Below are 57,321 nucleotides of genomic sequence, written 5' to 3'. Positions count from 1 at the left end.
TACCCAAACCATTAATGGTTATCGGATCGAGTACCCTAATAACGGTTATGGATCGGGTTTTCAATTTTTCGGGTAGTTTTGCTCAGCCCTACCTCATTTGATAAAGAGTTTTTTGAAAAGCTTTTTGCTTATTTATTAAACATTATTAGAGGTTTGTCCATTTTAAAAAGCTAATTTTGGTGTTTGGTAAAATAGCTTACTAAAGAGCTTTTTGGGGTGGCTTTTTTTAGAAAAAGCTCATTATAAGAGCCTTTTGAATTTAGCTTACTGGATATTAACTTTTTGAGTATTAAATATACTGAACCAACTAACAGTAAAAAGCTAATTGCCAAACACTTTTTACACAATCATTTATTTACAAATAGTTAGTCAAATCATCTAATATAACCAGCTAGTATAACCAATTAATACAATCAGGTATATCAACCAGGTAACAACTAATTACCTACCAAACAAGGCTGTCTAGATAAATCATCTCAATATTCCAGAAAAATGTAAAAATCACATTAAAAGTTTTTTATGTTAAACTGAATGTACATAATAATAATAATAAATAAATAAAAGTTGTTTTACTATTTAAGAGTAACAACTAATGACTATTTACCAAACATCATTACAAATTAAATAATGCATGCATATAGTCAAACCAGCTTATGCAAGCAGACATAATAAATTGTACTTTTCAGTTGTCAAAAAAAAAAAAAAAATTGTATTCATTTTATTTTCTTGAAGAGTAAATAAAAATAGAATCGTTAAAGTAACACCATTTATAATTTTTGAAAGAAACATATTTATATTTCTTACCTCTTTATCTTTCATGAATTTCACTATACTGGTGACATAAATGTATGTTTAACGCAAAACTCCACACTTGTACTAGTCATGAACAATATGAAATTATTAGTTGACATGCTTGCTTAGCTATTTTTTTTTTTTGACAATACTTGCTTAGCTATTAATGGTATGAGAAATTGATCTTCTCATGAATTACTCTCAAAATAAAAGAATCACCTACCTAAGTACCTAGTCTCTCATCAAGCAAGAGCAACTTTGCATAGTAAATAGATTTGAATTTTCTAGTAGTAGTTCAAAAATGCGGAGTAACAAAGAGTGCCCTTTTCTAGGACATACTTTTTTTTTTTTTTATATATTTTGGTGTTGTTTGATTACGCTAATTTTTCATGGGCACTCAAAATTCGTAAGAATTGCACGAGTGAAATAATTTCTCATGAATTGTAAATTACGGAGTACCGTGGAAATCTATTCTCCATTGCAACCAAACAAGGCCTTTGTAAGGAATTGTAACTGTAATACCCCATATTTTTTAGACGTATTTTCTAATTAATTAATTATTAATAATTTTCTAAAAAGGGTATTTCAGTAAATTATTTTCTATTTTAATTTTGGAGCCAAATGATATTTGAATTTGGCGCCAAAAACATTTTTAAAACTTAATTATTATTTTGGATTTTAGATAAGATTTGTTATCCATTTATTTCAAAAATCAGATTATATATATATATATATATATATATATATATATATATATATATATATATATATATATATAGAGGAAGGCTCATATAAGAACCCTCCTCTATATAAGAACCCATTATATATAAGAACTAATCTGGACCGTGGAATTAGCTTGATCTGACCGCTCAAAATGAATGATTAGTAATGACATTTTTGTAATTTGAAGGAGTTTATTCAAATTCTTTTTCCTCTTCCTTCAAATTCTTTTTCTCTCTCTAAAATTCTCAGCTTTCTCCCTCTCCTCAGTTCAACAGATTGGCGAAAGTTCATCAAATTCATCACGATATTTTCACAGATTTTGGATTAATTATTGTAAGTTTATTAATTTTATAATCAGATTTGTTTTAAATTTAATGATTTTTCATGCAATTTTGATGCGATTAATTTCATGCGATTATTTTGAGCATTTTCTATGTAATTGTTCTCAATATTGTTTAGCGAATATTTTGCTGCGATTTTGCTACGAATTTTATGCGATTTTGATGCGATTTTTTGCTGCAATTTGATGTGATTTTGTTGCGTTTTTATGCGATTTTTTCTCAAATATTTCCCTGATTTTTGCGATTTGTATGCTGCGATTTTGATGCGTTTATTTCTCAATTTTTGCTGCGATTTATGTTCGATTTTTACTGATTAATTCATGTTTTCGTCAATATTTTTGCGATTTTTTGCGAATTTTCTATTCGATTTTGTTTTTGGCGATTTTCTATTCGATGTATATTTATTTTGCTCGATTATTTATCAATTCGATTGTTTGATTGTTCGAATTGTTTGTTCTTATTTTGATTTTTTCTCAAAATTTTCCGGCACAGGGGATCTGTTCACCGGCGAGGTTAGGGTTGGCTGGGTAGAGAAAGGTTAGGTGGCGGCTAGGGTAGCGACGGCGGCGAATTTGGTGGCTGGGAAGAGGAAAAGGGTGGTGGTGGTTTTTCCTTTTCCTTTTTTTTTTAATTTTATTATTTCTAGATTTTATATAGTTCACTATGTTCTAAGCAAAAGCAAATTTAGAACATAGCTATGTTCTAAACAAATTTAGAACATAAAGTAATTTACTACGTTCTAAGCAAATCAAATTTAGAACATAATTCACTATGTTATAAGGAAATTTAGAACATAAAGTAATTCATTATGTTCTAAAATAATTCAAGATGTTCTAAAGTTTTCCTTCTATGTTCTAAAATTTTCCATCTATGTTATAAAGTTTACTCTTTGTGTTCTAAAGTAATTCACTGTGTTCTAAAGTAATTCATTATATTCTAAACTATTATTTAACTATCTTAGCATGTTCTAAACTTTTATTTAGCATATATTAAGTTTACTCTTTATGTTCTAAAGTAATTCATTGTGTTCTAAAGTAGACAATCTTAGCATGTTTGTCAAAGCTTGTTTAATTAGCACTAGTCTTAACTTGGGATAACTTTTGCTTTAAAGGACTACTAATGATAGATTGATTATATAGCCAATATAATGAACCCACCTTAATGCAAGTAATCGATCATCAAATTACAATAAACGATGCTAAAGATAGTGTTTAGAAGTGCAAAAGGATATGATTAAACAAAAAAAAAATTACTTTTGTGATTATCTCATATAGTTGTTAGTAGTTTTTCCTCTAGTTCAAGTGTTTTATATACATTAGCCTACTAGCTCAACGGGTAGAGCATTGTTTGAGTTTTTTCATTAATTTCATCAATTTCGTTTTCTAGTTTTCTTTTTCTTCTTCAATTTCCAGATTTTTCCAAATTTTATTTCTAGATTTTATTTCCTTTGCTTATTTCCAGATTTTTTATTTCCAGATTTTTCTGTTTTTTTCCTTTGCTTGAGTTTTTCAACATCTTTTTCGATTTTATCCTATTTTGTTTTCCAGATTTTTGATTTTTAATGGATTTTAATTTCTGGTTGCTTTTTTGCTACAATTTGTGTTTTTCAAAATAGGTTTATGCATATTGATGGATTTAGATGGTGTGCAACCTAATTATCCTTCTTCCTGTGTTACTCATTCAGGTAATTTTATTGTTTTCAATGTTTTAATTTCAATTTACTTACATGTTCTAAAGTTTCTTTACTATGTTCTAACATTTATCTGTAATGTTCTGAAGTTTTCTCTGTATGTTCTAAAGTTTTCTATATATCTCTCTCTTTATATTGTAAAACTTTCATTCTATGTTCTAAAGTTTACCTTCTAATTTTAAATTTTACTTTTTATGTTCTAATGTTTACTTTCATTGTATGTTCTAAAGTTAACCTTCTAGTTTAATTTTTTCACTTTATTGTAAATTTTATTATGTATGTTATAAAGTAATTCACTATGTTATAAGTATGTCCCTGATTTTATATGTTCTAAAGTTTATCCTTGATGTTATAAAGTTTATCTTTGATGTTCTAAAGTTTTCTCTGTATGTTCTAAAGTTTTTTATGTATCTTTCTCTTTATATTATAAAGTTTATTTTTATGTTCTAATGTTTACTTTCATGTTCTAATGCAGTTGGTGATATTTATCGTACTCTAGAGGTTGTTGGATCATTTAGCCCTGGTGGTACCACTAAGGAATGGATTCCAAGTGTTCCCGAGGAGTTAAAACCTAGTTTGGGGATGATATTTAAAGATCCTGAAGAGGGTCTTAGTTTTTATAAAGCATATGCAAATGCCGCTGGGTTTACTTCTAGGAAATCTACTACTAAAAGGAAGAAGAATAACAAAGATATAATTGCTTTTCAATATGGAGTTTGCAATAAGGAAGGTTTTAGGGCAATAAGAAAACCTATTGCTCAACAAACAGTTTATGAAGAAGGAAAAGTTCGTATTACTAGGAAACGTTTAGTCACTCGTGTAGGATGCAATGCTCACATATGTATGAGATATGATGCTGGAAAGTATGTTGTAACTCATTTCAAAGAAGAACATAATCATCCTTTATATACTCCAAGTTGTGCAAAATTTCAGAAGGATAATAGAAAAATGCATATTATGCATAAAAAGTTGATTGTTGATAATTCAAAGGTGATTTATTTTTATGTACTAAATAATGTTTTTTTTTGTTTTGATTTACTATGTTCTAAAGTTAATTCTTAATCTTAGTAATATTTTTTTTTTTCTAACAGGTAAATGTTGGTCCTGTGAGGTCTTATACTATGATGAAAGAATTAGCTGGATCACATGATAATGTTGGTGCATCTAAACAAGATTTCAAAAATTTTTATAGAGATTTGAAGGCTTTTATTGATGGATCAGATGCCCAAATGTTTGTGGATAATTTTCAAAATAAGAAATTGCTCTGGAGTGCATTTTTTTTTTCCTATGATGTTGATGAAGAAGATAGACTTTGTAGAGCTTTATGGGCTGATCCAATCTGTCGAAAAAATTATGCACTTTTTGGTGATATGGTTTCTTTTGATACCACATTCAAAACAAACAGGTGATGTTTTAAATATAAATTTCTTTCATAATGTAATTAATATTTTACTTTTACATATTAATTTTTTAAACATATGTTCTTATATTCTAAATATCATGCCTTGTGTTCCTAAACAAATATCCATCATGTTTTGATGTTCTAAACAAATATTCTTTATGTTCTAAACTATGTATGCCTTATGTTCTAAACATATATTGCTAATGTTCTACCTTATGCTTTAAAATATATCCATCATGCTTTTATGCTTTAAACATTATGCTTTTGTGTTTTACACTTTATTCTTTGTGTTCTAAACTAATATCCATCATGTTCTAAACATTATGTCTATATGTTCTAAAGTTTACTTATAAGTTTTTAAAACTACATTGTATATTTTTAGTTTAGTGTTTATGTTTTAGAGTAATTCATTATGTTTTAAAACAACTATATTACTGCCACGTTTAATAATTAAATTAAATTACTATCCTCTAAAGTTTATCCTTAATGTTCTAAAGTATACCTCTATGTTCTACAATTTACCTCTATGTTCTAAAGTTTACCTCTATTTTCTGCATAAATAATTTGTGTATGTTACAGATATAATATGATCTTTGGTCCATTTACTGGAGTTGATCATCATAAAAAATGTGTTACTTTTGCGGCTTCTTTTGTAGCTCATGAGGATATATCATCTTTTGAATGGGTTTTCAAAACTTTTCTTAAAGCAATGGGAAATAACGAGCCTGTGTGTTTGATTACCGATCAAGACCCTGCAATGAAAGTTGCTGTTCGTAATGTTTTTCAAACTACAGAACATAGGTTTTGTATGTGGCATATTATGAAAAAGGTGCCTGAAAAAGTAGGTCGGGCGATTGCCCAAGACACTGATTTCTTGAAAAAACTGTGTTCATGTGTTTGGCATTTAGAGATTGAGCCGGCAGAATTTGAAGAAAAGTGGAACAAAGTTATTTCAGAATTCCATTTGAACGATCATGAATGGTTGACATACATGTACAACATACGTGATATGTGGATTCCAGCGTATTTCAGAGATTTATTTTTGGGTGGCATTATGAGAACCACATCTAGATCAGAAAGTGAAAATAATTTTTTCACTATGTTCACAAATCCCCATCTCACTTTGATTGAGTTCTACATGAGGTAATAAGTAATTGTCTATATATGTTCTAAAGTTACTCTTTATGTTCTAAAGTTTTCCTTGTATGCTCTAAAGTTTTCTTTTTATGCTTTATAGTTTTACTATTTATTTTATAATTCTCTTTTATGTTTTCTTTTTCTCTTTATGTTTTAATAATATTTAGATCATAATAAACATGTCATGTATATTTATATGTTCTAATGTAATTCACTCTATGTTCTACAATTATCTTCTATGTTTTAAAGTAAATTTCTATTTTCTATAGGTTTGAATGTGCATTGGATGCTCAAAGGCACACTCAAAATAAAATGGATAATGATTCGAAGAATAAGCGTCCGGAGTGTAAGACTCCAATTCCTTTAGAGAAAGATGCTTCTGAATTGTTTACAACAACAATTTTCTATGAATTTCAATATGAGCTTGAAATTGGATGTTTTAATTGTGGTGTTGAGGAGATGAAGAAGGACAATGAGCTTTACATTTTCAATTTGAGGGAAGGAACTAGAAGGAGGACTTTTGATGTTGTTTTTGATCCAACTACCTTTGATACCAAGTGTTTTTGTAAAAAATTTGAACGTGATGGTGTGCCTTGTAGGCATATGATTTGGGTGTGGAAGGCAAGGATGTTAGAAAAAATTCCCAAGGCCTACATTCTAAATAGATGGTGTACAATGGCTTATAAGAAGCCCATTTTTGATTTAGAGGGTAATGTGTTGGAGGAATGTATTAATGCAGTAGATAAGAAAATGTTATTAAATGATTTGTGGTCTGAAATTCATGCTTGTGTGAGTTTAGTGCAAAACAATGAAGATGATCTTAGTGATCTTGTCAAAAAACTTCGAGCCATGAGGGCAGATTTGGAACAGAAGAAAACAAATGGAAGCAACAATCTTTCGAGCAAAGTTAAAGACATTGAAATGCTTATTGGAGCTAGTCTACCTTCTAATGTTTTAATCAAACCTCCTAAAATTTCGAAGAACAAAGGCACGGGGGTTCATGTTCCAAATCAGGTCAATGTTCCAAATGATGTCCATGTTCCAAATCAGGTTCATGTTCCAAATCAGGTAAATGTTCCAAATGATGTCCATGTTCCAAATGATGTCCATGTTCCAAATGAGGTTCATGTTCCAAATAGTGACAAAAGAATGAAGAGTGACAGAGAAAAGTCTATTGAACAAAGTCAAAAGAAGAAGAGATTATGTAGAGCATGTGGGGAGCTTGGTTATCATGATAGTCGTAATTGCCCTGGAAAAGTCAAGTGATATTGTAAGTAAACTTTATTTTTAATTTTCTTATATTTATTTTGTTCTAAAGTAATTATGTTTTAAGCAAGTTTAGAACATAAAGTTATTCATATATGTTCTAAAGTAATTCAATATGTTCTAAAGTGTTTTCTCTTTGTTCTAAAGTTACTTTTCTATGTTCTAAAGTGTTTTCTCTATGTTCTAATGTTTATTCTTTCTGTTTTAGTGTAATTTAATATGCTCTAATGTTTAGAATATAAAGTTATTCATTTTGTTCTAAAGTTTTCCTTTATATTTTAACTTTTCTCTTTATGTTCAAAATATTTTCTTTATATGTTCTAAAGTTTTCTTTATATGTTTTAAAGGTTTCTTTAAATGTTCTAAAGTTTTTACTCTATATAATATCATGTGTTCTAAACTAATAGAAATGGCATGTTATAACATTTTTTAATGCTAAATTATGTGCTTATGTTCTAATATTGTTTTATTTTTTTTTCTTTACAGGTTGGTGAATATACTATTAATCCAGTTGCATGAGATGTTATATATTTAGAAACAATATCTCATTTACTAGCACGTAAAATATTATTCATGTAATTCTTAAAATATAAGAACTCAATTTATTTACTTTTAGAAACAATATATTTTTATTTCTTTTTTGTCCAATTATTATTCAGAGTATCTCTACTAGTGTTTTTCTTATCAATTTTTATGTTAATTAAAGTTGATTATAATGTTTTATAACATCTCCTGTCTTTTCATCTTCCCCCCTTTTCGTAATTATAAGTTGTTTTATTAAGTCAATTTGAACTACGAGTAATGATAGTACAAGCATTTTAGATACCTTTATTAAACAACATTTAGTTGAATCTTGCTTTAATCAACTTTTATTTATTCAAGTTTCTTAACATTGATTTACATATGCCTTCTTAGATATGCACTAAAGAGTGTATGCATTGTATTCAAAAGGAAAAATAAAGCAAAAGTAATGGATTAGAAGCAGCCAGTTTAGAACATAAGCAAATACTTTAGAACATAGATAAAAATAATTAGAAGATTAGCAAAATCAATAATTTGGACATGTAATAAGAAAAAAGTACAACATAATAAGATATAATTAGAATCAAGTTACCAATTGAATGCTTTGGAATCTTGTTACTTTGGCTGTTGTCATTTCTTGTTACTTTTTTTTAATTTTCTTATGTTCTAATGTTCTACACTTTAAGTTTTAAGTCAAAATTAATATATAATAATATATTCTAATATCCTAACTTTATAAGCATATAATTATTAAAACATAATCAAAAATACTTTAGAACATACCCATATAATTTAGAACATGAATATAATTTAGCATATAAGTTTATATGATATATTTTATATTAAAATTTTAGCATTTAATATGATTCAACAATATATTTCTTGTAACAGGTAAATACATAGAACATAAAAAATTACTGTTATATTCTTTGCAAATATCTCTCTACAAATATAAACTTAAGATCTTAACAATCATATATCCATTTTGTTCTCCTTTGACCACTTTTTTGATCTCCTAATCACTTTGTTCCGTTCTTCATTTACTTCTGCTGTTATTATCTTCCCACAATACTCCACTCTTAATTTTTTCATTTGGTCAAACTGCAAAAAAAAAAAAAAAAAAGAGTAACTTTTAGAACATAAACATAAACATTTGGTCAAACTGCAAAAAAAAAAAAAAAGAGTAACTTTTAGAACATAAACAGAAATACTTTAGAACATAAGCATATAATTTAGAACATGAATATAATTTAGCATATAAGTATAAATAAATATAATAAACCATAATATATCTAAACAATAACCAAACCAAACCACAACACTAAAACCATAACACCAAAACCATAAACGAAACTAATTTAAAACATGTATCTTATGTTTTAAACTTACATTGTCTAATTCTAGTCCCGAATTCCATTGTTTTACAGATTCTCCTTCATATGTTTCCATGTGCTTCAACAGGAACACTCCACAATCATGTTTGTTGTTATTGCTCTTCCATGACATACTCAAGTTTCTTGTTTTGAAGGAGGATACAAAGTCACTCTTTATATTTGAGTCAATTGAGTGAACGAAATCAGCAAATGCATTCAACTGAAAAATTGGATAAACTTTAGAACATATAAGGTAAACTTTAGAACATAAAGAAAAACTGTAGAACATATAAGGCAAAAGTTAGAACAAAAGTATAATTAAAAAAATGTAAACTTGATGTCTTACCATTAATCTATGGTAATTTCCATATTTATTGTGAAAAGGAATATTTGGTGGAAGAAATCTGTTGTCAATCAAATCAAATGTTCCTTCCACAAAGTTGACACACAGCAAATAGTAGTGATCTGGTAAAACGACCGGGAAGAAAACCTAATAGATAAACAGAATTAGAACATAGATAAGCAAAATTAGAACATAAGCATGAATTTTAGAACATAAGCATATAGATTAGAACACAAGCATATAATTTTTATAACATGTAGTTTAGAACATAAGTAAGTAGTTTAGAAGATAAATAAGTAGTTTAGAACATAAGTAGATACTTTAAAACATAGATAAAAATAATTAGAACATAAACAAAACCAATAATTAGAACATATAATAAGAAAAAAGTACAACATAATAAGATACCAAATTACCAATTGAATGCTTTTGAAGCTTGTTACTTCGGTCGTTGTCATTTCTTGTTGCATTCTATCAAACAAAGCCTTCATTCTATCATCTTGCCTTTCATTTGATTTGAAGTATTTTTCTGTACAACGTATGAGCTGAAAAAGAAAAAGAAATTAAAACATAAGTAATTAGAACATAGGTGCATAGTATAATCTATATGAGAAACAAAAAGAATCTACTCTTAGAACATAGTTATAATTTTAAGTTCGAAAACATACATAGCATTCAGTACTGAAAAAGAATCTACTCTTCTTGTCTACACCACGTCTTTTATTTTCAAAATTCAATAGGCAAACATAAGCATCCACAACATTGTTCAACATGTGCTTATCTTCTATGAGACTATGAATCTCATCTCTCGTAATCGTTGTCCCCATGTTATCAGCATACAAAAGCTCCCTAAAATCAGAACATTAAAATCAGAACATAAGCATGTAGTTTAGAACATAAGCATGTAGTTTAGAACATAAACACATAATTTAAAACATAAGAATATAGTTTAGAACATAAGTACCTATTTTAGAACATAAGCATATAGTTTTACACATGTACTTTATAACATAATCTCGTAGCTTAGAACACGCAGTTTAGAACATAAGAATGAAGTTTAGAACATAATTTATAGCTTAGATCATAAGCATATAGCTTAGAACATAAGCATATAGCTTCGAACATAAGCATATAATTTTAAAGTTTTAAAGTCTTACTTATTATCTCCTTGAGCAAACGCATACTCAGCTACCTTTCTATTGTCCACATTCTTGAAAAGTTTTTCATGTTCAACCATGAAAGGTGAACGCAAGTACATTGGAAGCTTATCCTTTCCTCTTTTTTTCCGTGTCTTTTCTTCTCCTTTTTCTTCTCCTTGTTTCCTACTTAATTCAATTAAAAAATATCACATAGATAACAAAAACCATAACTAAATCAAACGAAAATTTATTGATAACAAAAACCATAACCAAATCAAACCAAAATTTATTATTACCAAGTTCTAAATTAAAATTTAACTAAACCATAACCAACATTTGTTTTAAAGTTTACAAAATGATTACCCTTTCTTGTTCTCATTTTTTTCTTCTTTGTTCTTCTCTTCATTCTTGCTTCCTTCATTTTCTTTCTTCTCCTCTTGATTCTCCTCTTTTTCCTCCTTTTTCTTCTTCCCCTTTTCTTCTCTCTTCTCCTCTTGGATCTCCTCTTTTTCCTCCTTTTTCTTCTTCCCCTTTTCTTCTCTCTTCTCCTCTTGGATCTCCTTTTTTTCCTCCTCTTTCTTCTTCCCCTTTTCTTCTTTCTTCTCCTCTTGCTTCTCTTCTTTTTCCTCTTCTTTCTTCTTCTCCTTTTCTTCTTTCTTCTCCTCTTTTTCCTCTTCTTTCTTCTCCTCTTTTTCCTCTTCTTGCTTCTCCTCTTCATCCAATGTAGGTGGATGATCTGGATTTAGAAAAGCACAATTTAGAACATTTGCTGTCACTTCTTCGTAAGTGAGTTCTGCTTCATTATCTTCTTGATTTTCTGGGACATCAAACCATAAGTAGAAACAATAAGGACACAACATAGAAATAGTTGGAAAAAATTTAGAACATTAGAAATAACTAGAATATAACCAGAAAAATTTAGAACACAAGAAGTAACTTTAGAACATAACTAATTTACAACATAATTATATTATTTAGAACATATGCACATAATTTAGAACATAATCATACAATTTAGAACATATGCACATAATTTAGAGCATAACTAATTTCAAACATAATCATATTATTTAGAAAATATGCACATAATTTAGAGCATAACTAATTTAGAACATAATCATATTATTTAGAAAATATGCACATAATTTAGAGCATAACTAATTTAGAACATAATCATATTATTTAGAACATATGCACATAATTTAGAACATAATCATATTATTAGAGCATATGCACATAATTTAGTACATAATCATATAATTTAGAGCATATGCACATAATTTAGAACATAAGAAAGTAGTTTAAAACATAAGCATCTGATTTAGAAAAAATTTAGAACATCAGAAATAACTTTAGAACATAACAGAAAAAATTTATAACATAAGAAGTAATTTTAAAACAAATCTAGTAATATTATTTCAAAAGAAAAAAGTTTGAAAATAATGTAAAACTACCAACTGCTGGTGAGGGGGTCAATAACTTGAAACTTGGAGGAGTTATATCAAAAGGTTGCTTCTTTTTTGGAGGAATTGGGGTTTTTGGTGACTCCTCATTCCTTTTCTCTTTCTTCTCAATTTTTTCCTCCTCGTTTCTCTCTTTTCTGTACTGCTCTTTTTCTTCTTCTTTTGATCCCAAATCTTCATAGCAATTACACCATAAAAATTAAGTATTATAGCAAATAGCAAAAAATAATTAGAAAATAAAAAGTAACTTTAGAACATAAGAAATATATACAATTAGGAGACAACCTAGAAATAGTTAGAATATAAAAAATTAAGAATTAACTTTAAAGCATAACCAGAAAAAATTTAGAGCATAAGAAGTAATATTAGAACATATCTAGTAAATATTAGTACATAAAAAATGAATTTGAAAATAATGTGAAATTACCAACTACTGGTGAGGGAATCAACAAGTTTTTTTCTTTATTCTCTTCATTTCTCTCTTCTTTGTTCTTATCTTTTTCCTCTTCCTTTGATCTCAAATCTGCTTAACAATTAGAACATAACTAATTTAGTACATAACTAATTTAGAACATAACTAATTTAGAACATAATCATATAATTTAGAACATAAGCATGTGATTTAAGCGCATGTTTTAGAACATAAAAAAGTACTTTAAAACATAAGCATCTAATATAGAACATAAGTATAATTTGGAAATTAAGCATGTACATGTGAAATTACCAACTGTCGGTGACTTTGGTGACCTTGTTTCCTCGAATTTCTTCCATGCCTTATCCATAACCATATCCAATTCTTCAATAAATGCCGGTTCATCGAAGACATGTTGATCTTGGCTGAGTATAGAAGGGCTTTTCTTTTCTTCTTGGTTCACGAATGTCTATAAAATAAGAAATTATAATTTAGAACATAATATGCATAATATTTATATAAATTTATTATACTTTAGAACATAAGCTGAAAATACTTTAGAACACAACCAGAAAATACTTTAGAACATAATTATAATACCTTTGTTGTGTACTTGCACCATATGTTGTCTATGAGATGTTGCATTTTTCCTGTTGTTTCTTCCTCAACAAAAAGATCTTTTGCTTGTTCTAACATGCCATACATCTCTTTAACATTCGAGGCAAGTGTTTTTGCCAAATCTCCAAATTTGCTCAAAAAGCCCTTCATTAGAACACAAAAATATTTCAGAACATAAAGGACATAACATGGATAATTTAACAGAAAAGGATTAAATGGAGCATAAAATATAATTTACAATATAAACTAAATCATACCATCATGTCATTTCGAGAAGTTGTAGAACTAGAACCTATTGATGATTTTTCCATTCTCTTCTCTTTTTCCTTTTGTTTTGGTTGTCTCTTTTTTCCTTTTGGTGCCTTCTAGTATATAAATTATAAAATTTAGAAAACAACAACATAAAGTGTAGTGTTTAAACATAAACATATACAAATATCATACCACAATTGATTCCATTCTTTCCAAGAGTTTTCCATATCCAAATCCATGATCTTTTTCAAACTTATATCTCACTTGAATCCTTTCCTTTGTCCACACCGAAATTAGTGGACATTTTCTTGGTTTTTCTAACCCTCCTCTTTGTAGACGATCAAAATAGAATACCTATTTAGTACATGTTAAGAATTAATTAGAATATTTTTCACACATTTTCAACATAACAAGAATAATATATATACATAATGGTAAGAATTTAAAACTTACCATTAGAAAAGGTAAAGGACCTGTAAAGTAAGAATTTCCCTTCTTCCATACACTTACAGAATCTTTCAAGTGCTCAATCACAAATGTGCACCAATCCAATTCAGCAATTTTTTTTACATCCATACAACTATACAAGAATTTAATGTATAGTTGTGGGTTGTTTGTTGATCGAATGCAACAATTGACAACACATACCACAAAGTTCCAAAGAAATTCATCAGAAACTGATTTTTCCTTCTTCAATTCTTGAATTCTGTCAATCAATCTCTTGTTGGTTGGACTTCCCTTTTAGAGGTAAAAAAAAAACATATAAATTAAAACCTATGGAGATAATAGATCTATTTTAAAGCAAAAAACACTTTAGAACATAAGCAAAGCACTTTAAAACATACAATTTATAACATAAAATTCATACTTTAGAACATAAAATTTAAAACATAACCACATTATATCATCATACTTTTTTGAGGCCAAACTTGCTTCTCCAAGCTTTTAGAAACTTGCTCCATTTCAGATTTGACTCATCATTTGGTTGCTCAATCCTTTTGCCTCCCAATGGCAACCCATAAGCCAAATGAACATCAATTGCCTCCAAAAAGATTTCTTGTTTTGTCTTTGGTAACATCAAACAACATCTCTCCGTGTCAAAATTCGTAACCAAGTTTTCTGTCAACCTAGAATTATAATGAAAAATGTAAGATTTAAAGCACAATACAGCTATATTTAGAATATAATAGTCAACCTTTAGAACATAGAAGATTAAAACATTTAGTATAATATTTAAACTTTTGAACATAATTTAGAACATTATATAATAAAAAAAGTCTATTTTAGAACATAATAAACATACATTAGAACATAACAAAAAATTAATTTAGAACATTAGTGTATAGCAATTCAAACATGAGAGTTCATAATTTTAGAATACAAGAAGTAACTTTAAAACATAAGTAATTTACAACATAATCATATTATTTAGAACATATGCACATAATGTAGAACATAATCATACAATTTACAACATATGCACATAATTTAGAACATAGCTAATTTCGAACATAATCATATTATTTAGAACATATGCACAAAATTTAGAGCATAACTAATTTAGAACATAATCTTATAATTTAGAACATTAGTGTATAGCAATTCAAACATGACAAATCATAATTTTGAACATAACATTGATAATACTTATGATTTTAGAATATGATTTTAGAACATAACATTCTACTACTTACGTAGAATTAATATGGATTGGTAAATCCAATTCCAAAAAGCCTCCAAAACCAATGTTCCGAATAGCTTGCTTTTGTTTTTCCGAAAGATTTATCAACACATCCTTCATGAATTGAGTAGGAGGTACTCTTTGATAAGGTTGCCTCTTAACTAGTTTATCTTGCTCATTAGCTTCTACTACTTGGACATCCTCACCATCTTCTTCTTTTTCAATCTTTCTTTTCTTCTTCTTCACATCCTCACCATGAATAGATAAACATAATTAGAACATAGATAAGCAAAATTAGAACATAAGCGTGCACTTTAGAACATAAAAATAAAGATTGTAAAGATTAAAGAGTATTATTACCTGAGTTTGATTTTTTTTATTGATTTTTTTGTTCCTCCTCACTATCATCTTCCATCTCCTCTTTTTCATCTTTCTCTTTCATCTTTACATCACCCTTATTATCATCCTCACCATCATCTTTACTATCATTATTCTTGTCATCATCCTCTACATTATTACCCTCTTCTTCTTTTTGATCTTTTCCTTCTTCTTGATCTTTTTCTCTTCCTTTCTTTTTTTGCAATTTTCGAGGTGGTTGAAGCCTTGTTGGAAGTTTTCTATGTCTTATAGCAACACTTTTACTTTCAATATGCTTCTCAAATTCCGATCTATCAATTACTTCCGCTTCAACGTTTTCAACTTTCCTTTAAAAACAATCAAAAATAATTAGAATATTATTAACATTAAATAGAGTGCAAATATAAAGGGATAAGATAAACATAAACTATAATGGATACATTTTAGAACATAATACAAATCTTCAGAACATAAGAGAAAACTTTAGAACATAATGGAAAACTTTAGAACATAATGGAAAACTTTAGAACATAATACAAATCTTTAGAACTTAAGGGAAAACTTTAGAACATAATGAAAAACTTTAGAAAAAAATTTAAAACATAATAGGTAAAGTTTAGAACATTAGTTTAGTTACCTTTTTCTTACATAAGTAATTTCTTCTTCTTGTATATTAGTAACTCCTCCTTCTGATTTTTCTTCATTTTGGCCTTGCATTTTGCTGCAATTTTAAGAAATAAAAAACATTAGTAACATTCCAACATTATTATTATATTTTTGAACATAGGAATGATTTAAAATATGCTGAAAAATAGTTTAGAACATGCTAAAAAAGAGTTTAGAAACTCATATGTACCAGAAAAGGTATTACTCTTCCTTAATTGTATGCAGAGGTTAGCTTTTGGTCTTGCAAATTTAGACAACCTACTGGTAGTTTCTAGCAATTTAATGCGATTTTTTTCAAGGTTTAACCGGTAATTTCTTGTTCATTTTCCTGTTTTATTTTCAACTACTATAATTCTTATCTCATTATGTAAATCATAGAGCATTCTTCTTGTGAATTCATCAAGGCCTTGCATTATATTGCTTATTATATATGTTATGAAGATCTACATTTGTATTGGTTACCTAAATAATATTAGTTTGCTGCTATATTAAAAATCTTTACTCTATATAAGAGTATAACAAAGCTATATTTAGTTCACTTTTCTATATAATCTTGACTGGAAAACTATCACCCAGAAAACTATCACTTGACTGCTTGATTGAAGGATTTTTGGCAATCAAGCAGAATATTCAGAGTACAAACTATCACCCAGAAAACTATCACTTCACTGGATATGCAATCTTTGATTCACAATTTCTACAGGATTCAAAATCAGTTAAATTTAACAAAACTAACAGTTTTCAACAAGTTCTATAGCTTTCCTTTTAATTCAGAGTACAATAATCTATGCTACCACTCATATTTTCTATGAAGCTTATTAGGTACCAAGTTATAAGTCTGCTAGACTAATAAAAGTGTATACCCATTACCCAGTTGGACAGTTAGCCCACCTACTTGCATATCCAGTGTTCAAAATCAGTTAGCCCACCTATTAGGTACCAAGTTATAAGCCTCATATTTTCAACCTATGTTATAATTTTTTCCTATGTTCCAAATTTTTCTACCTATGTTCTAAAGTTTATTTTCAGCCCTGCAATCACAAGTTCACTACCAACAACCCCTAACCAATTAGCTGCTGCTGCATAAATCAACCACCACACTACAACCCCTACAAACAGGGGCAATCGCACCAACATCACCAATTTGTTCAACCCCTAACTAATTGATGCAAGCAGAATAAGTAATGCCAAGTTGTTCAAGCTATGCTTGCTCATTAATCTTCATACCACCATATGACAACAATAGCCACCATCCATACCACCATATGCAACAAAATCTTCATACAAACATGGCTTCTCCTCTCAATGACAACAATAGCCACCAAATCAAGGCAACATGTACAGCAATCCCGGTCACTCGTATTGTGTCCATTGGTAATCCAAAAGATGACTCAGACTCACTACTCATCAAACTCAAAGTCGATTTCAAGCCATTAAATAACATTGACGGAAGAGTGTTATCACACATATCCATCAACAACAAATACCAGATACATATCCATCAACAAGAAAAAAAACAGTGATTTTAAGAAATACTGGACATTCATATTCATAGCTATAATTTCGCTTACTAACGAAATCGAGCATTTAGCAGACATTTTAAAAAAAACGCAAATATCAACTCACGAAATATCAAAAACAAATCAAAAAAAACCATAAAAATCGAAAACAGAAAAACCATTAAAATCGAAAAAATCATCGAAAAATCGAACTAAAAAAACATAAAAACGCAAATATCAAATCACGAAATCGCAAAATCAAATCAAATAGTCGGAAAACATAAAATCGCAAAAATCAAAACAATAAATCGCAAAATGTACTTGAACAACATGCTAAGTTCATGGAAATTTGAACAAAATCGAAAAAAAAAAAACGCAAAATCAAATCAAAAAATCGGAAAACATAAAATCGCAAAAAGCAAACCGAAAAATCGCAAAATCTACTTGAACAACATGCTAAGTTCATGGAAATTTGAACAAAATCGAAAAAAAAAACATACCTGAGTCGAAAATCCTTCAAATTGCAATTTCTATGGAGATTTTTGGGGGTTTGCAAAAGAGAATGAGATGAGCACGAAGAGAGAGAAAGTTAGAGGAGAGAGAAAATTTTGATCGGGTGGTAGGGCCGTAGGGGGTATGAGGAAAAATACGTGTTTTAATCTTAACCGTCTAAATTACCTTAATCCTACGGCTGAGATTGGTTCTTATATAACTAGGGTTCTTATATAAGGAGGGGTTCTTACCGGATCCCTCCCCTATATATATATATATATATATATATATATATATATATATAGTTAACACATGTCCCACTTCCTAATTTTCAAAGAATCAAATATTCCTTTCTTATGTACTTTGTACTTTATATTATATTATATTATATTATATATATATCGGATATTTTAATTAAGCAAAAATTATATGTTTCTTATTTATTTTAAAAGGGCCGAAAATCTATTAATTAATCTAGGAATTTCGGATTTTCTAGGCATAGAAAATCTGAATTTTCATGATTAATTAATTAGTTTAAAGTTGGTATTTTTCTAATTAATTATTTTCTACAAAATATATTATTTTTTTTAATCCTTAAAATTTAGCAAAATATTTTCTAACTAAGCAATGAGGTCTGAAAATATGAGCATGAATAGGCTCAATATTTCCGGCCACCTTATGCTAATTTTGGTTTAAATATTTTGGTAGTTTTGTATTTTAATTATCCTCTTTAAATTTCCTTATTTCCTTAATTCCTATTTTCCATCTCACAAAGATTTGATCATACAATTTAATTGCCTTAAATCCTTCTTGATTATTCTCCAATTAAGCTCACTTGCCATCTTCCATTTCATGATCAAGCTACTTACCTTAATACTTTATTTCTTAATCACCATAAAATAAACCTTCCTTAATTGTTAAACTCTCTTTTCCAAGTGATTTCTAAACTACATTTCTGGCAACTAGTAACAATTGGGTGAATGGAGTAATCCTTACAGTTCGGTCGAACCAGTGTCTAGGTCCGAGTAGTAGATGGAGAGTCAAAGACTTGATTTGCCAAGAAACAAGAACGTGGATCGCTTTGATCGTGAGGGAAAGATTCAAGAGGGATAGTGCATAGGCAATCTTGAGTATGGAACTACCATTGAATGAAGAAGAAGATTTTAGATATTGGTTGGGACACAAATCTGGGATTTATACGGTTAAATCTCGATATTCCTACTTACTTTCAATTAAGGATGGCCGGAAAAATATGACCAACAAAAAAGAAGCCCACAATTTTTCAAGATCATATGGCACCTGGATATTCCTGCGAAGTGGAAAATTTTCTTGTGGAAAATAAGTCATAATGGATATTTGAGGAATACCGGTGGATGTCATGTGTGACTACTGTGGGGCATATATTGAGGACGTAAAACATTTGTCTGTTTTATGCTCTTTAGCTAGGTATGCTTAGGATAATTCCCATATGGACATTACCTATGATAATACTGGATCCTTCTCCTTTGTAGAATGGATTCAAAATTATATCCCGCTGTTCTATAGTCAGGATGGAAGAAATAGTGACCGTTTGAAGGACTTCATTGCAACACTTTAAAGTCTATGGGTTACTAGAAAGCAGAGAATTTTCAAAGGCACCCAAGGTTATATAAGAGACTTGTATAACAATTTAAAGGAGGCTTTCAGTTACCTTTAAGAATACACAAAACCGAACTTAAGAAAGTTGGGGACCCTGAGAATTTATGATGACGATACAAACCCGCCTCCGAGGTTTAATCAAGCAATGGTAGGAAGAGATAAAGTTTTACTAGGGGGCTACAACTCTAGACAAGAGTGTATTATAAGGATTGATGGCTCATGGAAAAAAGGAACAAACAAGTGCGGGATTGGTTGGACAACGAATTATGGGGCTAGTAGACAACATGATGGGGGGGGGGGGGGATTATGGTTTGGCTAGTAACGCACTTCAAGCTGAGATAGAGGCGTGTAAAAAAGCTTTACAATGGAGTCAGGCAATGAATTTCAGGAAGATTTTGGTATATTCGGACTCCAGTGTGATGATCTCTATGCTTCGACGTACAGGGGATGACAATATCTCCACACACTGGTCTATGAAGGAGATCAAAAGTCTTGGTTTGGGGTTCCAAATCTGCAACATTCTAAAGGTTGAAAGAGAACAGGTAGCACGTGCACATTTTATAGCTAACCAATGTCGCGTATGTTTAGTTGATTTTACTTTTAAATTTTAGTTTTTGTGTTTTGTTGTAAAAAAAAAAAAAAAAAAAAAAAAAAAAAAAAAAAAAAAAACCAATTCTCTTATTCTCTCTTACTCTTCTTTTCCCTCAACCTTTTCCTACTTTTCTTTTCCTCTATTCTAAAAGAAAATCAGCCCATATATCTTTGGAGCTAATTTTTGGGCACTTCTGCTCAGTTTTGGGGTTTTTCTATTTCACAGATAATTGTTCCTCTCAAAAAAATAATTGAGGTTAGGCTCAAGAATCACCCAATTTGGAGTTATATTGAAGGAGTTATAGCCTCTGCAAGTTCTGCCTATTCTTTTCAATGCAAATTCAATTCTCTTTAATCCTATTCCTTTATTTTCTTCATGGTTAGTTTTCTAAAATATAAATACCTATTTCAAAGCGCAATTACTTTTTTACTCCTGGAGTACCATGCATAAGGTACTCCAGGTTATGTACATATTATGTTATTCAGATGTGACTTACTTATTATTTCATTTTGTATATATGTTATTTTTAAAATATTATATGTAATTCCATATGGGCATGCTATTTAGAATATTCTGCTTCATTTTACTGCATAAAATTCTTATGTTAATTAGAATATTGCCTACTCTAAACAATATTTTTCATGTAAGTTTTAAACAAAATAACATAAGTTTTCAGCAAAATAATTTAATGTTCAAACAATATAACAAATGGATCAATATAAAAATTAATACAAAGTTTAAGCAAAAATAATAACATAATATTTTAGCAAAATATCATATGGTATAATTTACAATAACAACATGTTGAAACAAAATAACAACACGTTTAAACAAAATAACAATGGGACAAATATATAAAAATAACCTAGCCGTTTCCTCTTTTTTTTTTTTTTTTTTTTCTCTCTAGGGTTCTTCAAAACAAGTGTTTCATAGGCCGGAAATTTGGCTATTCCGACCCTTTCCTTTTAGTTTCTTTATGCTTTTGCAATTGATTTAATAAAACTACACTCTTTGAATGTTCTAAGTACTCCTATAGTGGGTTTGAGTGCAGTAAGTGCCTCTATGGTGTGCTTTGTTTTAGTTTTGTTTTTGTATTCTGAGTTTGGTATGGTACAAATTGTTTCATGGGTAAAGATTTGTGCGGGATCGAAAAAGAGGTTAATCCTTCAATTACAATCAGATGAATCAAACGAAAATTTTCTTCACGCCTACACAATATAAAAATAATAATATTGTTAAGTAGAATAGCATTAGATTATTAAAAGAATAACATAAGATTAAATACAAAATACAAAACATAACACGATTTTAGTAATATAATACAAGGTTTGATCAAAATAACTCAAGAGTTTTGTATAATAACACATGATTTTAACAAAATAACACAAGATTTAAAATACAAGCTTAATTTAAAATAACGCAAGTTCAACTCATAATAATACAAGTACAGAAAACAATGGATTCAATTCAAATAAACATTTTAAAATAACATAGGCACATTTTAGAATAACAAGTTTCAATAACTTTCAAATAACACATATTTTACTTAAAATAACATTATCTCATCACGTTTGACTTCATTATTTGATGTTAAATTTCTGTGAAAATATAAATTGTAACTATAAGTTGTAATTGAATACATTTGTTAAAAAATATTAATAACTTAATTCAAATTCAAATATACTTACCTATTTTGTTTCAACCTTTCTTGTTGTGCTTGATTTGTTCATTTTTCTATGAATTCATGAATATCAACCCATTATATGCAAGATGATGTGAAATTGAAAATTCACAGTCAATTGAACAATTTTGTGCTAGTTTGTGGTAGTTAATGCAAATTTTGGATGAAATTTAGGAGTTTTTGTTGAATGAAAGAAGGTTTTAATAAGGTAAAAGTGGAGGTTTGAGAATTTGGAGAGAGAAAAAGTGGAGAGAGAATGCATTTTAAATTCTGAATTTTTTTGGCTCAATATCATTATATAGTCTCACATGTACATGTTATTTTGTTTTAAACATATGTTATTTCGCTTTAATATGTTAAATAAGCGGACTACCATGAAGATGGTACTCTAGGAGTTTGATTTCAAAGCTATAATTTTATATTAAAGTATTATTTTATTTTATTTTTTTAAAAAAAGAGTTTTATAGTCCATGCACATTAGATTTGGGTTTATGTCTAAGGATGTTGTGATAACCTTATGGTTATGTTAATTGCAAGGTGTATTGGTGATTGAACTTTGAAAGTGCGAAGTGTTGATTGAGATTCGGAATTAAGGTACGTTTAGGTGGCTAGATACCTTCGAAATTGTTGAATCAATAAGCATGTTTGTATGATTTTAATTAAATTGTTTTGAATTATGATTTATAAATTAACCTTGAGAATTCATGTTTTAATAAATATGTTTGAGAATGGATTTCTATCTTGTTTTGAATGGTTTGAAATTATTTATTAAGTTTAAAGGAATTTTGTTTTTAAAAGCATGTTTGATTGATTTAAAGAGTTTTTAAAAAGTTTGATTTTAAAAGTTTGTTGAATTAAATACAAAAGGAGTTTTTGAGTTATTCTATTATAAAGTTTGATTTTATTCAAAAGAGGAATTTCATGAGAATTATTGAATTGTTTATTAAAAGCTTTACAAGCATGATTATTATATTAATCTCACTATGCGGATTCATTGAAAACTATGGAGTTTGTATGACCTAGTCTTTCCTCGAGAATAGCCTTTCAATATAAAGATACTAGCTTGGGGGGTGTGCACACTTAGGAGAGGAATTGGGTTTTTAAAAAGGAATTGGTATTTATAACTTGAATTATTATTCAATTTATTATTGAGTTTTTGGAATTGTTTTGAGAATTGGTTTTGAATTATGAGGTTTGAGTTATTGAATTAATTATTGGAATTTCATGACTGGTTTTAAAAGCATGTTTACAAATAAATTGAGTTTACTTATCTTGCACTTATCGTACTTAGCATATTTTGCTAATCCGTATTTTCTATTTGTTTTGGTTCGCCCTGTTTACCTTAATGGTAAGCAGTGTTGACTATTTTCAGGTGGAGTCAATAAATGAGCATTTGGGAGTCTCGGGATATTCTTCACCTAGTTAGGAATGTTGGTTTTTGTTTCTACTTTTGAGTACTCATGACAATGGACTATTTTATATGTATTAATAAAAGAAGAGTTGAGTTTTCCGCTGCAAGTTTAATTTGTTATTGAGTTACATATTTTAAGTAGCCTTGCGTAATCACGCGGCAGTGTACGCTTAAGTCTATCTCTACGGTATAATTATACGTATTATACTAGTATTTTCGTAGAGGGAGATTTGGGGTGTTACAGTAACATTTCATAGGTACTACAAGTTTTCAAGAGAGATGTCATTAAGTACGAGCTTGGCTTATTAATATTTTGAATTAAGTATACAACCGTGCAATGGAGGCTACATAGGGTAATAGTAGCTAGGGATGCAATTGTTCGAAAATGAAGTCATAGACGGGTTCAACAGTGAACTTGCACATATTATAATGTAATATGTATTTCCTTAATATATTTTGAATTACTATGTATATGTATATATAATTTCATTACAACAACTTTATATGAAGTATATTTCATTTTTTTTTAAAGGATGAAGTATATTTCAAATTCATGTGCAATGGATATTACTACATGCAATCCTAAGCATAAATACATTATTTTAAGATGGTATTCCCTTTATTTTGTGTAAGTGCTCCGTTGATAAAATACACACACAAAAAAAAATAAAAAAATAGTCTTAGGGGCCGTTTGGTTGGGGTTTATAATCAAAGGGAAAGGGAATGAATATATCTCATTCCCTTTGTTGCTATTTGTTTGTCATTTTTTCCATTCCCTTTACCCTTTTTTATTTTTGAGTTCACCCAAAATCATTCTACATTGATTCCCCACTCCCCTAGCCTTTTCCATTCCCTTTCCTAAGCCACCACTACACCACTATACCCACACCAGCAACTACCTTACCTAATTACCCGGCCACCACCGCCCAGCCACCTCGTCGGAACTCGTCGCACCTCCCCCTCTCTTCACCGAACCCGTTGCACCATCGGATTATCAAGCTCTCTCCTCCTTTTCATTGCGACGCTTTTCCACTTTGACCCATTTTCTCTCTCCTTCCCCCGATTCTTACGGTTGTATTCTTCGACTAAACCCAGAAAGCCGAACCTTACGAAACTACCCTCTGCTTCTCACAACGACGTTTTGTCTGCTGCTGCTGTTGATATTACTAGCTACAAAAGATCTGTATGAGAAGATTGAGTTTTCTCGAAACCCTAGCGGCTAGGGGAAGGGACGGCCGACGGTTTTAAGGTGAGGAGGATCATTTTCTAGGGTTTTGCGTAGGCGGGGGATGGTTTTCTGGGGCGGCGAGGGGTGGGCACTACTAGAAAACAGGCCATTTCCGACGGAAAAATTTCGTCGAAAACACCCTGAATTCCGTCGGAAGCAATTGTTGGAAAAGGTTTTGTAAGAAAAACAACCTTTTCCGACGAAATTCAATTCAGTTGTCGGAAGAGATTTTCCAGCCCGGGAAAAGTTTGTCGGAAATTTCCGACAAACACAATTCCGCCGGAAATTTCGTTGAAAATGCTGCAATCAAATTAAAAAAAAAAAACACGGCACACCACCACCGGCATGGTGTATTACCACCTCCAACTAACCCTAACCCCCACATTAGACCACCACCGCCACTACCTCCCACATCAGACCACCACCAGCCTCTAACTAACCCTAACACCCTAACCCTAAGCCCAGACCATCATCAGACCGCCACTCTCCCCAAACTAACCTTAAGCCCAAATCTAAACCATCCCCACCCTAATCCTAAGCCTAGACCTAAACCCTTCCCACCTTAACCCTAAACCCACCTAAGCCCATAGCCACCACAAACCCAGCGCCACCCACCACACACCCAGTGCCACCATACAGATGCACACACATCACGTCCACCGCATCAAACACGCACACACCTCAGCTACACCCACCACACGCACACACATCAACCACGCTTCACCACCAGCACCACCAACCCCACATCAGACCACCACCGGCACTACTCTAAAAAATAAAAAAATATATATATAATAAATTTATAGAAAAGGGTAAACATACATTATGTAATCTTCAACTTTGGGTTTAGATGGTCAAATTCGAGCATGAAAACCCCAGATTCGGAGTTTTCATGGTCGAATTCGACCTAAAAAACCATTAATTTGTTGTGCCGTGGTCGAATTCGATCTGGAGTTGTGGACGCAGCAAACAAGGGCCGTGATCAGGGTTTTCATGGGCAGTTGTTGTTGATGGTGCTTGATGTTGGTGGTGGACGTAGAGAGAAGAGGAGGACGGAGAGAGAGAGAAAAGGATGAAGACAAGAGAAAGAGGAGGGAGAAGGAGAAGAAGACCGAGAAAGTCAAAAAGAGTACAGAGGAGGGAGGAGGGAGGAGGAGATAAGAGAGAAAGAAAAAGAGAAGATCGAGAATAAGAGGAGAGGAGAGGAGAGAGAAAGAGAAGGAGTAGGGGAAAGAAGAGGCGGAAATGAAAAAGGGGGGGGGTTGGCTGTTTAGGGTTTGGGTGTTTTTTTTAATACAAAAGTTAGATTTTCGTTGGAAATTTCCGACGGATATAAATTTCGTCTGAAATTTAATTTTCCGACGGAATTACGTGTCTGTCAGAAATAATCCGTCTAAAATTGACCTGATTCTTGTAGTTTGGGGAGGTGCAACAACGGGCGGCGAGGGGTGGAGGAGGTTCGACGAAGGGCGGCGAGTGTTGGTGAGGTCGTGGCTGGGCGGTGGAGTGGTTGGTGATGTGGGAAAGAGGGGTAGTGTGGTGGCGGTGATTCCCTTTGTTTTTGTAAACCAAACAACATACTACATGGAAAGGGTTTCCTTCCAATCTCTTTCATTCTCTTTGTTCAATCCATTTCGTTTACCCTGTGCAAACCAAATGGCCCCTTATGGGTATTTAATTTGTTGGAATTGTCTTAAATAATTTATTCAACTGTTATGATTTATACTTATTGATAATTAAAAATATTATTCCGTACAAGTCTTGCATCAGCATACATACATAGTTAAAATGGAACACCCAAATAAAAATAGATGGAGTACTCCGTATAAATTTGAAAATTTATATTACCTCTATTTTTTTTTAAATGCATCACTTTGACCAGCACATTAGCTGAGACGTAACTTTGACCATTAATAACTTTAATTGTATATTAGTAAAATTGTAACAAAATTAAATTATAAAAATAGGCATTGTAACTAATCTCATGATAATCCATAACATTTACATATTTTATAATAGTAAAAAATTTAAGTCAGACATGGTATGTGAATAATGCCAAAGTCAAGATGATGCATTAAAAAAAAATAGAGGGCGTAACAAAATACGCACAAATCAGTTCAATGTAATAAACGGATAGCCATTTTCATTTTTTTTCTCCTTTATAACTTCATTTTATCGTTTTTATTTTATCCTTTTTACATTCTTATGTAATTATTTGATTGCATATAAGAAGCTAAAAATGATAAAATCTTGAATATACACCGTATTTGATTTTAATATTATCATTAAGGCATAATGTGCACTAACAAAACCATTACGATGAGGATCTTGCTAACAAGCGCCACGGGGCGTTAGATAACTAATTAATATATTACTTAAAATAGTACATTAAATTCTGAATGCATGACAAAAATCACTCGTCGATTTGTATAATTAATGTTAATCTATACTTAATATTTAATAACATGAAAATTTGCAAGTCATAAAAACTACCATGTGTCACCATATAAATATTCCTTTTTTTTCTTTTTTTTTTGGATTTGAAAAAAAATAAATTATTTGCTTCTTATTTCCTTAATCATCTTTAACTTCCCCTTTCCAATCATTTCGATAAGAAAATTAAGCCATTTTCCTTATATTTAAACCATCATGTCTTTTCATTTTAACTTTATTAGTTGCACATCTCAATTTTAACAAACTAATTCATTTTTGTGTTTTTTTTTTTCAAAATTGTATTAATCCTTTTTTTTTTTTTTTTTTTTTTATTTGTTTGTTTCCAAAGGGTGTCATTAACCCTTTTTAAGTTTTATTAATTGTTTAGTATCTCTATATTCCTTCACCTTCCAAATATAATATATGAATTTATGTTTTTATATTTGAGAATAAATATTTTTTATACATAATTAAAAATTCACTTCAACCGTGTATTGCACGGAATAAAAACTAGTTTTATTTCAATACTAGATGGAAGCCCGTGCGTTGCACGGTTTTTTTATCTATTTTTAATTATTTGATTTAATGTATTTAATAATTTCAGACAAAAAAAATTTAATATTTATTTTTTTTACTATAATTTATAATGAATTTATTAAATATAAATAAATTGTAAATATGATATTTTTTCCGTTATATAAAATTTTTAATGTGAAATGATAAATTTTTAATATTTAAATACTAAATCATTATTCATTGTTTTACCATATCTTTTATTTCGATAGAATCAGCAACCTCGTCCACAACCAACCTACTACATCTATGGATAAAAATGTTCGCCAAACTGAAATTGATATAAATTAAATCTTTACATTTATATAAAAAAAATCAATATATTTATCAATAAATGAAAAATTGTTGCGATATAAAATCAAATCTATGCATTGGAATTTTTTCATCATCTCTAAAAATAACCAAAGTCATCCATGTATTAAGTATATAACATCTGATCGTATGCCATTACATAAACAAATAATTGTTAAGTATCCTAAATAAATACTATGTAACTAATAATAACAAATATAAATTTAAACATAAGATTTTAAAAATTACCCGGACATTGATGACCTAAAATTAACACAAAATTACTAACACAAAATTTGCTTGATGGGGTATTGTATTGATACGAAACTTTATTTATGTCGTATGATGTGTTAATTCTGCATATAAAAAAACATTTAGTAAATAAAACATACATATAATCGTTGAGTATCCCAAATTAATACAATGTAAGTAATAATTAGAAATACTAATTTAAACATAGGATTTTAAAAATTAAGCTAAAAATTACCAAACCATTGATGACCAAAAATTAACACAAAATTAATAACACAAAATTCACTTGATGGGGGTTTTTTATTGATAAAAAATTTTGTTTGTGTCGTATGATGTGTCAATTTATAATGGTAGGTATCACAAATTTTAATTTAATTATAATTAACGAATAATTTGTTTTTCCTATCATAAATACTATCAAAATTATCTTATATGATAGGTTTCAAACTTTATTATAAGCGTTTATCATTTAAATATTTTTTAGTATATTTGTTTTGGATTTCTTATACTCGTAGTATTGAATTAATAAATTTATCTTTTCCTATATTTTTACTTTATTTTTTTCATTAAAATAATTTAATTCATGGATTATAATCTACGTGGCATTAAAATTTTAGATATATCAAATCTAATTCGTTACTTTTATCTAGGTGGCGATGCACGATTTTTTTTTTTCATGCATAAATCTCAAAAAAAGATATTTTCCTATAGACTTTAAGTTTTTATATATATATATATATATATATATATATATATATATATATATATATATATATGATTTATTTTACTATTTTATAATTTTTGACGAAAAAAACACATAATAATTTAATTAAAGTGTTATTGCCTATTACAATAGTATAATTTTATTTTTTAATGTAATTTATTAAGCGACTTTATGTATTGTTGTTTTGTATTTTATTCGTTGTTGTTAGTTATATGACAACTGAATTTAATAATATGAATAAATTGTAAATATGAAAACTAAAAAAAAAAGGTTGTAAATATGATATTTTATCGATTACGTATTAGGTTAAAATCTTTAATGTGAAAAGATAATTTTTTTTTTCATTCTTTGAATAATTTAAATCCTAAATCATTATTAGTTGTTGTTTAAAAAATAGAAATAATAAAAATAATAAAAACTTGTATACTATTTATCTTCTATTTCAATAAAATCACTTACTTCGTTCACACCCATATGTCTTCCATCTAACAAAAGTGGATAAATAAAACATGTTAGCAAAAAAAAAAATTATATAAATTAACCGTTATAGTCTTATAAAATAAATCAATATATTTACCAGGAAGTGAAAAATTGTTGTGAAATTGTTCTAAAAATTGTAATTGTACAAAACCAAATATATGCATTGGAATTTTTTCATCGTCCCTAATCGCCCGAACAATAGTATTTTGGAAAATTGAATCATTATTTTGTTGTCACTAACAATGCGTGCAATATTGCTTCTTATTTGTAACGAATGAAAAGTATTTAATTGAGTAAACTTTTCTTTTAATTAATTTTGGACGAATTGTACAAAGTTGGCTTTAATTGAGGTATGAACGTAATCAAAATTAAGTTAATTTGATGACTTGATTAAGCTACCTAAATCACAAAAAAATTGTTCTAATCATAAAATTAATTAATATAAACTACAAAGGTTTATAACAAAATTTAATAAATGTAAACAATTTAAAAAGATATAATACCTTCTCATCCAATAGGACCATCAGGCGAGAAAGTCGTACTTTGATTTTCCAACCATTTTTGTTCGAACCTAATTCTCTGATTAAATCAAATGTGAGTGTAAAAACAAAATTTAGTAAACAAAACATAAACATATAATCGTTAAGTATTCCAATTAAACACAATGTAAGCAATAATCACAAATATACATTTAAACATGGATTTTAAAAATTAAGCTAAGAATTACTCAGCCATTGATGACTAAAACTGACACAAAATTCGCTTGATTTGGTTTTGTATTGATACAAAATTCTGTCGGTGTTGTAGGATGTGTCAATTTATAATGGTATGCATCACAAATTTTAATTTATTTATTATTAAGGAATAATTTTATTTCTTATCATAAACACTATCAAGATTTATCTAAGATATATAAATCCTATATCTAAAGATGATTTTTTAAAAATAATTTTTAGTTTTTTAAATAAATTAAATCCTAATAAATCACTATTCGTTGTTTTAATTACGTGGCAAAATTCTTAAATCTCATTCGTCACTTTTTCTTAGGTGGCGAGTGAATTTATTAATTTCAAAATAAAATACAAATCTAAATTTTAATTGGTAGAAATAATACCTTTGCTTATGTGGCGCGCCGAATGCTCTCAAAAAATGCCTATATATATATATATATTAGATTAGATTTTCATATTTAGTTATCTTATATATCTAACATCACGGGAGCACTCGTTAGCTTTTCCGTAATAAAAATTTGGAGAGTAAACTATGCTGTGTAAAACCCAGTTTAGAGATAATCGGGAAAATACAGCCGCATGATTGGACAAACAAATGTCATCTGAAATTTAATAGATTCTATATATATTTAATTTATGAAATTCACCTCTAAAATTTTCAATTTAATCCCAACTCGGTTTAAAGCGTACCAATACTAATTAATTAGCTCGAACTCCAAATACTTTCTCTCTCCTCTTTAGCAACATCAAATACAGTTCGATTGAATCGAAGTTAATACAAGAGTGTTTGAGATGGCTCAAGCGGTCGAAGAATGGTATAAGCAGATGCCAATCATCACTCGATCTTATCTTACTGCCGCAATTGTTACAACAATTGGATGTTCTCTTGATGTACGTTGTTTTCTTCTTTAATTCAATTAAGAATTCAATTACTTTTCTAGTTTATGTGATTTTTGTTGCTGTTTTGATTGATTTTGCGCTTGGATTTTGATTTTTTTGGGTATTTTTATTGAATTGGGCATCTGGGGTTGGTTTTTTGTTTGATAATTTGAACTGGGTATTGTTCAATTTTCTGGGATAGTTAGACTTTTGTTGATTGTATTAGTTTTGGGATAATTAGGGTTAGTTTTTTTTTTTTTTTTTTTTTTTTTTTTTTTGATGATTTGAATTGGGTTTTGCCTACAATCTTGAATAAGCGTAATTCTGAATTGGGCATTTTTGTTGGATATGTAATTGAATATTAAGTTTCTGCCATTGTGTTCAGCATGTTGGTAGGATGTTTATATAATGAGCTTGAGGCAGATGTTTCTGCTCCATTTGCTAGTTTGTATGGAAATGATTTTGAACGGGTGATGCCTATTTAGGGGCTTTTGTTTATTTTCTCTGGAATGAATTGCGGCTTGCATTTATGATACATAACTTTCTTTTTGTTTCAAAGAACTGATGGTAATGTGATTATTGTTTGAATCTCAAGAATCCAGGATAGGATGTCGTTGCGGATTTTGTAGTATCGTTGTGTCTATCTGTTATAATAGATTAATAGTATGAATCACAAAGCAGATTCAATTGATAGTTGAGTTATAATTGGGGTTGATGACTTGATGTAGCATAGTTAGAAATGATTTAGCATAGTTAGAAGCGAGGATGCTCAATCATTGACTATAAAGTGTTTTGATATAGCTCAGATGCTCGGTAGATGTTAATTCCTATTTTATTTGGAGACCTTTATGAACATATATTTTTTTTTAAAAAATTTAAAAAACTTAAGAAGTGAGTCTATAGTGATAGGTAAAGGAACTAGTTGTGAAGTACTTATATTTTTCTGTCGCAGAAATGCCAATTCACACACTGCTGCTTTTGTCTGTTGCTTCTATTGTGTAATGCAGTCCAAACCTAGCATTGGAGTGGTCTTTCCTATAATTTTACTAATGCTCACCTGGCTGAAGCTTATAAGACGTTGATTTTAGCTTCCATAAGAGATTCTACTGATTGCATATGTACTGAATATTAGCTATGTGAGTTTGGGTGTTTTTTTAGTCAATTTATAGAGGCCTAATGTAACATGTTGAAGGCACATGACTGGTGTTTGGCAGCAACATGTATATTTGTGTATGCATGCCGCATGCACTATTCCGGTCATATTAGAGATAGCATGCCTTATTTCTTTTACTAATATGTAGGATTATACTGATATACCAATCTCAGATTGTAAAAGTGGCTGTCTCTGAAGTTTGATACTAAATACAGGCTTGTATCTTAAATTTTATTATTATTGTTATCTTAGAATTAGAAGCAAATGTGAGGCAAAGGTCATGTGGTGAATTACCGATCTGCCTGCAACTTCTCTATATTTTAGACTCCGCATACCACCTATGTGTCAGACTGTCATTAATATAGTCTTTTATTTTAAAGTAACTAAGAATTTGTTAAGTTAACTACTTCCAGTTGATAACTTTGTCATGCATTTATCTGGGAATACAAATACACATGATATGTATTTTAATGATTTGCAGATTATTTCCCCGTACAACCTGTACTTGAATCCACGGCTAGTAATGAAGCAGTATCAGTTTTGGCGACTTGTTACAAATTTCTTGTACTTCCGGAAAATGGGTAATTTCACACTTTTCTTCTTTTTTCTCCCATCAACTTTTTGGCTGCAGTTACCTGTTCATGTGATGTTTAGTTGCCTTATGCTGTATATGATTATCCATTGGGGTTTGTGAGTTTTCTCGTCTTGTGAAAGCATTTCTTTCACATTGTTGGATAGAGGTCTTGCACATCTGGTTAAATGTAAATTACCCTACAAGTCTTTATTTGTAAGCAAGCTAAGTCTGTAATATGACTTTAACACTTAAAAATGGTTTTTTTTTATTTGTACTCTCTGTTTCACCTTGACTGTCTTGGATGGGGAAACATAAATGTTAAATGGAGTGTTAGAAATGATAATAAATTGCACCTCTTAACAGAGCTAGGCATTGACATCCAGAAAGTACTATCAATTTTTTAGGGCGTCCAATTTGAAACATTCTAAAACAGGTACTAGGAAAATCCTACTCAAACGTAGGAAGTTAAATTTGCCTATTCTTGAACCAAACATTTTGATACTCTGATTAGTGGTTGGCCAGAATTAGTTCACTGAAGCTGATTTGTTTACTTCAATATGATTTCTTCTTCTTGTTAGATTTGGACTTTCTCTTCCACATGTTCTTTCTCGCGCGATATTGCAAACTTCTGGAGGAGAACTCATTCCGGGGAAGGACTGCAGATTTCTTTTACATGCTCTTGTTCGGGGCTACTGTTCTGACTGGAATTGTTCTTGTTGGAGGAATGATACCGTATGTGTCTGAATCGTTTGCAAAAATCATATTCTTGAGCAATTCTTTGACATTCATGATGGTCAGATTTTTTCCCTTGCGTCCATTTTTTGCATCGATAGTGGTATCTGCTCTTTTATGGTGTCCTCATATTTTTGGTTAATATGCAGGTGTATGTGTGGAGCAAGCAAAATCCTTTTATCCACATGAGCTTCTTGGGCCTCTTTACATTTACCGCAGCTTATCTTCCATGGGTAAGAACTGAATTAGGATGTATAAACTATCTTCTTGCTGTCCTGTTAATCTGTTATTAAAATCATGGAAACCAAATAAACAGTACTGTAAAATATTGCATATAAAACCTCTAGGTTCGTGTATCTAAGTTGTACTCATTGTCACTAGCTCACAATGCTGGCTGCCTTTTCGATAATTATTTGCTATTTGGGACAATGTAAATGGTGAATAATAGCATGCTATTCAAGTGAAGATGTCAAGTTACTCAAGTATATGTGTTGCTATCTGGAAGTATAATCACATACAAAATACTAAATTGGTTTCTCTAATTTCAGGTGCTGTTGGGATTCTCTATCCTGGTTGGCGCCAGCCCCTGGGTTGACCTTCTGGTATCTCCTCTAAACCTTTTTGTATCTTTTAACGAAATTTGGTAGTTGGTTAGATTTCATATACTACGTATTTGGAATCTTGTTAGAGACAAAGTCACTCTGTGAAAGGAATTGAACTTTTCAAGGATAGACAAGGCATTATCAACTGCATAGCTTACATGTCACCCTCAAATTCTTATTTTTTTGGTCGGGAACTTGAGGTCTTATTATTGAGGAATGAGGACTGTGTTTTGTGGTAAAATCGGAATACCTAATAATAAATTTGGTTCTCGGGTCTTTCTATAAGGACTGTGCACTAAATTTAATGCTGTTAACCAACTGTTAAAGAGTAAAGCTTTCTTATGAGAGATTTTCCACTTCAGGGTCATTAATAAGGGTTTCGAATAAGTCAGGGTTGTTTTGAGTAAAGGCTAATATATAGTAGTTCACTTTTGTTAATTTTTCCTTATGAAAACCTTTCTTGAGTCTAGGATCAACCGTTTCTTGTCATGTTTTGCCTATTTGATTTATAGTGTACCTAATATTTGATGTCCATATAAATATATAGAGATGATTTTGTATCTCGATATCCTGCATTAGTTATGAACTTTGCCAGTCTTTTCTTGGCCTCCATTGGCAACAAGCACTAATGGTTCTGATTTGCAGGGAATGATTGCTGGACATGCTTATTATTTCCTTGAAGATGTATATCCAAGAATGACAGGTCGTCGCCCTCTTAAAACTCCGTCCTTTATTAAGGCGCTGTTCGCTGATGAGCCTGTTGTGGTAGCACAGCCCGGAAACGTCCGTTTTGCAGCCCCTGCAGCAGACGAGCTTCATCAAGATTAAGCCCTTAAAAAACCAAGACTCTATAGCCTTGTGTTTTCTTGTAATTATTTTATGTGCGGCGATAGTTGGGGCTGAACACGGTTGTTGCCGTTGCAAGATTTCATTTAACTGATGACTAACTATAGGCTAATGTTAATTATTGTGACAGTGATGATTACTCTTTTGGGAATGTAGCATTGTTGCTGTACTGTAAACTTCCAATTTGGCTTTTTTGCAGTCAAAGGTAAGTCACTGGATATTTTCCATAGTGTAGGCTAGGCCTATTCTCCGTGCATTTGTTAAATTTCCAATACTTCTTTGGTGCTTATGCTTTGAGATACGAGTTACGAGTTTATTGTGTTTAACACAATCTTGAAATGAGATGTGTGGATTAATTTGAATTTGTTTTTCTTTGATCTGCCTTTTCATTTGCCAAATGCTCGTAAACTTCTAATCTTCATTATGTTACTGTATTCTCGAGAGGTGAACTCTATATTATGTGAAGGCAACTTTGATGGATTAAACTTTATTTGAGCCAAGGTGATTTTTTATTGTTGAAAGGCGATTTTTATGTTGTACAAAGGTGGTTTCATAACGTATTAGTCCATATCATATCACGATCTCCCCTAAAGCGATTTACAAAGTACTCCATATTACACTTGCATGACCTTAAGTATCAAGCTGGAGTAAACAATACTTTTGTACTTGCTGTTGCCATGGTGTTAAGCATTGTCTACAGAAGACGACTCAAAGGGAAAAACCCAGAGTTGAGTTTTCATTCTGAGAAAAGCTTTACTAATTATTCTTTGCTTCTTTCTAGTTAAAAGGATAACAATTCAAGATCGGCCCTAAACAAGACTTGTGCAGCAAAAGTGTTGGCACGAAACTTTGTGCTTAGTTTTTGAACCATCTTTGCGTAGTGCAATTTGCAACCACTGAAGCAACAAAGAAGGCATCCATGACATATATGCCCTTCTAGCTGTAACACGATCCCATAGAACCCTACAAAAATTAGGGAAAAACTTCCCATTGTTTAGCTGCAAAGAGCTGTCATTTGCTAATCAAAACGAATTATGATTTTCATAGGGCATACTAATCAATAGTCCAGGAATTCTTTATGACAAAATTTGTTGAAGCTTAATATTGTGCAGTGTCTTAACTCTTGCAATTGAGAAGAATTGCATCCCAAAGGAAAACACCAACCGCAGGGCTTTGCAATTGAGAAGAATTGCATCCCAAAGGAAAACACCAACCGCAGGGCTGAAGATGTGGCGCCTGAGTCTAACAGATTGGGTGATATATGCCTGAGATTCTTTTTGGAGGCAGTTTTCGCAAGATGAAAAGGACCAGTGCCGAAGGTAAGATCTCAACAAGCTGCATCGATAAAATAATTGGCAAAAAATGTCTCAGGTACATGTAGGATTTAGGCTTAAAAACAACAATTTGATGGGAGTAAAAATTATACCATGTAATAGAAAAAGTCCAGGATTGGATGATCCAATACATCGAGGGAGGCATCCACATCAAATGCAGACACGAGTACCTACATCAGGTGAATGTCAATACACATTGCCTAATCACTGAATTAACAGACTAGGATACTTGTTTTCAGACACAGGTATGTGTCCAAACATGTTGAAGTGTCGAGTAATTGGCGTGAAATAAAGAGTCCAAAATACTCCTTACCAAGTTAAGCAGAATAGGTAAGTAGGAGCAGGAAGCAACATTGGTAGTTTAAGCTCAAACATAGAAAATTGGCAAAAAGACTTTTATGACACCTAAGTGAAGAAGAAGAAGCTCACCACAATACATCTTATGAGAAAGCAGGTGAAACATACAGCTGCTACTGATCCAACCTGGCAATGTCAGAAACTGCAAGTTAAGATCTTTATGTTATGGGAAAAAAAAAAAAAAGAACTTAGAGGATGAGGAGAGGGAATATGAAATATTGGGATTTGGATGCGGTTGGAGCAGCTTTGGTTCGTTACTAAAGGCACACTAGAATCTGTTCAAATTTCTAGTTCTGAGGTTGTAGAAATTGACTAGCCTCAAATGTATGTGAAGTTTCAAGATTGTCAACTAATGTTAGAAATTGAAGTTATCTGTTTAAACTTCTGAAAACATGATTAGAAGTATGAAAATCTGAATTTTAGGCAGAGGATTAAAGGTTTCTCCTCAATCCAATTCTTCAAAAGACTACTCTGTGTATGGAGAAAATGCAATCCATGAAAAATATATGTGTGATACTGGACTAAAAAATGTTTCAGATAAAAGCACAAACCTCATATAGTTTCTTACTTCTCCCTTTCGATTCAATTGGGAACTGTCTCAGCATTAGAAATAATCTGGAGTCATTCAGGGAAAACACAACTAGTAAACACAATTACAAAGTATATTGGTATAACAAATCTGCATCGGTGTTCAACTTTAGAGGATCAAACATTTAAAACCTGACCTTCGTCCATAGAACAAGAAACTGATCGCAGCAACAAGTGAGACAGCTGACAGAATTTAAAGAAGTATGAGAGTACCGATATAGTGGTCCCAAAACAAAACATCATCATCAACAAAAAAAGAACCTGCAATAAAGATCCGTCCAACGGTTTCCACTATTTCATTGTTATACAGCCAGAGAAAAATCCAGATGCAAACCTAAAGAACAATATGTTAATATCGTGGATTCAAACCTTTTGTAAGCAAACTGGTAACATATCACTGACATAAAACATACAAGTAAATGTGAGTTGTAATAAACCTGTATGAAGTAAATTCCAGCATTGAGCAATATGTAAACAAGCCTCAGTTTATCAGCTGGTAGATATCTAGCCTGATGATTAAATTAGTAATCACTTGTTAGGAAGCAAAGGAGCTAAAATGAGATGTTGTCAGTTACAACTTCGGTACCAAATGTAAGCATGGAAACATCAAATTAGACTCTACCTGATGATCAATCTCTGCCCAAAACAGGACAAGGAGAGTATATGTGGAGAAAAATAGAAGTCCGGGAAGATCCAGTAACACCAACATTAAAACCTATTATAGGATAGATACACAAAATGTCAATGCACATTTCTGTACAAATTTTCCAAAGATAAAGAATAAAGTGCATTGTGTCAAAATTTGCATGCTCTAGAATTTGCTCAGAGACTACTATAAAAAGAGACAACTCCTGGTAAGTGATAGCTGGAGAAGATTTATGCATTCAAGAACAGCGAGTCATAGACTCATGGGCCAACATGAGAGAAAAATATGCATGATGGAAAAGACATGATATTACATTTCATGGTTTGAACTAAACATTCTAAAAAATAAACCTTCAAATGAAAAAATAGCATAACCATATATTTATAAATTTTATCAGCTAAGTCCCTAACTAATCATTGGGAATTAAGAATCATAAATGGCAGTATGTACTTGTGCAAGGAAAATACAAGTAATAATCTTTTTCAGTCATTACAAGGCATACAAGAAATCCCCCAGTAATCCAGCATGATGGTTACATTGACATGTCAGACTGCAGAGAGGAATTGTGATAATAAAGTGATACTCCCTCCATCCTTAAATGCTTTTAAAACCATACACTATGATTAAAGATGACTTATTGCATGTTGGAGAGGTAAAAACATACACAGAGAAAATGGGTATTGTATCTCAACTCAAAGTCTTTAATATAACTTAAGTACTTAACCCTTAATGAAAGACTAATTCTACTGCCAATTTCATGATTGCATTTTGTTTCTTAGCTTGTATAGTATCAAAATACATATTGATATGTTAATCACATTATGACCGATTCACGGTGCATAGAGTGTAAAAAATACAACACCAGCCAAAGTAAGGAAAGAACGTCTAAGGCAAGGAAGAAAACTTACCCTAGGACTCAAAATAAATACTTGCTTGTGCAGGCCAAATACAATTGCCCGAACTGAAAATATAAAACTCATTGTCAAAACACATAGGAACAAATAATAACCATTTTACTCAAAAAATACAGAATCTAGCAATCACCTCCATTTACAATGAAGTTCATAAGATGAAACACCTTCTGTAAAGTCCATCTATATTCGGGAACTCTCAACTCGATTCTAATTAACTGAACCTGCAGATTATAAACTTATAATTGAGAACAACCAGAAAACAGTTACTTTGCAAATTCCATTAAGTGATCCCCTTTAAAGAAACAGAAGCACTAAGCTCACTGGAAAACACACCGAATATTGAATTTTCAAGTTTCCTCACCATACATTAAATAGATAGACATTTTGGCATAAAAAATTTCAAAAAATCCAATTATCATTCTTTTCACCCTTCCTCCCCCTTTTCTGACATTAAACAGAAGATTATCAGCCATAATGTAAAAGAACAAAAGTAGCTGTATGAGTAAATAAAAAGCAAATGTATCAAAATCATTATCAAACCAAAAATCCAGCTTTTTAATAAAATCGAGTCCGAAACATCCAATCTAAACCAAAATAATTCGGCTCGATTTTAATCGGACTTTGAATTTAATCCAAATAAATTAGTTACAGTGTTACACCCAGGCCTATTGGCCTAAACTAACAATTTTACTCAAACCAAAAATTTACTAACTCCCATATACTCATCCCATTTCCCAACATCATCCAAACACAACCATTTCCATCATCGTAACAATCAAAATTCAGATTCTCCAATAAAATTTACTAATAAAAATTAATATAAAGAAAACCCAACAAATAATTCTCAGCATACTACAAATTTAACTATTCGAGAACAAATTCAAGGGAGGAGAGAGAAAGAGAGAGTTACCACTTACCAGTGCAACAGAAGAAATAAGGGTAAAAAGAGCAGAAAGAGTGAAAAAGATGGCATCTTGCCACCCTACTGAGTCATTGATTTCATTCCACCAACTTGTAATTAACCTTCCAATTCCAACATTATTCACCAATTTCTCAAATTCAGATGTCATTGTTGATTCCCACAAAATTTTCTGAGTTGCCCAGAATATTTTTTCTGGGTTAAAAAGTTGGAGAAGAAGAATCACTGCAGATTAGTGGAAGTCAGCTTCCAGTGTTTTGAATAAAGCTTATTACCAAACAGTCTTGTGGGTTTCTTGCAAGGTCAATGCTTGAATTGACTAGTGGATACCTAAAGCTTTTGATTTTAGATTCAATTTCAATTTTGAAAGTTTATTCCCTCTTCCAAAATTATTAGTTGTATACTCTATTATTCCGTTGCATAATGATTTTCGTATATAGAGTACAGAGTAATATATTTACGATCTAGATAGATTAGAGGAATCTCTTACCACCCTATTTACTGTCAAATGTTGACCTGTATAGATGGACTGATTCAACCTATGAGAGGTATTGATCCAATATAATCTTTTATCTTACCAACAAAATAAAGATGAATTCTGCATAATATGAAGTAACAAACAGACTTTGTGTAATAGGCAAGAAATTTACCTTATAACTTAATCTAGAATCCCCCGTATTTGAGAGGCATTCTTATCTTTTCTTATCACTTTCAAGAATTTGTCATGTAAAAAGTAGGTAAAAAAAAAAAAAACACGTAAAGGTTGAAGTCTAATTAGGTCTTTTTCCTTACCAAAAAACAATTTATTTTCGTGTAATGTGAGTAAGTTGGAAATCTTAGCATTTATAACTGATAGTTCTTTTTTTTCTTGAACATTTCGCAACAATAAAAGCAATTGATAGTTGGCTACTCCCTCTTTCCCTAATTTCTTTACTTCATTTTCAAAAGTCTAAATTTAACTCTTAATTCATTAAATGTTTGTATTTTGTATATATATTGTATTGAGTAAATTTCAAGTGGGGGAATGGTTCTCTCTTCCATTGAAAGTTAACTCCTCTTGCCTTTGTGTATGAGTCTCGAGTTGTTTAGAAGAGCGTGTGATATTGTCAGTTTGAAATTTAGATCTTGATGATCCTTAAGTATGGTATCAAAATTGAGTTCATATGAATTAACATCCTCCTAATTTGTTAATTTATGGGGTTTTTTTTCTCGAGAGAGTAAAGTTTTATAGGTTAGATGTCACTTAATTTTACATTTCTACTTACTAAAAGGTCTATTTAAATTTCACAATACAATATCATACTTATGTCATGAATTGTACAATGATTAGCCTTAAATTAATAGAGATAGTTTAAATTTTATAATAATTGCTGACACTTTTGCAAAATATGATCATCAACTATCCTTAAAACTAAAATGATAGTAAATCTAATTAGTGACATGATATTAAATCCAATTATTGAAATGATATTAAATCCAATCCGATCTTAGATTAGATAAAGTCCAATGCGAAAGTAAATTTGGAATGATAATGAAATTACTGCAGTAAATAGTAATTAATAGCTGTATTTGTGGTAATTAGTTTTTGGTAATATTGATTAAGAAAGCCAATTTATCAATAGCAGGATCCGTGGCGCAATGGTAGCGCGTCTGACTCCAGATCAGAAGGTTGCGTGTTCGATTCACGTCGGGTTCAAACCCCCCGATCATAATACGGATATTTTAATTTTTAAATCTTAATCCATTTAATTTAGATGTCACTTGCAGTATTTTTTTTTTCTTCGACAAAAGTTGCTGTAAATTATAGAGAGGAGTATTAGAGACTTTAAGTTGTAGGAGAGCAAATGGAACTTAAGATGGTTTAAAATTTCAACGCAATCATTAATTCTCTTAATCATATAAAGTAAAGATGTTAAAAATAATTTGAGAAATTGATTCATAGTGTAAGTGCTAATGGTTCATTGTTGGTATGCATTTTGCAACATGAAAGTGCACTCGACTACAAACATTTTTATTAACCTTTACATGTTATGGAGATTCATTGATTTTTTAGTTACACAAGCACTTCATGTAGGTGGCGTATCTCGTATCCAATACATTGGATTAAGTAAATAAATTCATTACATTTCTTATATTCCAAATGAAGTATTCTCTTTTATTTATATTTAGGACACCCAAATGATGTAATCACTTTATCAGTTTATCTAATGCACAATTCCATTCATTAACTAGGTTAATCATTGAAAGGGATTAAAAAATACGGAGTAAAATAGAAAAGTTGATTCATTGTGTAAATGCTCAAGGTCTAATGGATATGATTTTGCAACATAAATGTATATTAGTCTTTTATTTATTTATTTATTTAATTTTTTTTTTTTTTTTTTACTACGTGTCTATGAGCTTCAGTTATTCTACTTTGTATTAACTTGGATAAACACTTTATGAAGGTGGTGTGTTCTGTATCCGATATATTCGTATAGAGCATTTAACAAGCTAGTAAATTCAATGCATTTCTTACATGGTAAAGTTTTCTCTTTTTCCCTCTTTTCTTAAGCACATAATAAATAAATAAATAAATAAATTTGGAGACATTTACATTTACGAATTCACAGCATTAGCAATAATCTATTACGAAGTACCTTTTATCAATTTATCTCCTCTCAAAAAAATAAATAAAAGAGTGCCTTTTATTATCTTACATAATTATATAATCATACAATTTTATTTATTTTTAAACTAATCAACAATGATTTCAAATTTCTACCCTATTCGTATTTATATCCCGTGTATTTACATGAGTTTAAAGTCATGCAACATCCGTATCCATTTCGATGCAACGGTTCTACTCCGTATCAATTAGACCTATACTAGCCAACATACGAGTACGTGTAGCAACCAATTCTGCAAGGAAAATTTGTAAAAAAAAAACCTTTTAAATGCCTCATTTTGCAAGAAAAAACCTTTTAAATGATTCTTTGTTTAAAAAAACCATCACGATCAATTTTTTTTTTAATGAAACCTGGGCTCTCTTTTTCGACATTAACTCCCAATTTCAGGCGTTGACCCACGAGTTTCCTACTTGCTGCCACTTATTTTGATAATTGCACTCCCCTTTTTATTTTTCCCTCTTATTTTCCCTCCAAAGAATTTCCTCTTTATTCTCTCTCCCCTTTCTTCCATGAATGCTCTGCAACACTATCACATCAAATTGGGTTTCTCTCAGCTTGCCATTAATACTACAACTATAAATTGAGGTTAAGTGTAAAATCATTAGCTCTATACTCGAAATGGTCAGCAGCATCCCTCACCCCACAATACCACCGTTTCACCACTCACACCCACCGAACCAAACCCTCATGCCATCAACGCCCAAACCGCAACCTACACCTCAATTCACCACCCAACACTCTCCATGCCACCACCTTCATTATCCCCACAACAGAACCACAATTGACATCATAGCCCACCATTCACACCCCTCCTAGCACCGACCCACCACCAGCCGCCGCACACAGCAGCAACACTGCCCAGCAGCACCACCAATCGAATTCGGCAGCCCCACAAATCGTAGCAACAAGCACCAATTCAGCCCCAAATTGATGACCCATTAGAGCGGGCGCTCTTCATTATGACGCAGGCGCTCCTCAATCATCCAATTTCATTAATTTTGGGCAGAAGCAAGGAGCGTTTGCTCCAATGGGTATGAGCGGCCTGTCACGTGCCGACTACTTTGCCCTAGTCACGCACCGTGCGCCACCCGCTTACAGTCCGTCGTAAGACGAGTCAGGCTTTCTCCTTGGCACTTACCCCTTGTGCCCACGTAGCACAACTCCTTGTGCTGCTAGTATAAGTTTGCTAGCACGATCCCTTTGTGCTAACAAGTCCCCTTTGGTTGAACTAAGCACTCACCCTTAGTGCCTTAGTCCGAATTTACGACTAAGTGTCGTAGACAATTGAGCACCCAAGCTATCACCCTTGCTGGTATGCCCGATCACTCACTTGGCACCCTCGTGCCTTAGTTTTCCTCACACTCTCTAAGTGTTGGAAGGAAAGGATTGAGTTGCAAGAGAACACAAGTGCTTAAGAAAGGCTTTTTGTATTGCTCACAACTTATAGCTCTTAACTTGTTGATCTCTCAACTTAAATGTACAAATGAGCCTTGGAGCCTATTTATAGTGCTCCATCCTACTTACATGCTTCTCTAGAAAATTCCTAACCTCCTCAAATGGAGGGTTCTAGTCTACAACAATCTAGAGTGTTCCCACCTCCAAAGGAACATACATACAAGGAGGTTTCTACATACTTCCTACCTAGAATGTTAAGGACTACACTAGAACATTCTAGAACTTTACAAGAGTTATGTACATATGTAGAGAGACCTAAAAGACTCCTAATATGTACCAGACCTTCCTTGATTATTCTAGAGTCATCCACTCTAGAATAGTCTTCAAAAGAACCTCGTAGATAGCTCCGGAACCTTCTAGAAGCATCTCGCGTTTTCCGGACTACCTGCTGCCAAAACTCGTATTTCGGGACCTTGTCTCGGAAAACTGACACCACCATCGTCTTCCTTGGCCCAAAATACAGTGGACCCCCAAATTTGGGCCCATTTGGACTTCATTTGGGTCTCCAAACGACCCATTATTGTGTTACTGTCAAGTGGGTGTTCACTAGGATTCTAAGCAAGGTGCAATATAAAGCTCTTTAGGGGGAAGTGCTTACCTGAGCACCAAGGCAAGCCCCCTAGCCCCGATTGTTGCCTTGCTGCCTAGTGACCCTCTTGACGCCCATCCTTGGTGTGGGAGATGACCCGTGACAGGCCGCTCCGTTTTATCGGGTCCAATTGCACGGAATTAAAAGAAATTGGACGGCTGCGATTAACTAACTCAAATTACGAGTGAGATCAGAGATGATGGTATTTGAATCGGAGATTATGGCCGTTGATGATGATGATACGTGGATGCTGATGAAATCAGAGCAACAAAGTGAATGAAAAAGAGGGGGGAATTCGTGGGTCTGATTGTTTGGGAAGTAGTGGGTTTTTGTTTTATTTCGCTTTATTTTCTATTTTCTTTTTTGCTTATCCAAATGTAGGCTGCAAAGTAGGATAAATCATGGGTCAACGCCTGAAATTGAGAGTTAATGTCAGAAAAGAAAATCCAGATTTTATTAAACAAAAAAAAATGATTATGGTGGTTTTTTTAAATAAAGAATCCTTTAAAAAGTTTTTTCTTTGCAAAACAAGGTTTTGAAAGTTTTTTTTTTTTTTTTTGACTTTTCCTTTAGCAAAAAACTTCATAAACCCCCGATAGCCAAAACTAAAACCCTATTCTTTCTCTCTCCTCAACCTTTCTTCAACCTTCATCAATGGCGTTATTTGCCAGATTTCGATCAAGATCAATTCTTCAACTCCGAAACTACTCGTTATCTCCCTCATCAATCCTAAGCTCAGATTCCAAAACAATCTTAACAAGCAAAGAGAAATCTAGGGCAGCTCTTTCTCTCCTAAAAACTGAGAAGAACCCAGAAAAAATCCTCGACATTTGCAGAGCAGCTTCCTTAACCCCTGAATCTCACCTTGATCGCGTCTGTTTTTCTGTCGCCGTTTCTAAGCTCACTGAATCGAATTACTTCGAGGGTATTCGCGTTTTTATTGAGGAACTTAAGAAACGCCCAGATTTGCGAAACGAGCGTTTCATTTCACATTCTATTGTACTTTATGGGCAAGCTGGTATGAAACTTTTCTCTTCATTTTCTTATTATTTTTTTCATTTAAATAGATTATTAAGCAATTTTGTTTATTTGGGTTGTTGCAAGAACTGTGAATTGAGGAATTAATTAATACGGAGTAGGAAAATCTTGTTTTGTGTTTGATATAGAATTGGATTTGGGTATGGGAAATGATGAATTGAGTAAATTAATCCATTGTTATTGCTAGAACTGTGTAAATTCTTGTTTAAACTTCAAATTTGCTAGCTGTTGATGAATTTGAATTTAAATCCTCAGTATTGTTTCAAAGTTGTAATTTTTGCTGAGTATTGTGTTGGGTCAGTTCAAAGTCAAATTATAAGGAGTTGGATAATGTATATATTCTGTTCATTCCTTGAGGTTGAAGGTGGGATAGACTTAATTTTACCTTCGACGACTGAAGTGATGAAATTACTGATTCTTACAGCTTTTTATGAGCCAATTTGGAAATTGAATTGTTCTGAACTGTGAATTGAAATCCCTTTTAGATGTGAAAACTAGGTTTTTGGGTTTTTTTTGTCAGTTTGAACTGATGTGTGTATTGGGTGAAGTTGAATGGCGTTGGAACAGGATTTGGGGGATGATTATGGTGGGAAATTTGTAATGTTTGAACTTAGTGATCAGTTACATTGTTCTGGCTGAATTTGGCTCTGAAAGATAGTTTTAGATGAGGGATATAACATATGTAAGTATATAAGACAGTTAAGAGGGAAAGTCTTTGGTTTGGGCAAGCTAGAATGAGATTAAATATGCAATTATTAAGGTATTTAACAATGGAGATATACAAGGGTATGCGATGGAGTAATTTTGGTGGTGGTTCTTAATCTTGATGTTCAGCTTTTGTTTAACTCTGAAACTTGCCAATGTGATGGAGTATAGAAGGCTATGTCAATCTGACAGCTCAGAACTCAAAATTTTCTGGGCATATGTGGGTAAGGCTTTGATTGATTGATTGATTGATGTGGGTAAGTGGGTTAGTGAAACCATTCGAATCTTTTCACCTTAAGAGAATTTCATTAAGTTCAAATAGGGACATTAATAAATTTATATAAGTGCAGATAAGTTTCAAAGGAATACCTAAGTACAATCCACAATTCAGATGTGTTTCAATAGGGGGCCGCCCAAGTTAATTTATAACTGGCAACTGCATCAAGTTTCTGATAAATGTGGTAAGTTTTACACATTGTTTGGATTGAGAGAATTGGAGAGAAAGGAAGAGAAGAGAAAAGAAGGGATTCATCCTCCCTTCTTTGGATACCTTTTGATAGGGGGGAAGGGATGGGAAATGGACGGATTCATATTCCCTCTTTAAAAAACCCTCCCTCTTTAATAAACCAAATCCCTCCAATGTTGGAAAGATTTGGAGGGAAAATGTAATCTTACTTTCTCCCTCCCCTTCCATTCCTCCCTCTTCTTTCTTCTTCCCTCCCTTCTCTTTCTCTTCCACTTTGCTATCCAAACAAACTGTTAATAGTTTTGATATGTTGAGATAGGTTGAGATCAGTTCAGATAAGTGAACTTGAGGTGATTAGAAATTTGGAACACATGGTGTGTTTGTTTCTAACTTAGATGTCCAGACCCAGCTGATCTCTGAAATTGCAAGTTCCTGTTTACCTTTTTTATTGGCCAACAAACTGATGAACAATGCTGTTTGCAGGTATGCTTCAAAATGCCATTGATACTTTTCAGCAAATGGAAGAACTGGGTATACATAGGACTGTCAAATCACTCAATGCTTTGTTGTTTTCCTGCATTGTTGCTAAGAAAAATAACGAGGTCAAGAGAATTTTTACGGATTTTCCAAAAACGTATAACATTCAGCCTGATATTGAAACTTATAATACCGTGATCAAGGCTTTTTGTGAGGCGGGTGAGTCGACTTCAGGTTATTCAATCTTGGCTGAGATGGGGAGAAATAATTTTAAGCCAAATGCAACAACATTCACTAATATGATTGCTGGGTTTTACAAGGAGCAGAAGTTTGAGGATGTGGGAAAAGTACTAGAGTTAATGAAAGAGCATGGGTTGAAACCAGGGCTCAGCACTTATAATGTCAGGATCCAGAGTTTGTGTAAGTTGGGAAGGTCATTCGAGGCTAAGGCTCTGTTGGATGGGATGCTTGAAAGGCATATCAAGCCGAATTCAAATACCTACACTAATTTGATCCATGGGTTCTGTAGGGAAGGGAAGCTTGAGGATGCAAAGACGTTGTTTAAGAGAATGATCAACCATGGATGTAAACCGGACACTGATTGCTACTTTACTCTTATTTACTACTTGTGCCAAGGTGGTGATTATGAGACTGCATTGCAGATTGCCAAGGAGAGTATAGAGAAGAATTGGGTTCCGAATTTTACTACCATTAAATCTCTTGTGGAAGGTCTGGTGAGCGTTTCAAAGGCTAATGAAGCTGAGGAGCTTGTTGCTCTAATGAAGGAGAAATTCCCAAACAATGCTGATCTTTGGAAAGAAACTGAAGAGAAGCTATCACAGTAGGGGGGACTAAAGAATTGATCTTCACATGCTTTGTTGGATATTATACGATTAATAACATTGTAGCCGAGATGTCTGCTTGGATACTACTTCGTAATTTGTAAAAGCTCCTGTTTGTTCTTAAGCCTAGATACTAAGCTTTTTCAACATAAGATAAGGTCATTAGCTCTTTTTGCTTGCTGATATTTCCTTAGAATCCTTTCTTTGTTGACCCAGTGATGGTGCTTTTTTAATGGCCACTCTCATCATTGCTGTTCTAATTATTGTTTTGAAAGCAGCAATAATTTGTGAAATCTAGCTAGAGAACATATAAATTCAGATTTGCTATTTTGTAGACGTCTTTTTTAAAACAGCTCTGTGTAGCGTGTTCTCTACTTTGTATTACACCATTACTTCTATAGCTGAGGCGGATATTATTGCTATTGAGATACAAAGATCTATCATTAATATCTCAACAGCTGCAGGGTGAGACTCACACACACTAGTCTTGTAGTGATTTATGAAAGAAAGAGGGCTGGAATTCTGAATTCTCTAACGTGCACACCTTTGTATAAGTAGCATTACATGCGAGATCTCATGTAAAGTGGAAGAGAATTTTATGCTTTCAACTTGGCGCCATATTATTGATGTGCAAAATATGTTTTTGTTTGGCTTCAACTTGTTAAAAACGGCTTTGCAATTTTTATTTTTTTTTGAAGAACTGTTGTAATGATTATTCAAAATTGGAAGATAGAAAAAGCAATAATCCTGGATTTGTGTTCTTTTGTGATACTCATGAAATCCAGAGAACAACAAATGGAATAGTACTCATGACAATAGACCAACAGTACATCTTCCCTTTTACATTCCTTTACGCCGCATCTACATCCTAAACTATTAATTTACAAAAAGGCAAAGTACAGGTTAGGAGGACTAATTACCATTTCTTTTGTAATCAGTCCTCACTTGTAAAAATCTTGCAGCTCGAGAGGTTGGAGTCTGATCATCGCTAATTCGCTATAGCTTTCAGGATCTCAAAAATGATCCACTCTTGACTACACAGTGAGCTTGAAAAGAACAAACTTCATGCATGACGTAGAGAAGAGTCTGACAGGCCGACTCTGGCATAGTGCACATCATTTCCATCAAGCGAAACCATTCAGCAACTTAAAGAGTGAAGCGGTGAATATTCCACCTTAACGGCTCCTCACTGTAGAGAGTGATCTGTTCCTCATGTGCTGCACTCCATATGCTGCAGTTGAACCTACTGTTGTAGAAGCCACAAGCCAGCTGCACGAAATTACATATATCCAGCTTTGCTTAGTAGCTCATGTCAACCAAATGGTATAAACAACTATACTCTTTCACCAATATACCTCAGATATGTGACGTATGTCTGTGTCTCAGGAGTCCCAAGTTCAGGCTGCAGCAAGGCACCAGCGACTAAAATGATCTGGAAAAATGTATTTACCTGCCCAAAGACTTGTCATGGCCTTAAGAGGACACATGCCCCACAACACAATCCAGGAAGTGGGAACTGAGCTCCACAAAAACCTAAACTCACCTTGCTGATAAATAAAGGTTCAATCTTTTCGGGATGTGTTCCATCAATGTTGAAGAAGTCGTACCAACTCTTCCACTGTACAAAGATCTCTGTTTGTAAAGCAGCAAAATATATTTTTTCCCCCTTAACAAAAACTACCAATTCATGAGAGGAGACTGACCTTCCAACTTAAGCTACTGCCTCTTTTGTAGAAAGCACCGCCAACAAGGATTACGTCCCGCAGCACCACAATGCTAACAAGCCCAGCTTCACATTACCACCAAAGCTTCATAATTAGTTCTCCAAACATGTAAACACTACTGAGTACTGACTTATGCCCTTATCTGTGTGTGTGATTTTACACCCAAGCCTATAAAGCAAGAATATTTATGCATATACTTGAACCAAACAAATTATCCATGAATGGCATAGAACTAATTCAAACACATATCCCAGACTTGATTCAAATGGTTCATCAAATAATGAACACAACAGTAACACTTGAACCATCGCAAAAATATAAAACTTCAGGATCCAGAAAATGGGAAATTTAATGAGACATATTGACTCCAATTTATATTTGGCTGCTGTGTTCTATTCCTCAAGGCACGAAAATTCCACAGAAGTAGATAAGACATCAAATGGAGGAGATGGGATGACATTTGCAACTCAAACTAAACCAAACAAGCAATTCCTTTCATAAAAATCTTATAACTTTTTTAATCGCAATTATCAAGGAAGCTGTAATTTAATTTAGAACATAGAACTATTTACTAAGCTGTTGCTAATATCCGTAAAAAGAAACACAAGCATTGAATAAACTCAGCAAGTGTATCATGTCTTGATAAGAACAAAGCCTATATATGCAATATGGAACATGATTCTTTTTCCTAACCCACATGTAAACAGATAGGTCACTTACAATGTAGAAGACCTTTCTCTACCATTGCCACAGCAACACATCCAACTAAAACCTGTACCACCAAAATGCATAATTGCAGACCTTTAAGATAAGTGGACAAGTGTATTGTGTGTGTGAAATCTCTCAAAGAATGAAGCTTGGAAGAGAGAATTTTAGTGTATCATTCTTATATGTATTGTGTGTGTGTGCAATTTCTCAAAGAATGAAGCTTGGAAGAGAGTATTAATGCTCCTTTACCTTATCCGCAAGAGGATCTAGATAGGAGCCAACAACTGAATTAATGCCCATCTTCCTGGCAAGGAATCCATCCAGCTACATAAACAAAAAGATTTAGGTCTTGATACAAAAAATCTGATGATACAAGATTGAAAGACATTCTCACCCAATCAGAAGCACCAGAAATGGCTAATCCTGCAAATGCCGGAAGATACCATTCATTTACAATCATCCTGCACATAATCAGATATTCAGATCACACATTAAAACCTCCTTTTTCTTCTCCAGTCAATCAGCCAAACACCTCCCAAATCCTCCGGACCAACAAAAGACAGCATGAAACTAGCAATAGCCACAGGTATAAAGGAAAACACTAGCAACCATAAGTTCAACATAAGTTATGAAGACAGTCAAACCAAAATCCTATAAGTGCATAAGTTCAACATACTGCTGACTGCTCTCACTCATTTACATAAACCGACACAATTGCGTACATGTTATAGTGGTTTTTAAAAAAATCTACACCATATCCTTGCCTTTACAATAGTCTCTACAGGACCGTAGCCCTTATTATTTCTAGTCTTGTGAATGGCGATAGAGTAAGGGGAAACCGGGAACAAACTCACCGTAGCTCTTCCCCCCTGGGCCACATAAAGCCACAAATGAAACTTTGCGATTGGACAAAGATTTGTCTAGTCTTCTTCATAAACTCATATCCCGGGTTAAAGCTAACAGAAACATTATACGAAGTATCATTCTAAAAGAATGACACTCTCTAATTCGAAATTAATAGAGCATATACTCACTCTTTTACCACAATGTTGAAACAATAGTTTGTCACACATAATAGTGATCAACCAATGAGGTCTTGGCCTAGTGTTCTAATGGCATGTGCACAATAGGCCACAAGCTCGAAACTTCCTCCCCCATTCGTAAATTGTAATGCCATTGTAGCTCATCTAGAACCAATCATAGTAGCCTTCTTCTAGTACTAAAATTATGTTCTTGAATCTTGATAGTTCATAACATAACACTATCAAAAGTACATCACTAACAGCAATTTTGAAAGTATACTAGCTAATTTAAGAGCAATTGAACAAGAAATGCTTACCAACCGAGTAAAGGACCCGAAAGCAACCGCGCAAACGAGACGAAATTAGGCAAATTGACAATACTATCAACCAAACCACCGCCATTAACATCAACCTTAGCATCAATTTTCTCAATCCTCGCATCCGAAGAAGGCTTAACAAACCCTAAATTGATCGGAAACCCTAATTTAGCATTCTGCAAAATCTTCAAGCTACGGGGCAAAATGACGTCGCTTCGAACAAGAAGTGGGGTAGCAGATTGAGAGAGCATCCATGGAGATGAAGAGAGGAAGAGGGGTCCATTGAAGAGAGAGAATGAAGGGGAGATGATGACGTCAGAGGAGAGAGGAGAGAGAAAGCGAGATTGAGAATGAAGAGGAGAGAGAAAAGGGTTTCGAGAAAATGGTTGTTGGGATTTGATTTTGGAGATGATTTTAAGATTAGGGTTTTTGATGATCTTCTGAAGGGATCTGAAGATCGCCATTGTTGTTGAGCTTGGAGATCAACTGAACATGGAATTCGATTGTTTTTGATAATAATAACGAGTGATTAAATTAATTGGGGAGGAAGAAAGAAAGAAAAAATGGAGGTTTAAGCAGGGTTTTTTAGATGGGAAGAAGATGAGAGGTGGCACAACACGTGGTTGACTAGCTATCCATTTTTATTCCGGTTGTCATTGTGAAGGAATCAAGTTACATACGGTTGTGGCTCCTGCGACCTGTGAGGCGTGCCTCGTGTCGAACTCATTTATTTGAAATTGGCTAGGCTCGGTCCATAGCCTAGCTCACTATTTACACATTGTGCTGAATTTTTCAAAAATACATGCCAATTAAAAAAGGAAAAATTAATATTAATAATTTTTGTTCTATTTTTTTTTTAATAATCCCACTTTTATCCCAATTTTGGGGGTTGTTTACTTTCTTCAATCTCAGTTACCGGTGACCGGTTAAATGGGTTATTTTTATTTATTTTTTAAGTGACACGTGTAATAAGTTAATTGGTTAATTTTTTTTAAAAAAAAAAACAAAATTGAAAAAAAAAAACCAACAAACCCTTGACACCGATCTACCACCCCTTTGACGACGGTCGGCTGCCCCAACTATCTTCCCCTGCGCCGGTTTCCCCTCCCCCCGCGCCGGTGCTGCTACCCCCTCGCCTCCACTGCTCTTCTTATCTCCTTTTTTGACAAGCTTTCTCAATCAGAAACCCCCAACTTCCCTTGAAACCTCTCCATCCACTCGAAACTTCCTTAAAACCACATCCCCTATTCGCGAAAACCCCCAAACACCCCTCCCCCACCATCAAACCCTAGCAGCTAGGGTTTCGGGGTGGGGGAAGGAGTGATTTGGGGTTTTTGGGAGTGGGGGAGAATTTCCTTGGTGGTTACGTGAGGGAATGGGAGGGTGTTTCGAGGAAGGAGGAAAACGGCGACGCTAGGAGTGGGGGAGGCGCGGCGGGCTGGGCAGTGGGGTGGAGGTTAGGGTGGGCCAGTGGAGGAAGGGGAGGCTGGCTGGTGTTTTGTGATTTTTTATTTTATTTTTTTTATAAATTTTTTGGACCAATTATGACTTGACACGTGTCAAGTGACTTGATTTAATGGGTCATTGATTTTTGTTGACCGATTTGGGATTGAAGAAAGTAAACAGCCCCCAAAGTTGGGACTATTTCAGAATAATCCAAATTTGTGATTATTAAAGGAAAATGGAACAAAGTTGGGATTATTAATATCAATTTTTCCTTTATAAAAAAATGATTCTATAAGGTCGACGGGTCGACCAAATACGCATGAATCAACATGATAGCATGTTTGTGTCTATGAGACTACGAGTCCCATGTATTCCCTCTATCCCTATTTTTTTGCCCCATCAAACTTTTCACGGTCTCTAAGACATATCTTAAACCCTAAATATCTTCATTTCCGTACACGTAATAATTACAAAAATGTGATATTTATAAAATATACAATGAGACGAATCTAATTAGATCCTACGTGATTATATTATCTCTTATAGATTAACAATAATTTATGGTCAAAGTTTTCAATGTTTGACCCCAAAAAATGACAATGGGTAAAAAATAAAGGGACGGAGAGGGTATTACCTATGCTTTTTTCATGTCAGGTGATGTTGTGCCATAGGGTTGCAACTTGCAAGTCACATGAACTAGTGCTCTTTAAATGAAGGTGATATCTAAAATGATACTCCATATAATAATTTAATAATTACTGTACTCTATACATGCCTAAATAGGGTTCTAAATGGTAAAACTTTAAAAGTTGCAAACAAGATAAAAAAAACCCAATAAATATAAAAATTGCTGTTATGTGATGATAATTACTAGTAATATCTATCTACATATATACTGTATGTTGTTTAAGTAAGAAGGGTATATTCTTTGATTTTACTTGACTTTCATTTATCTAAACTTAACAAATATGGTATTGTTTGATAATTAGCTGTTAGATGATTGATATAGTTGATTGTATTAACTGGTTTGACTAGCTGATTATATTAGATGATTTGACTAGCCAGTTGTAAATAACTGATTGTGTAAAAGTGTTTGGTCAACAACTGTTTATTGTTAGCTATTTAAGTGTATTTAGTACTCAAAAAGGTAATTGTTCAATAAGCTAATTTCAAAAGCTTCTTATTGTTGGGTTTCGTAGAGTCCGACTCTACGCGGAAGAGAAACCCGCCTAAGACCCGCCCACTAATTTAAGGCATCTAAGCATGCAATCACATATTAAACAACAATTAAGAGAGAGAAGGAAAAGACATTCATACCCTTGGCGCGTGCTTCGTTCGATCCCGAGCTCTTACTTGAAAACTCGAACCCCGCAAATGCGAAGGTCTCCAACGGCTCGTACCCACGAACCCGACCCGAACGGTCCTAGTCCCGAAGGTTAGTCAGGAATTGACCAATAAAAACTAGAGTTTTACGAACTTAAGGTTTTCTCACTTTTCTAAGGAGATGCCTTTTTAGTTCCACTCAAGTGTTCTTCCCAAATCCCAAAACTTGGGTATTTATAGGGAAATGAACCTTGATTTCCAATTCTCAATCAATGTGGGAGATTTGCAATTTCCCTATTTTATTTTAATCAAAACAAAATAAAATTGCAATTTAATCAACAAGTTACAAGTGGCAATGGGAGTAAAGGGAGAAGGTGAGGACCACCAAGGGAGGGGACCAACCCACCTTGCTCCCCAAGGCAAAGACCAACCATTGGTCCCCACACAAGAAACCGGACCACTCCTCCATGTGGCTGGCTGGCAGCCTGCCTTGGTTGTCAAGGTTGCCAGCTGGCGCCTAGCACTAAGGCTGGGCAGCCCAGCCAGCACACACGCACAGCCAGCCCGCAATACATGCGCAGCCAGCCAGCACAAGACCAGCCAGCACGCATGCCTCGCTGCTGCTTGGTGTGTGCGACTAGGCTGCTGCCTGCTAGCACACACGCACAACCCAGCATTCCCAGCACGCTGCTGGCTGGTACGTGGTGCTGTGCGATGTGCGAGGCTGCTGCTAGCAATGGGCCAGGCCCTAGCACGCTAGCAAGCACGCACAGCCCAACACGCTGCTAGCATGTGCGATGCTTGCGGCTAGCGATGGCTGGGTGCTTGGCCTAACATGCTAGCAAGCACGCACCAGCTTGCGGGCTGTGCTAGCCCATGCCTAGCACGATGCGATGGCTAGCGCTGCAATGCTAGCACGTCTAGCCACGCATGCACAGCCACACCACACGCATGCACGCATCTTGCGATGCTTGTGCCATGTGATGTGCGTGTGCTAGGGGATGCTAGACACACAATGCTTGGGACCTTGCCTAGCCTAGCACTCACATGGCTAGGCCAATGCGAGGCTACGACTAGGCTCGAACTTGTTACTTGATTGATTTCACGTCTCGTCGAATTCTAAATTCGACTCGACTTGCGACGCTCGGTCTCGACGCTCTAAGCTCGATATCCGACGTCTTTGTTCGTAATACTCTGATGACTCATCAAATCCTTCGGATTGATTCGTCGTCTCGGATCGGTTGTTCGATTGGGTTCGACCCGAAGGGTTCAGTCAAGATTAAGTTGTAATATTAATTGTACATTAATATTACTGATCGGAAGCGGCCTTTACCTAGGCATTCCGATCACTTGACCTTACTGAAGAATTAGCTTTCTAATAATTCTGAACCCTCTATCGGAATAATACACTTGTTGGAAGGACACCATTCCTTTCACTTATAATGAGCCTTTTCTAAAACAATTTTTTGGGGCTTTTTCTAAAAGAGATTTTTGACCCCAAAATACTCTTTTATAAGCTATTTATCAAATACCAAAATTAGCTTTTTAAAATGGTCAAACCTCTAATAGTTTTCAATAAGCTAAAAGCTTTTAAAAAAACCCTTTACCAAATAATAGCTTTTAAGTTATCTAAAATTATCTAAACTTATAAGACTTTACTAAAACTTATTATTAAACCTTAATTATTAAAACTTAATAAATTGTAAATTGAATTTGAGTAATTCTTAATCCCTATAGCTCTCATCAGTTATCACACCTTATGTTAACTTGATTTTCTCCCGTCACGAAGAAAAAAAAAAAAAAAAAAAACTTGTTTTTCTCAAGTGATCGTAATAGAGTCTTGTCCCTTGCTAAAATAGTAAATTGTTGACTTATTGTTACTAATTAAGTTATCAAATTGATCATTCCCTTGACCCTAGTACTAGTCATATATGTCATGATGTCAATATGTATTACTTGGTACGGTATGTTTTATATGGCTCATCTGTTCCAAACTGATTTTATAAATTAAAACCTATCCAATCACCCAAACAAAAACCTTACAACTTTCCAACAAACATCAACTTTCATTTAGTAGTTAATCACACAACATTGACAATAATGCTACGCATATTATTGTAGTATTCTATCTTAATGTAGTCGTGTATACAATATACATTTAGTCTTTGTACCATGCTCTTCCGACTTTTTGAAATAATGTTGTTAGACTACTATTTATTTATCTATTTGTTTATTTATTTTTGACTGTTATTTAAATGTTTGGTCAAACATCCTTGCATAACTTACACCAAGAAAAAAAAAAAAAAAAGAAGAAAAAGTAGAGAGGGGTGGGGGGGGGGATATAATTTATGTAAATCAAATATGAAATAATGATCAAGAATTTGAGATGAAATAATATTACGTTTTTTATTACACCATTTTATTTCCTTCGCACCATAAATACACTAATTTTTAACTAACTAATGTACTATTTTTTTCATCTGAATTTTTTCATATCTTATCTGAATTTATTACTCTTTATCTTATCGAAACTTATTACTTTTTATCTTATATTATCTTATCTAAACTTATTACTCTTTATCGTATCTAAACTCATTAGAGCTTAAGTAAAGTGAAAATAAGGTGAAAAGAATATAGTCTTAATTCACGAAAATTATATAAATTTAAAGCCTTTTTTGCAAGTATATATTAATGATCATTTGATCATGTATCTATTTAGAAAGTACAAGTACATGCATACATGATTAAATGATCATTAAAATTAATTAATGTCTACTAGGATGATGCTGACACG

At 32.6% G+C, this 57,321-nt stretch overlaps 6 protein-coding genes and 1 non-coding gene across 7 annotated transcripts; 4 read left to right on the top strand and 3 right to left on the bottom strand.

Moving 5' to 3' along the window:
- Positions 1-3,384: 3,384 nt before the first annotated feature.
- Positions 3,385-7,920, top strand: LOC110687349 (protein FAR1-RELATED SEQUENCE 5-like). The gene is made up of 6 exons (XM_021863991.1): positions 3,385-3,540; positions 4,022-4,536; positions 4,638-4,951; positions 5,528-6,091; positions 6,355-7,355; positions 7,838-7,920. Exons 1-5 carry the CDS (start codon positions 3,486-3,488, stop codon positions 7,349-7,351), a joined length of 2,445 nt encoding a protein of 814 aa, XP_021719683.1. The 5' UTR covers positions 3,385-3,485; the 3' UTR covers positions 7,352-7,355; positions 7,838-7,920.
- Positions 7,921-8,714: 794 nt separating this feature from the next.
- LOC110687350 lies at positions 8,715-11,145 on the bottom strand. The gene is made up of 7 exons (XM_021863992.1): positions 11,092-11,145; positions 10,747-10,911; positions 10,258-10,438; positions 10,006-10,134; positions 9,593-9,736; positions 9,263-9,466; positions 8,715-8,974 (listed from the first exon to the last, which is right to left on the bottom strand). Exons 2-7 carry the CDS (start codon positions 10,845-10,847, stop codon positions 8,846-8,848), a joined length of 888 nt encoding a protein of 295 aa, XP_021719684.1. The 5' UTR covers positions 10,848-10,911; positions 11,092-11,145; the 3' UTR covers positions 8,715-8,845.
- Positions 11,146-30,755: 19,610 nt separating this feature from the next.
- LOC110687348 (derlin-2.2) lies at positions 30,756-35,350 on the top strand. Its single transcript, XM_021863990.1, has 6 exons — positions 30,756-31,093; positions 32,716-32,815; positions 33,387-33,601; positions 33,690-33,773; positions 34,089-34,142; positions 34,788-35,350. The coding sequence occupies exons 1-6, from the start codon at positions 30,995-30,997 to the stop codon at positions 34,968-34,970; spliced, it is 735 nt and encodes a 244-aa protein (XP_021719682.1). The 5' UTR covers positions 30,756-30,994; the 3' UTR covers positions 34,971-35,350.
- Positions 35,351-35,885: 535 nt separating this feature from the next.
- On the bottom strand, positions 35,886-40,215 carry LOC110687347 (tobamovirus multiplication protein 1-like). Its single transcript, XM_021863989.1, has 11 exons — positions 39,745-40,215; positions 38,958-39,048; positions 38,822-38,874; positions 37,890-37,982; positions 37,705-37,776; positions 37,529-37,601; positions 37,405-37,450; positions 37,231-37,294; positions 36,752-36,805; positions 36,415-36,492; positions 35,886-36,323 (listed from the first exon to the last, which is right to left on the bottom strand). The coding sequence occupies exons 1-11, from the start codon at positions 39,895-39,897 to the stop codon at positions 36,231-36,233; spliced, it is 870 nt and encodes a 289-aa protein (XP_021719681.1). The 5' UTR covers positions 39,898-40,215; the 3' UTR covers positions 35,886-36,230.
- Positions 40,216-41,370: 1,155 nt separating this feature from the next.
- TRNAW-CCA lies at positions 41,371-41,442 on the top strand. Its single transcript has one exon. It is a non-coding gene; the product is annotated as a tRNA-Trp (tRNA).
- Positions 41,443-45,002: 3,560 nt separating this feature from the next.
- LOC110687345 (pentatricopeptide repeat-containing protein At1g61870, mitochondrial-like) lies at positions 45,003-48,590 on the top strand. Its single transcript, XM_021863987.1, has 2 exons — positions 45,003-45,477; positions 47,152-48,590. The coding sequence occupies exons 1-2, from the start codon at positions 45,114-45,116 to the stop codon at positions 47,988-47,990; spliced, it is 1,203 nt and encodes a 400-aa protein (XP_021719679.1). The 5' UTR covers positions 45,003-45,113; the 3' UTR covers positions 47,991-48,590.
- Positions 48,591-48,717: 127 nt separating this feature from the next.
- LOC110687346 (cardiolipin synthase (CMP-forming), mitochondrial-like) lies at positions 48,718-52,451 on the bottom strand. Its single transcript, XM_021863988.1, has 8 exons — positions 51,759-52,451; positions 50,814-50,880; positions 50,669-50,743; positions 50,432-50,483; positions 49,691-49,776; positions 49,531-49,605; positions 49,343-49,437; positions 48,718-49,256 (listed from the first exon to the last, which is right to left on the bottom strand). Exons 1-8 carry the CDS (start codon positions 52,220-52,222, stop codon positions 49,163-49,165), a joined length of 1,008 nt encoding a protein of 335 aa, XP_021719680.1. The 5' UTR covers positions 52,223-52,451; the 3' UTR covers positions 48,718-49,162.
- Between the last annotated feature and the right edge of the window lie 4,870 nt (positions 52,452-57,321).

This window comes from Chenopodium quinoa, unplaced genomic scaffold, assembly GCF_001683475.1.
Source record: "Chenopodium quinoa cultivar QQ74 unplaced genomic scaffold, ASM168347v1, whole genome shotgun sequence".
Classification (NCBI taxonomy): Eukaryota; Viridiplantae; Streptophyta; class Magnoliopsida; order Caryophyllales; family Amaranthaceae; genus Chenopodium; species Chenopodium quinoa.
Note: the sequence above shows the minus strand (reverse complement) of the source record. Positions and strands in the feature narration are given on the sequence as shown.

Excerpts from the sequence above, each read along its gene's own strand:
- LOC110687349 (XM_021863991.1), top strand. The coding sequence starts at position 3,486 with ATGGATTTAGATGGTGTGCAACCTAATTATCCTTCTTCCTGTGTTACT. Across the intron at positions 3,541-4,021 it reads TTCCTGTGTTACTCATTCAG|TTGGTGATATTTATCGTACT; the intron begins GTAATTTTATTG and ends GTTCTAATGCAG. Across the intron at positions 4,952-5,527 it reads ACCACATTCAAAACAAACAG|ATATAATATGATCTTTGGTC; the intron begins GTGATGTTTTAA and ends TGTATGTTACAG.
- LOC110687350 (XM_021863992.1), bottom strand. The coding sequence starts at position 10,847 with ATGTACTTGCGTTCACCTTTCATGGTTGAACATGAAAAACTTTTCAAG. Across the intron at positions 9,737-10,005 it reads GCTTCAAAAGCATTCAATTG|GTTTTCTTCCCGGTCGTTTT; the intron begins GTAATTTGGTAT and ends TTTATCTATTAG. Across the intron at positions 8,975-9,262 it reads CGGGACTAGAATTAGACAAT|TTTGACCAAATGAAAAAATT; the intron begins GTAAGTTTAAAA and ends TTTTTTTTGCAG.
- LOC110687348 (XM_021863990.1), top strand. The coding sequence starts at position 30,995 with ATGGCTCAAGCGGTCGAAGAATGGTATAAGCAGATGCCAATCATCACT. Across the intron at positions 31,094-32,715 it reads CAATTGGATGTTCTCTTGAT|ATTATTTCCCCGTACAACCT; the intron begins GTACGTTGTTTT and ends AATGATTTGCAG. Across the intron at positions 32,816-33,386 it reads CTTGTACTTCCGGAAAATGG|ATTTGGACTTTCTCTTCCAC; the intron begins GTAATTTCACAC and ends TCTTCTTGTTAG.
- LOC110687347 (XM_021863989.1), bottom strand. The coding sequence starts at position 39,897 with ATGACATCTGAATTTGAGAAATTGGTGAATAATGTTGGAATTGGAAGG. Across the intron at positions 36,806-37,230 it reads GAAGTAAGAAACTATATGAG|GTTGGATCAGTAGCAGCTGT; the intron begins GTTTGTGCTTTT and ends TGACATTGCCAG. Across the intron at positions 36,493-36,751 it reads TTCTCATAAGATGTATTGTG|GTACTCGTGTCTGCATTTGA; the intron begins GTGAGCTTCTTC and ends CACCTGATGTAG.
- LOC110687345 (XM_021863987.1), top strand. The coding sequence starts at position 45,114 with ATGGCGTTATTTGCCAGATTTCGATCAAGATCAATTCTTCAACTCCGA. Across the intron at positions 45,478-47,151 it reads TGTACTTTATGGGCAAGCTG|GTATGCTTCAAAATGCCATT; the intron begins GTATGAAACTTT and ends TGCTGTTTGCAG.
- LOC110687346 (XM_021863988.1), bottom strand. The coding sequence starts at position 52,222 with ATGGCGATCTTCAGATCCCTTCAGAAGATCATCAAAAACCCTAATCTT. Across the intron at positions 49,777-50,431 it reads AGAGAAAGGTCTTCTACATT|CTGGGCTTGTTAGCATTGTG; the intron begins GTAAGTGACCTA and ends GGTAATGTGAAG. Across the intron at positions 49,438-49,530 it reads AACCTTTATTTATCAGCAAG|GTAAATACATTTTTCCAGAT; the intron begins GTGAGTTTAGGT and ends GTCTTTGGGCAG.